This window comes from Lygodium microphyllum, chromosome 15 (assembly GCF_053477565.2).
Source record: "Lygodium microphyllum isolate KBCC chromosome 15, Lygodium_microphyllum_v1.1.10, whole genome shotgun sequence".
Classification (NCBI taxonomy): Eukaryota; Viridiplantae; Streptophyta; class Polypodiopsida; order Schizaeales; family Lygodiaceae; genus Lygodium; species Lygodium microphyllum.
This window is the reverse complement of record NC_141149.1, coordinates 24,738,247-24,810,335: the sequence shown is the minus strand read 5'-3', so window position 1 is coordinate 24,810,335 and position 72,089 is coordinate 24,738,247. Positions and strand designations below refer to the sequence as shown.

The 72,089-nt window shown below is 42.0% G+C and overlaps 1 protein-coding gene across 3 annotated transcripts; it reads left to right on the top strand.

Moving 5' to 3' along the window:
* Nucleotides 1–31,119: 31,119 nt before the first annotated feature.
* On the top strand, nucleotides 31,120–65,585 carry LOC148024359 (putative AAA domain-containing protein C16E9.10c). Of its 3 annotated transcripts, XM_087693976.1 has the most exons (10): nucleotides 31,128–32,690; nucleotides 32,873–33,555; nucleotides 60,051–60,203; nucleotides 60,282–60,398; nucleotides 61,825–61,929; nucleotides 62,036–62,101; nucleotides 62,217–62,281; nucleotides 64,266–64,467; nucleotides 64,559–64,690; nucleotides 64,770–65,585. In XM_087693976.1, exons 1-10 carry the CDS (start codon nucleotides 31,202–31,204, stop codon nucleotides 64,851–64,853), a joined length of 3,096 nt encoding a protein of 1,031 aa, XP_087550102.1. In that variant the 5' UTR covers nucleotides 31,128–31,201; the 3' UTR covers nucleotides 64,854–65,585. The 3 variants fall into 3 exon arrangements, 2 of the variants coding, with proteins under 2 accessions (XP_087550103.1, XP_087550102.1); XM_087693977.1 differs by lacking the exons at nucleotides 60,051–60,203; nucleotides 60,282–60,398 and having other exon boundaries at nucleotides 31,124–32,690; XR_015693292.1 differs by lacking the exons at nucleotides 62,036–62,101; nucleotides 62,217–62,281; nucleotides 64,266–64,467; nucleotides 64,559–64,690; nucleotides 64,770–65,585 and adding exons at nucleotides 61,006–61,069; nucleotides 61,186–61,315 and having other exon boundaries at nucleotides 31,120–32,690; nucleotides 61,825–61,911.
* Nucleotides 65,586–72,089: the final 6,504 nt, after the last annotated feature.

Here is a 72,089-nt window from a genome sequence, read left to right as displayed (position 1 = left end):
AAAGAGGTATGTTAATTAACCATTGATCTCTCATTTTAATTTAATTGATAAGTTCAATCCTCTTGTTGGAGAGATTTAAGGGTGCATGTTGCCTTGTAAGTAGAGTCTCTCATTGAATGCATACTACCCACATTGAATCAGTAGCTTGCTTACTTTCCAATTGCATTCCAATTCACAATGGCAACTCGATCCAATTTGTTGATATTGACCCTAACACCTCTTGTCATGCATGTGTTGAATTGATCCCAAGAGAGTAATAATCTATTGTAAAAGGATAAATGGTAGCTAGTGAGTCACTGGATTGCCAAGGTAAGCCCTCCACCCAAGCTCTTGTTCAATTCTTGCATTTCATGAAAAGGCCCAATATTTATTTTTCCACATGCATCTCATGCTAGTTGAATAATTAAAAGTGTTTGCCATGTCTACTCCTGACTGAGGAAAAATGCCAATGCTAAGCAAGGTGGTAAGCCAAAAGAGAGGTGACCCTCCCTTACCACTTAAGACCTTGAAGAGGTGCACAACCTGGCCCACAACTTTGCCCACCTCTTGGTGATCTAGAGCCCAATACTTGTATGCAAGTGTAGACACACTCCATGATCACCCCATTTTTTATGAAATACCCCCTGATATGATGCACTTTTATCCGCCCTTGACATGTATGCAATTAATATGAGATGCATGACACTAAGTCATCCATATGGATCAATAGTAGAGAAAACTAATGCCTAATTGTTGGTATCATGCTTAGTATGCTATGTATGTTGATTACTATGATGCTTAGGCTCCTCAACCCTTGAGCCACTCATACAATGTAAATTTGGACTCGAACATGTGGTGTTTTAGTTGCACGAATTTAGGGACAATCATAGCAAGCTTGTTGCAATAAATTCTATATTGCATCCAAGAGTAAACCCTATAGCTCATCTCAAAGAGAGCCCATCCCTTTCATTTAAATCAAAAATCTCCCCAATTGGAGTTATATTCTAAAAGTTATGTCCCTTTTTGTGCACTAAGGTCATTGTGGACAAGGTACAAACCATCCAAGATAGGCACAGGGACTCAATTGCAAAATTCTCAAATTATTTTTATCACAAAGCTTAATAGCTCATCTCAAAGAGGGCTTTGTTCTCTTCAATTTGAATAAAAAATATCCTCAATCAGAGTTCACTACTTAAAGTTACGCCCGTTTTACTTATAGTAGGTTGGTGGACTACACTCCTATGGTAGTGCAAAAAGGTAAGAGCAAGGTCCATGATGAGGTCTAGCAGTAGTTTAGAGACTCCGTGACCTTAATGAATGAGGAACCCATCTCAGCACAAGATTATAATGGTGATGTGTAGGAGGAGGTGCCCGATATGGACCCCTACAATTTGCTCAATCACACCCCTTGTTAGCATGAGCTCCGTCACATGGAAATGCACAATGATATGGTTGCCAATCATTGTTAGATGCTCTCAAAAATTGATCTTGTAATTGACAAATGGCCCTATCCAACTCTTGGACTCAACAGACCTTGGAACACCTCACCACTCCTATAGCTTAGCTAGCCACCACAACCTAAGCACAGATAAGGCAAACGAGTCTAAGCGCAAATCATGACGGGCCCCACCATTGGACTTCTTCATGGTCCACTAGGTATTTTGGGAGCTAAGGGCATTCCCCTTACTTCCACATTTGAAATTAGTGACCCTCTTATAGTTCATGACCAGCCTTTCTTAAGCTCTCTCATCATCCATACAACCCCCCCATGAGACCCCTGCCCCCCACTGGTAGAAGCTCCCCCACTCTGCCTAGGAGTCCCAACGGCGCTTATCCGCCTAAGCCGCATAATAGAAAACATGGTATTAATGGCCAACATGGCAGCAATGGGCAACACACCCAAGGGCATCATGGTTATTAGAGGCAGCATGGATTGAATGCACAACATGGCATGTATGGATAGCATGGTATGTATGGGCAGTATAGTATACCTGGACAACAAGGCTATTTATGGGCAGCAAGGCCCCAATGAGCTCCATGACAAGATCATTTTTACCAAGTACAATGGGCAATCACCATCAATATATCAGACTTGGAAGAATGGACCTATAAATTGGAGTCATAATTTAATATTTACCTATGCACTGATGATCTAATGATCGGAAAATCCTCTTTAGCTCTCCCCATCTAGGGGGATTTTCCCACATTTGGTGGTGCTACATCAGCTATGACAATCATTAATTTGTTGATTGAGAAGACTTTAAGATGCATATAATTCAAGTCTTTGTTTGCATCCCTAGTGGAAAAAGAGCAATTGGCAAGATGGTGGTATCAGCTTGACCAACATAATCTTACAGTGCGAGAGCCTATAAATCGGTTCATGGACTTGATTATGTATGTTGAAAGTGGATTGTGTGCGAGAAGAGAGCTTTTGGATTGAGCTTTTGGGAGATTTTTTTTTGGCAACCTCGAGTATATATCAAGCACCAATGTTGCTCCTGTCAAAAGAATAGATCTAGAGCATGGCTATGGTGGCTTGAAGAGATAGAGTGAACTCATGAAGACATAGAGTTGAAGATAGAATGTCACACAAGTGAATTAGGTTCCAAGATTGAGACTTGGACTCATAAACACAATCTTGTGTGGTTGGATAATGACTCAGACTCTCAACTGAAATGACCAAAGTACCATCTTATTGCTTTACTCATCTTGCAAGTACAATGCTTTATAGTAGTTGGGTTGTTTTACTCTCCTCACTGTGCATATGGGATTTAGGATATCTCTTCCTAAAGCATGCATCATTTGTCATTTCTCAAGACCCCCCCCCCCCTCAAATGATGAGTTCCTACACTTGTTGGTTTTTGCCCCCCCTACATGATAACATGGCCTGGGAGACTAGCTCATAGGCAACCTAGTTAAGTTAAAGCTTGAAACTTTACACCTTTGGTAAGGGTTTTTTTTATAAAGAAAGTCCACTAAGGGAAACAAAATCCACTATAGAAAAAGATAAGATCCACTATGGGAAAGATAATTTCTTCAAAACAGTTTATCAAAGTTATTGATGGCAGAAATATCTTCTTCTTCTCTTTCATTCATGAACTGATTCTGATGGTCACCATTTTGCATATGTTGTGCTCTTTTACAATGGAAACATTCACTAGCTATATGGCCTATCTTACCATAATAATGACATGTCATCCGATATTTGTTGTTAGTGTTGAATCCTCAACCTCTTCCTTTGGGTCCATCAACTCCTTTGATGTTTACGAGATTTTCCCTAGATGATGGTACACCATCTTTTGCATTCTTGTTCTTCTATGTATTCTCTTCATCAAGAAGAGAGTACTTAATATCTTTAAGTGAGAGACTTGAGACATTACTTAGGGCGGACACAAGATTCTCATATGGATCCTTATTTACACTTGCAAGAAGTATGGCTATTGCTTCATCTTCATCAATATTATTCTTAAGAGTTGCAAGCTGGGTTTTTAGGCTCTTAAGCTTGTTAATGTGTATGGTCATGGAGATATTATCTTTTATATCCAGTTTATAAAACTACGTGAGTTACCTTTGAATTCTTTACTTGGGTACCAAACATCATGTCAAGTTCCTTCCAAGCAGTTGTAGCATCTCTAATGCCAAAGATATGATGTAGTACATCATCACTTGGTCCCTCTGCAATGATGCCTAGAGCCTTGTTGTTCATCTTTTTCCACTCCTTTGTCTTGAGCTAGTCTTCTTCAATGAACCCATCTTCATCATCTTCCTTCTTGTTATCTACATCATCCTCAAATAGGTCCCACAAGTCCTTTCGCATAAGGTGATACCACATAGTCTTCTCCTTCCACACATCAAAGCCTTCTCCATTGAACTTGGCTATTTGCTCAAGTTCAGACATTCTGAAGGAGGTCTTACCACGAGTGTACTTGGGTAGTGTCTATCCTTTTACAATGAGATTGAAGCTTACAAGAGATTTAACCAATTGGACATTCCACATTAAAATTCTTTGTGTTTGTCATTGCAAGACTGAAGTAACTCCAACAATTGAATTGTTCTTGGATGTGTCAAGAAACACAAGTGCCAAGAAGCACTAGGTTAGTATCAAGAGATACTAGCTTGATTTCAAGCTTGATGTTGCCTGATTTCATGTGGTCTTCTTGATCTTCAAGTGGACTGCTTGAATTCAGGTGAGTTGCTCTCCAAATCTTCTTCTTGAAGTTTGCACTTGCTAGAATTGATCAGATCTAAATGGGACTAAGAAGGATGAAAAAATGAAGAATTTTTGAGCTTGAAATTCAAGGCTATGGAGTCTCTAGTTTAGGGTTCTTTAGTTAATTGGTTTTTTGTTTGTTGCAGCTTGTAGGAGAAGAATTTCTTGAAAATATTTTATGGGGAGAGAGCTTGGATATAGATCTTTGAAAGCCCTATAGCTACAAAGTGAGCTACAGTGTGCACGAGCTGAATCGATAGTACGAACGGTGACAGGTGCAGGAATTTCAATGAGCTGGGTTTTTTCGAAATGCTGGAGCAAGGAGCGTGTAATGTCGACCTTTGATGTGATCCAGTGATGACCCTGAGCAAAGAAACAAATATCTAGAAGAAAGCTAGCTGAGATAGGCTCTGTTTGGGGAGATCCAAGAGCTCCAAGTAGGGCAGGTGCAGTTTGGCTATGGCAACCATGAAAGCTGGAATGAAGATAGAGGTGAAAATGAGGTCATAAACTAACATTGAGCTGGATTGAAGTTAAGATAGCTTGAGAGAGCAGAGAGGAAAGCTAGTTTGGGTTGGGCCATGCTCAGCTGAGCTTTGATACCATGGTAGAAGAATGGATCTAGAGCATGGTTATGGTGGTTTGAAGAGATAGAGTGAACTCATGAAGACATAGAGTTGAAGATAGAATGTCACACAAGTAAATCAGGTTCAAGATTGAGACTTGGACTCATAAACACAGTCTTGTGTGGTTGGATAGTGACTCAAACTCTCAACTGAAATGACAAAAGTACCATCTTATTGCTTTACTCATCTTGCAAGTACAATGCTTTATAGTAGTTGGGTTGTTCCACTCTCCTCACTGTGCATATGGGATTCAGGGTATCTCTTCCTAGAGCATACATCATTTGTCATTTCTCAACATCTCCTCCATTGCCACCACCACCACCTCCACTACCACTAGCATCGTCACCATCACTATGACATCTTACTCTCCCCCTCATTAGAACCACAACCAATTCTTATTCTCTCTCTCTCTCTCTCTCTCTCTCTCTCTCTCTCTCTCTCTCTCTCTATATATATATATATATATATATATCTCATATGTTGGGGATAAACTACCGACATCTCACTCCCCTCAATAACATTACCACCACTAGCACCACCACTACACCACATCTTACTCTCCTCCTCATTAGAACCACAATCAATTCTCCTCTCTCTCTCTCTCTCTCTCTCTCTCTCTCTCTCTAACAATGCATTAGTAGTTCTCTCTCCTTAACTTATTTACATCACTAGATGAAGCGTATCTGCTTATTTTTTATAATATTATCACAATGTTAATGATTCAATTATGCATACATATGAGATATCACAGTACATATAAATTCACATCCCCCTCTCTCCCTTCTTTGCACATATTTAATAATTACATCCTAATGTGTTAGTATTTTAATTATACACACACGAGCAAACTACAGACACATCCACTTATACTTGCACATTGTCCTCTCTTCCTCTTTTGATTAGGCTTACATATGGATTGAAGTTACACATTCATTTACAATAGACCCTTGCAAGCAATTGCTTCACAATCTTCGTAAAATATAGCTCCATATTACTTTATTAGTTGTAGCTGTTATTCCTTTCAAGAATTCTTCATTTTAAACTCCAAACTTCAATGATCAAATATTTTAATATACTGATATATTTCACATTATACTATATGAATTTACTACAAAAACTACCAAAAAAATACTAAGTTCGCAAATGCATTTGCAAGTTAGTGAAGAACTACTATATGCAAAGCAAATGAATATATTTATTGCAAACATTAAATATCAATCTACATGTCCATTGTTAGAGGGTGAAATGGGTGTTTTCTAACAAACTGCTAGACTCCCCCATGAAAACATGCTAGCTTAGTCAAACATGGAAGCATGTATTCCAAGAAGATAATACTGAATGGATTTTTCTCAATCAAATAGGAAAACATGTATTTGAAGAGGATGGTATCGATGAAATTTTCTTAAAATGTAAATAGATATGTAAAGGAGTTAGGTGGGTTACATTGCAACTTCTTTATGCTATCATCCACAAATAGTATCATTGTAGGGCTAAAGTGTAGCCAATCAATATCATCAAAACATTTTAGAAATTGTGGCTCCACCTTGACTCCTTACTAAGAAATGAGTTACAAGAACAAATGCACTGGAGGTATCACTTTCCTACAATCAACCATCTTCTCTTTAGAGGAAGATATAAAAGTGTGACATATATTCTAAAGAATACACGTGGAATTACTTACCAGGAATCTTAATCCTTATGTCTATTGCACCTTTTTTTCTTTGAATATTTTTTGTGTAATGCATTCTTATTAGAGGGAAATTCACCTTCAAGTAGTCGAGGAAGATAAAACATCTCCGGTACACCTCCTCATTCCATTATTGCTCAATCTGGTGATCCTGATATATGAGCTACTCCTCCTTCAAGTGCACCTAATTTGTGCATTTCCTTGGCAAAGTTTGCCACATCCCCTTGTCCAATTTCCCACACATGAACCTACCATTCATAATTCTATTACATATAGAGAACACATCAACAAGATACCATTGCAAATATACTCCTATAGAAGGATACCAAGTTATGCCTATAGAGAAGCCTCCATGTTGCTAACTTGCATGACTTTTGAGACTCAATATCATCATATGGTTTGAAATTCTCTTTATCTCCTATGTGAACTAGAAGAACAAATCTTTTTTCACCTAAATGTTGTAATAGTTTTCTCATAGAGAGAGAGAGAGAGAGAGAGAGAGAGAGAGAGAAAGATTATGTGACTTTATAATCATCTCTCTAAGGAGATGTGAATTTTTTTTGTCAAACAGGGGTTGTCGACAAACCCTTCATGGCACGCGAGAGAGAGAGAGAGAGAGAGAGAGAGAGAGAGAGAGAGAGAGAGAGAGAGAGAGAGAGAGAGAGAGAGAGAGAGAGAGCTTTGTACTCCCCTCCATCATCTCTCTAAGGGGATGTGAAATTTTTTATCGCCAGATAAGGGTTGCCAGCAACCCCTTCTTGACAAAAAAAACTTATAAGTTGCCTTCATCTCTCTAAGGGGACTTATGATTTTATTTTTTTGTTAGGAAGGGATTGCTAACAACTCCATATTTAGTGAAAAAAAATTTAAAGAGGACTTGTGAAAAAAAATTGCTGAGAAGGGATTGCCAGCAACCCCTTGTTTGGCAAAAAAAAAAAACACACGTCCCCCTCAAAGAAATGATGGAGAGTTGTGAAAAAAAAATTCATCTCGAGAAGGGGTTGCAAGCAACCTTCTTCTCAACAAGTTGCTAGAGCCCTTCTCAACCAAAAAAAAAAAGCAAGTCACATACTCTCTCTCTCTCTCTCTCTCTCTCTCTCTCTCTCTCTCTCTCTCTCTCTCTCTCTCTCTCTCGTCACTAGGACTCAATAGAGTTAATATTAAAAAAGAAAAGAGAGAGAGATATATATATATATATATATATATATATATATCTAAATAATTTTTTGATGAGAGAGAAGATGAGAGGGAAGTTTTAAAATAATATTTGATGAGAAAGAAGAGATAAAAAATAATTACGAGTTAAGAATATCAAAATATGTGTATATTTATGATATATTTTAATATGAGACATAGTAGATTGAGACTTTTTGAATGAACTATATTAAAATGTTTGGACCTTATAAACAAAAAGCAAGTTCTCTCTTTTGGGACTTTTTTTCTCCCAATATAGAAAACTAATAATCAACATAACATATAATGGTTATTGTCTTCTTCATTGTGTATGTGGAAAAATAAATACTTATCAAAGATTTTAAAAAAAATTATACTATTGAAATTATAATCAAAATGTGACTTTTTAGTCTAATTGTACTTAGGCCAAAAACTTTTAAATAGAGAAAGTTGATCTCGAGTTGGAGAGAGAGAGAGAGAGAGAGAGAGAGAGAGAGAGAGAGAGTGTGTGTGTGTGTGTGTGTGTGTGTACGTGCATGTGTGTGTGTGTGTGTGTATTGATAAAGATCTAAAGTTATTAATGTGTAGGAAAGGCCCAAATGTAGTATTGTAAGAGAAAGTTAAAAGAATTTTTCAAAGCCATACACATACACAGATACACATAGAGAGAGAAAGAGAGAGAATATGTATGTGTATGCGTGTTTTGATAAAGGTCCAAAGCTATTAATATAGGAGAAGTCCAAAGGTAGTATTGTGGTATTATAGGAAAGAGTTGCTAGAATTTCTTAAAGCCACACACACACACACACACACACAGATTGTGTGTGTGTGTGTGTTTTGATAAAAAGTCAAAGCTATTAATGTATAAGAAAGGCCCAAAGTTAATATTGTGGTATTGAGAGAGAGAGAGAGAGAGAGAGAGAGAGAGAGAGAGTGTGTGTGTGTGTGTGTGTGTGTGTAAAGATCCAAGGCTATTAATGTAGGAGGAAAACTAAGGCAGTACTATAGGAGAGAGTGCTAGAAAATTTTAAAGCCAAAGAAGGGGGCTCCATTAATTTGAAAAATATACCTCTCTATCCAAAGTACTTTTCACATTTCTTTCTCTTCTCTCTTATCAATGATTTTTAAAAAGACATTTCTTTCTTATCTCTCACATCAATAATTGTTTTTATCTCCTCTCTCTCTCTCTCTCTCTCTCTCTTCTCCATTGAATCCTAATACCCTTCCAATTGAAATTCCTTGCATCAAAGCATTTAGAATATATTTTTTATTTTAAAGATTTTGCAAATCATTGATAAATTACTTAGTTAAGATGGTTTAGAGTTTGTACGAGCAACAATCTTTAAAGCCATGTCTTTAGTTCTATAATATACACTAGACAAACCTTCCTTGATTTGTCTCTCTATGTGTATGTGTGTGTGCATGTATGCACGTGCGTGTGTGTGTGTGTGTGTGTTTCATTGAGAACTTATTTATATATCTCTCTCTTATTCAAAAACTATTGTCACTAAAAAACTCTTTATCTCTCCCTCTCTCTCATTAATATATACTTCGCTGCCTCGAAGCGGCAAGCGCACGACAACTTTACTCAACAATCCATTTCTCATCTTTCTCTCTCCTATCTTTCCTCTCTCTCTCTCTCTCCCCCAAATTCCCTATGTCTATTTTTTCTCTCTCTCTCTCTTTCTTTGCCTTCTATTTTAGTTTATTTTTTATTTTCTCTTGGTTCTCTCTCTCTTTTTTTCTCTCCCCGCTTTTCTTCTCTCTCGCCTTTTATTCTCCCCCCTCTCTCCTCTCTTTTCCTTCTCTCTCCCTCTCCTCTTATTTTCTTATTTTCTTCTTTTTCTCTCTCTCTTCATTCTCTTTTTTTTCTCTCTCCTTTTCTTCTTTGTGCTTTTCTTCTCTCTCACACTCACTCTCCTCTCTCTTTCTTCTCTATTTTTATTCTCTCTTTTTAAATTTTATATTTTCTCTCTCTATAATTCTCTCTACATGTTCTCTCTCTCTTCTTCTTCTTCTTCTTTTTCTTTCACTTTCTTTCCCCCTCCCTCAATCTCTCTTAAAGTATGTAAATTTTATCTTTTCATTATATATAATTCTCTCTTTATGTTTATATTCTCTCTTCTTCTCCTCTCTCTCCTCTCTCTCTCTCCTAATTTTCTTTTTTTATTCTCTCCCTTTCTCCCTTTTAAATTTTATCTTTTTCTTCTCTTCTTCTCTCTCTTTTAAATTTTATTTTCTCTCTCTCTCTCTCTTCCCCCTCTCTCCTTCTCTCTCTCTCTCAAAAAATATTTAAATTTTAAAAGAATTTTTTATTTTCTATTTTTTTCCATCTCTCTTCCTCTTTTCCTCTTTCTTATTCTTATTCTTATTCTCTCTCTCCCCTCTCCTCTCCTTTCCTTCTCCCTCTTCTTTTTTTCTTTTTTTTCTTCTCTCTTTAAATTTTGTTCTTTTCTCTTTCTTTTAAATTTTATCTTTTCTCTCGATAATTCTCTCTCTTCTTCTTCGTATTTTCTCTCTCTCATTTTCTTCTCTCTATCTCTGTTCCCCTCTCTCACTCCTTCTCATCTTCTTTCTTTTTTTATCTTTATATATTTCTTTCTCTCTCTCTCTCTCTCTCTCTTCTTATTTTAATTAAAAAGAAATTTTATTTTTTAAATTTTCTCTTTCATTTAAATTTTATCTTTACTTTCTCTATAATTCTCTCTCTATGTTTAAATTCTTTCTCTATAATTCTCCTTATTTTCTCTCTCTGTCTCTCTCCCCCTCTCTCTTCTCTTTTCCTTTTTTCTTTTCTTCTCTCTCTCTCTCTCTCTATTAAAGTTTATATTTTCTCTCTCTATAATTCTCTTTCTTTCTTTTAAATGGTATATTTTCTCTCTCTATAATTCTCTCACCGTGTTCAAATTCTTTCTCTTCTTCTTATTCTCTCTCTCTCTCATTTTCTTCTCTCTGACTCTCTTCCCTTCTCTCCTCTCTTTTCCTTTTTTCTTTTGCTCTTTCTCTCTCTCTTAAATTTTATATTTCCTCTCTTTATAATTCTCTTTCTCTATGTTCCCCCTCTCTCTCCCTCCCTCCCTCTCCTCTTTTTTTTGCTCTCTCTCTCTCTCTCTCTCTCCTTATTTTAATTAAACAAAATGTTTACATTAAAAAATTTAATCTAATAGAGAGAGAGAGAGAGAGAACCTAAGCCCTACGCATGAGAGAGAGGGGGGAGGGGAGAAGAAAAATGTTTAATTAAAAAAACACTATTCTCTTTCCTCTTTCTCTCCCTTCTCTCTCCGTCTTCTTCTTTTTATCCTTCTTCTTCTTCTTCTTCTTCTCTCTCTCTCTCTCTCTCTTTTATTCTATCTCCTTCTCAAAGTGTGTAAAAAACTATGTTCGAAAAACTTTAAATTAAAAAAATCTTTTAAACTATTTAATTAAAGAAACGTTTAAATTTAAAAGTTTAATCTAAATGTGAGAGAGAGAGAGAGAGAGACTTTTGATTTAAAAAGAAGTTTGATTTAATTAAAGGAGAGAGAGAGAGAGAGAATCTAGACCCTACACATGAGAGAGAGGGGGAGGGGGGAAGAATTTAATTAAAAAGAGGATGGGGAAAAGAAAGAGAGAGATTATAAATGAGTGAGAGGGAAAGGGGTTTTAATTTAAAAAAGGGAGGTGAGGGGGGAGGGGGAAGGCTTTAATGAAAAAAGGGAAGGGGAAGAGAAAATGAGATATTGCAAGTGAGAAAGAGAGGAGGGGAGGGGGTTCAAATTCTTTCTCTTCTTCTTATTTTCTCTCTCATTTTTTTCTCTCTATCTCTCACCCCCTCTCTCCTCTCTTTTCCTTTTTTCTTTTGCTCTTTCTCTCTCTCTCTTAAATTTTATATTTCCTCTCTCTATTTCCCCTCTCCCTCCCTTCCTCCCTCCCTCTCCTCTTCTTTTTTTTGCTCTCTCTCTCTCTCTCTCTCTCTCTCTCTCTCTCTCTCTCTATTTTAATTAAACAAAATGTTTACATTAAAAAGTTTAATCTAACAGAGAAAGAGAGAGAGAGAGAGAGAGAGAACCTAGGCCCTACGCATGAGAGAGAGGGGGGAAGGGGAAGAAAAAAAATGTTTAATTAAAAAATGAATATTCTCTTTCCTCTTTCTCACCCTTCTCTCTCCGTCTTCTTCTTTTTATCCTTTTTCTTCTTCTTCTTCTCTCTCTCTCTCTCTCTCTCTCTCTCTCTCTCTCTCTCTCTCTCTATTCTAATAGAGAGAGAGAACCTAGGCCCTATGCATGAGAGAGAGGGGGGAGGGGGAGAAGAAAAATGTTTAATTAAAAAAAACTTTTCTCTTTCCTCTTTCTCCCCCTTCTCTCTTCGTCTTCTTTTTTTTTTCCTTCTTCTTCTTATTCTCTTCTGTGTGTGTGTGTGTGTGTGTGTGTGTGTGTGTGAAAAACTATGTTTGAAAAATTTTAAATTAAAAAAGAAGTTAAATTATTTAATTAAAAAATTAAATTTAAAAAATTAATCTAATTGTGTGTGAGAGAGAGAGAGAGAGAAAAAAAAATGATTTAAAAAGAAGTTTGATTTAATTAAAAGAAAGAGAGAGAGAGAGAGAGAGAGAAAGAGAAAAAACCTAGGCCCTACACATGAGAGAGAGGGGGGAGAGGGGGAAGAATTTAATTAAAAAGGGATGGGAAAAAGAAAGAGAAATATTATAAGTGAGTAAGAGGGGAATGGGTTTTAATTTTAAAAAATGAGGTGAGGGGGAGAAAGGCTTTAATGAAAAAAGGAAAGGGGAAGGCAAAATGAGATATTGCACGTGAGAAAGAGAGGAGGGGAGGGGGGTTTGATTGAAAAAGGGAGGTTTGGAAAAGGGGGTAGGTTCGGGAAGCTCTCTGGAAGTTCGGGGCTTTCCGAACCTATAGCTAAAATAATATAGTAGTAAGATACATATGTATATATACATGTATTTATGTGTATATATTGGAAGTCCTAACATGCACACACACATGTACACACATATGGTTAGTTGAAAAAAGTATAACTATATATACATATGTATGTGTGCATTTATTTATGTGTGTATATTGGAAGTTCTAACAGGCACACACACATGTGCACACATATGATTAGTTCAAATAAGTATAACTACATTTTATAGCCTAGGAATATTAATATTACAATAACATGATGTCAAGTTAGCAAAGACATGCACAATGAGAGATCAAGATGATAGTCACACACACACATTAAGCATATTGAGATTGAGTATCGAATTTATACTTATTTTCACCAATCAATATCCCAACTTGCCACCACAACAAATAATCCACAAATGTGTAAGCTTTAATAATGAGTTTTTATTTTTTAATCAAAGTTTAACGAGGTTGCTAGAGCCATGTATAAAGAAAAATGTTTAGTGAGTATTTGGAATGGATGCAAATGTAAACATCTTTATATATCAACCCATGCTTACTGCAGAGGACTTATATCTTATATTTGCAAATATAAGAACTTTTTCAATGTCACCCATAGTGTGCCCAGCAAAGTAAAGACTACTAATTCTTAGAGCAATTGCATTTTAGTTTGTTGAGAAAATACAGACATAACTTGCTTGGTTAGCTATGATCAAATTTATGATAATCTTTTATTATCATTGTCTATCAGTTTGTGGAACAATAGTACATTTGCCAGATGTCAATGTAGTAAAAATCTAGATTTGGATTACTTTGCAAAATTTATTTTGTATGGTAAATGTGTGTGTGTGTGTGTGTGTGTGTGTGTGTGTGTGTGTGTGTGTGTGTGTGTGTGAGCTAATTACAAGTAAAGAACGAACTATTTATTGCGACACATATCATAATCCAATGTAAAATAAATTTTGTCAAACCTAGAGTACTCACACAAATACTTTTGTGTTACAAATGAGAGAGAGAGAGAGAGAGAGAGAGAGAGAGAGAGTGTGTGTGTGTGTGTGTGTGTGTGTGTGCATGTGTGTGTTATATTAGTAAAGAGAGAATTTTTCGTTGCAACACATATCGCAACCCAATATAATACAAGTTCTATCGATTTGGAGTGCTTGTACAAATGTTTCCATATTGCAAACATGAGAGAGAGAGAGAGAGAGAGAGAGAGAGAGAGAGAGAGAGAGAGAGAACTATTTGTTGAAATACCTTTCATAATACAATATAATATAGATTCTATCAATCCAGAGTGCTAGCACAATTTATTTTTCAGTTGAGAGAGAGAGAGAGAGAGAGAGAGAGAGAGAGAGAGAGAGAGAGAGAGAGATTGTGTGTTGTGTGAGGAGAGAGAGAATGAGTTACTTACATGGAGAGAGAGAGAGAGAGAATGAAGGTGGTGGCGGTGGTAGAGCTGGCGATGGTGGTGGAAGTGAAAGTGGAGGTGGAGGGTGATGAGGTCAAAACAACTTTCAAAATTGATCATGGGTTTAATCATTTTTTAGTGATGCCTTTTGAATTGATTAATGTCTCAGCCACATTTCAAAGCCTCGTGAATAAAATCTTATATCCCTTCCTTTTCAAGTTTGTACTTGTATTCTTTGATGCCATTCTTATTTACAACAAATCACAAGAGAAGCACTTGGCACATGTTAGACAGATGTTTGATGTCCTGAGGGAGCATAGGCTATTTACTAAGGAAAGTAAGTGCATCTTCATTCATACATTAGTGGAGTACTTGGGGCACATTGTTAGTGAAAATGGCATACATGCTGATTTCGAAAATGTACAATGTGTTAAAAGGACAAGCCCATACCATCCAACACTACCTCATTACATGGTTTTCTTGGTCTCTCTTCATTATATATACATTTCATCGAGCGTTATGCCACCATTGCAGCCCCTTTGATAGATCGGTTGAAGAAGGAGTCATTCTTTTGAAATACTACTATTGATTGTAGCTTTAACCAGTTGAAGGAAATGCTTACTTTACTCCCTATCAGGTATTGGTGCTGTCTTACTGCAAGAGCATGATGTGATTGCTTTTGAAAGCTGTAAGGTTTATGAAAAGGAGATGCAAATGAATGTTTATGATTAGGAGATGTTAGCCATCCTTCATAATGTTAAGAAATGGCACCATTACCCATATGGCAATCAATTTAAAGTGAAGAGTGACCATCGAGTCCTCCAATACTTCCTGACTTAGTCTACTTTGACTTTTAAGCAAAGGAGATGGGTGGCAACTTTGCAAAAGTATGATTTTGACATCTCTCACACTAGGGACAAAGACAATATAGTGGTGGTTGAATGACTATCACGAATGCGAGCATGCAAATGTCTTCATTTCAATGTTGCATAGTGATTGAATTGAGGAGCTTCAGAGGCCTATTTGCTAAATAAGAACTTTAGTCATATATTTTATAAATTACAACACTGGTTAATGGACGAAAACTTCCAATATCAGCTCAAAAATGACCTTATATAGTCCCATGGCAAGGTTGTCATTCCTCACACTTCTCTCTTCACATGGAAGATCATGGAAGAGATGCATTTTTGCTTCACTACTTGTCATTTGGGTGTTTTCAAAACATATGATAGGCTTACCAATAACTTTTACTAGGAGGGTTTATGGGGGGATGTCAAGGATTTTATGGCAAGTTGTGTCCCATGCTAACAAAATAAGGATAGCATGCTTAGACCCACTAGTCTCTTGCAGCCCCTCCCTATTCCTAAAAGGAATTGGACATATATCACTATGGATTTCATTATTGGACTGCTCGTCACCAAGAAAGGATGGAACAATATATATATGGTAGTTGACTGCACCTCACTAAGGTTGCCCACTTTCTTCCCACTAAAACTTAGTGTACAACATCTCAACTTGCCACTCAATTTATGGAGCATGTGTTTAAGTTACACTGGTTATCGCAAGTCATAGTGCATGATAGGGCTACCAAGTTTATGAGCAACTTTTGACAGGCGGTTTTCAAATTTATGGACACCAAACTTACTTCATCCATCGTATACCACCCACAAATTGATTGTTAGATCAAAATGATAAATAAATGGATTGAGACCTACCTAAGGTACCTTTGCCATGATGTACAATACTGTTGGGATATGTAGCTTCACTTGGCTAAATTTGCCTATAACAACTGTACCCATTCTAGCATTAGGGTTTTTCCTTTTGAGGCACTATACAAATATAAGGTTCCCCTCCCTACATTCCTGTTCAATGACAAGATCAACCACCGAGTAAAAAGGAATTGGAGCATATACAAGCCCTACTTCAGCAATGCAATATAGCATTTTCCTTCCTCCTTGTTGAGTCCTACTTATGTTAGAAAGGTGTCTCCCATGGTAAAAATTAGGGCTCAATTTCAGCCCAATGATTAGTATTTATAGGGTTAAAATTTTCTAGTGAGATTCAGGTTAAATTTTTTTGCTTAAAAATTCAACACGTGCACACACACAGACACACAACTAGATTACTTATCAAACATTGGTCCTAAAATGCTAAAAATTAACATTCTTTTAGAAACATTGTGCTCAATATTTTAAGCTCTTGGCCTTTTGTCAACAAGGGATTTTCTTGCAATTGAGAAACCATAGGAGTTCCTTATCTTCTTACCTTGTTGGATCCCTAGTCATGCGATTGGCCCTTTTGCCCTCGATTCGACATAGTCACATGAGTGGTAAATAGTCTCTAAACATTGTGCAATGCTATTATGTGATTTTTGTATTTTTAAGCTTATTGGATCCCTAGTTATGCTCTTTTATGGGTTTGACACCGCTCACATGTCACGTGAGTGGTACGCTAGTCTCCAAAGATTGTGCACCGGTATTATGTGAGTTCCTTATTTTTAACCTTGGGAGGTCCTAACTCCATGGGGCCTGGACCCTAGTTATGCCCTTTGGTTGGCCTAGACCCTAATTATGCTCTTTTATGGGTTTGACATAGCTCACATGTCACGTGAGTGGTACGCTAGTCTCCAAAGATTGTGCAACAGTCTTATGTGAGTTCCTTATTTTTAACCTTGCAAGGTCCCGAATCTGTGGGGCCTGGACCCTAGTCTCCAAAGATTGTGCAACAGTCTTATGTGAGTTCCTTATTTTTAACCTTGCGAGGTCCCGATTCTGTGGGGCCTTGACCCTAGTTTTGCCCTTTGGTTGGTGTCACGTGTGGTACCCTAGTTATGGGCTTTGGTTTTTTAACACCTGTCAGGGAGTGGTAGTACCAAGCCTGCTTTTTGACATTCATGGATGCTCTTCGTGAGTATTTTAGGGGATGTTATAAAATCATCGTTGCCCTTCATTTTACCCATTGTGACGTGGAAGAAACAAACCCCCCTTCAAAATTTACTTTTTCAAAAATTTAAGGATAAATCAATACAATTGTGTAGCCAAAGGTATCTATAGATCCGGATTTTGCACTTTTCAAACACTTAAAAAGTCAAGCTCTAAAACTATTATAGGCTATATGTACTATAACTAGTACTTAAGGCTTAGAATCTAAAAATATCCAAGGTAATCAACCACTTTGACATGCCACTAGAAAACACAAAAGACAAAAGACTCACTAAAGAATGAAGGTACCCAACATTATACAACTTGCATTGCTCAAACATCATATATCATGCGTTCTTTAGCATCTTGCCAAATCTCAAAACTCGATCCCATTCCACATCATCTAGATTTGGTCCTGTAAGTGCAACACGCATGAGAGCATCCAAAGTTTTGATCGACATTGATGTTCTTCTTGCATCCTTAATCATATTTTGTCGTGAGAAACCTCTTTCGCATGCCACAGTGCTTGCTGGAATAACAATAGTAGCTTGCCATAGCTTCATCATATTAGGAAAGCTTTCTTGCCATTCTTTCATTAATGAAAATGCTCTCCATGCTTCTTTCATTGTAAACCCTTCACAATTCAAGCGAAGAGTCTCGGTAAACATAAACAACTCTCGTTCACAAGCTTTTCTATCAACCAAGGGATGTAATGGCTCATCTCCTTCCTTACATGGTTGAAGATGTTGTACTAGCTTATCAAGTCATCTCTTAGCATTCTTCTCCCTAATTTCATCATCTTGAGCATAAAAGCATGGGCTAAAAAGCTTTACAGCATTAAAGAGTGGAAGATCGGGAAAACGAGCATTTAGACTATCTATCAAACATTGCACATAGTCCATTGCTAGTTGCATGCAAGATTTCAAAGTGCCATCAATGTGTGGTCTTATCATTGGAGTGTCTTGCTTTGCAACATCATTTTTCTTCCCATTAGATGCATCTTCTTTGTCTTTACCTTTAGGAAGCGGCCTATATATCATGTAATGTCTATGTATATAGCCATCCTTATCAACCACTTCCAAGTATCCTTTTTTAGAACACTCCAAGAACTTAGATAAGTATGTGGTATCTTTTGCAAAATACATGGGTCTAAAAAAGCAATGCTTGAGCTTTGATATAACCACGTCAATAGCACTTCCAATGGATGTTAGATCCACCATTTCTTCTTGAAATTTTAGACTCAAGAAATTCAATTCTTTTAAGATATTGCCATCATATGAATGCAAAACTGCACAACAAAATGCCTTGCTTTATTGTACTAATCCATCAACTTTTCATTTTTCCAAGTTGTCAAGATGGCAGGCATTAAGACAACAAGTCTTTCCATGACTTGTCCACGTGAAAGCCATCTGATTGCATGAATTTGTAATGGTCGATGTGCATCTAATTGCATAATCTCTAAAAGTGACATCAATTCATTGTTTCTTTTGGATGAGTTATTGATCCATGAGTACACTTTGTTTGCTAGCTTCTTTATGAATAGAAGCTCTGGAAATATTTTGCAAGCATCTCCAGCAGCCAAAGCTTCTCGATGTGCAATACAGTGCACTCCTATTAAATTTGGCAAGTCTTTTTTAAGAAGCCCAACAACCCCTGTCTCATGACCAACCATACATGACGCCCCATCAGTTGCCAAGCTAATCATTCTTTGCTTGGATAGACCTCTTGCATCAAGAAACCGCATCAAAGCATTATAGATTGTTTTTCCTTTTCCATCTGTTAGTGTCATAATACCCATAAAACTTGACTGCTTACATCCCACACTTTGCATGCAAGATAAGTACCATATACTATCAAATGCATCTCAAGTCCTCTATCCATACTCGCATCCAACATCACTGAGAAATATGGAGATTCTAGCATAGATACAATCTGCATTTCCAACAACTGACTTGACATTGCCGAAAGGAACTCAATGCCTGCATATTGACTTGTATAAGAAGAGTACTATGTAGTCCTTGGCATATTTGGAACATTTAGAGACATAGCCAAGTCACAAAGATCTTCAAATGAGGCTATTGAGTTGTCCTTCTTCGCAACATATTACATTAGTTTCATGGTAGTGATGATCCTTGCCTTATTTGCATCATCTATTGATGCAATGTGCACTGGAATTGACTTTGCTTTCTTTTCCACTGCACAAGTGTACTTGGCCATTGCCATCTTATGGCCACTAGACAAAGCACGTACCTTGATCGCATCATGTTGCATAGTAATACATCCATCTCCTATACCCCATGGATCGGATACTTTGTACATTTTGCACCATTCACATTTCATAACTCATTTTTCGCCATCCCGCAAAAAATATTTGAGCCAAGGAAAGTTTTCTTTCCATTGGGCTCTAAATTTTCTTATTGAACCTTGTTTTTGCTCTCCTTCGGCATTTGAAGCAATACTTGCATTTCCTAAAGAAGGTTCCCTTTCCAAGCCATGCATATTACTTGCATTTTTGTGTGGAAGTTGACCCTTCCAAGCCATGCATATCTTAATCCTCTTGCAAATCATCATTGTGGGAGCTTTCACTCAACCGCCAAGACCCACGGACCGCTTATTGTTTCAAGCGTTCCAAGCCGAGCACTAATAGCTACCTCTCACATAGCCGACGCGCCATCCATATCTACGGGTGTAGTGAGCTTACCTCCATGCCGTTCGAGTTACCTCCTCTCCTGTGCACTCCGGTAGCTCCATGATCCAAATGCAAGCTTCAAGCAAGCTCCATCCTCAAGCTCCATGCTCCAAGCTCCATTGCCGCGAGCAAGACAAGAGAAGAGAAGAAGAGAGGAGAAGATTGAGAGCTTCTCCTCCTCGGTCCCTCACCTCACACACTCACTCCCTCACACTCTCACACTCCCTCTCTCAAGCACAAGCTCAAGCAAGCAAGAAGAAGAAGAAGAAGAAGAAGAAGAGGAGAGCTACTTTTGGCCATACACAAGAATGAGCTTCTCATTCACTTTTCAACTTTATATACAAAACCCTAAATCCCTATTGGGCAGTCATCCCCTTTTCCCCTTTTTTACATGGTCGGCCGTAGCCTAGGTCCTTTTTCCCATTGTCCTTCTATCTTCCTAGCTTCCTTTCCACCGCCCGTCTACATTTACAAATTGCACGGGTGAGAGCCCGACGCTCCTTGAATTAAACCATGATGCGCTTGCGCTCTTTTACAAAAGTTTGGACTTGCGCTTTTCCTTGTGCGCCTTTGTCTTCCGTTCCTCTTTGCCTTGGCCTTTGTCTTTGTCTTCTGCTTTAGCTTTTTCGGATTTTCCACCTTTGTTCGTTTGAAGGTTAACATTACCCCCCTCCTAAACGAGTGCCAGTCCCATGGCACTCACCGTCATAGGTAGCAAGCGTTTAGCATGCATCGAAGATGTGGGTGGCAAGGACGTCTGTGGTTGCCATGGCGGAGTGTTGGTAGTGGTGGGGAGGAAGGTCATTGGGGGCATATTGGTGGGTTGAGTGGTAGGTGGTAGAGCAATGGGAGTGGGTGGTAGGGTTGTTCTTTGGGGGGGTTTGCACTGATGGAGTACAAGTGGCTGTTTTGTTGGGGATTCTGTACATACTGATTGTTGGTAGGTTTACAAGGTGATAATGATAGGAATTTAGAGTTGAGTGTTGATGAAGAGCGAACGACACCTTCGTTGGAGTCTTCAATACCTGTAATTGAAAACCTCTCAAGTGGTCTCTCCCTAAGGGGTAGTGCTAGTTTTTTTATCGTGCACAAGACATATTTTGATTAGTTTGGAAGATAGGTTGAACTCTAAGCAAGCTGAGAGTATTGTCTTGGACTTGAGGACCCAAACTGTATATATACTTCAGTGCAGATATTATGTGAGTGCTCGTGCATACTTAGATATTACGTAGTTAGAAGACCGCAGGCTAGTTTCTCGAACAATGTGTTGATGAAGCAAAGTTGTCCATGTTGAGAAGAAGTAAACGTGAAGGTATATGAGACATTCTTTGCATTGTGACTGCACGACGTAGCATAATTGAATACAGGGACACCGCACTTTCGGTAGCTCGAAGCTATTGGACTTACTTGATGAGGACGGTGTACATTTCATGGCCAATCGTTCGGTGCTTACCACAATGGATTGCAATGGTATTAAGGTAGAGTGCAAGAGGGAATTGTGCAAGTGGGTCAGGGTGACAGGTCTAACCATAGGCGAGACAAGCTCCCTAGGTATGTCCTGCCCTTGATGTGCCCTGAACAATTGTGGGCGATGCTAAAGGGCTAGGGGACTAGGGACGGAGCCAGTCAATCAAGGTCACTGGACGTACCTAATTTGAGGACCCCTAGGTGCTGTGTTTGATTGAGGGTGCTTTTTTTCGTTCGTTATTTTTTTTTTTTTTTGACTTGCCTGAGTACAACCATTGCAATATGTTGAGGCTATCAGCCTTTCAGTGGGTTGGAAAATGTCAAGCTTCAAAGGCACAAGAAATGGATATTACAGTGATGATTGTGCCCTAGCCTCGTTGTTAGAGAAGTAGTTGTTGAGATGGGGAGATACACTTGAGATATTGCAAACCTCCTCACGACACACGCGATGTTGGTAAATTGAGTTAACGACTGCCCTGAGCCAACTATAGAGCTTGACCCAGAAAGAGAGCGTAGCCCATGAATATGCTTTGGGCCATGCAATGTGGGTGGTCGACAAGGGTGGTTTTTGCTTTCGGCAACGTGGCTTTGTCGCGGCTCTTTGTGGGGCCAATGGTCTAGCGGTGATCGGGCATTGAACACTTTCCCACAAGGACCTGTATTAACTTGCATACGCTTGTCACTTCATGAGAGTATATGCTCGCTTCTGTTAAGTGCATCGAACAAATGCAATCCAGATAAGACATGATTTTTCAGAATTCTATGATGTCTATTGGGATGCCTATTTCATTGCTTGTTAAGGTCGCATACATTAACGAGAAGTAACAGGAATGTGTACAAGTGGGGATCTTGCCCCATTACACATCAAAAAACAAAATGTTCTGGCATGCTGACTTGTCGAGCTACTTATACATCATAGGGATTTAGTCGATAGGTATGAGGCAGGGTGAGTCCGGTAGGCTAGGCGACCGGGGCGGTGCTAGTGTGGGGCTCCCGTGAGGCTGGGCAGGGAACATGTCGGCCGGGACATAAATGGTGTAGTCCTGGGCCGCTACCGTTTTCAGAATGTCTTTAAACAATTCATTAAATTATGCCCTATTCCTGGCCGCCTTGTCACTTCATGAGCACCTGGTGCCCGAGCGTGCATTGGGGGTCTGTGGATTTGACGTAGCCACATTTTGTGTGTCTCCCGGAGCATCCGCTCCCCTGGCCCGTGGATTCTTTAGCTTGCGTCCAGGGCAGTGTCGCTTGGGGCCGCGTTTCTTAGCGTACTTTTTAAGAGTGGGCACGTAGCGCACTGGCGGAGGGGCGTGTGCTGCATGTTCCCATCGGTTGCAGAGAGCGTCCTTGCAAGCTACGTGCCCTTGGTTCTCCATGTTTTCCTCACAGGGGCCTGTAAGATGCAAATCAGGGATTAGGATTTGTCACATGATAAGGCCATTCATATGTAAGGGATTATAGTGAAGGTTATCAAGCGCATAGGACGAGAAGGGGAGGGGTGGGACATGCAGTGTTGTTGTAGAGGGATGGCCCCCGTGATGTATATTTAGCCTCCTGCCATTAGCAGATCTTGGTTCACGCCGAGTTACGTCGGCTGGCGGTCACGGATTTAGGCAGAGCTCCTCCTCGGAAGGATAGACCGGAAAGGGAAGAAGGTGTATAGAAAGGGACTATACCCTGTCTACACTATTAGAGTTGTTGGTCAAGGCTTCCTATGGCGGTAATGTGGGTTGCATGCCCTTCACTTGGAGATGGGGATGGTCACACGGCTTTTAAATGCGCGATGAGAGGAGGACTTGAGAAGTTTAGCCTGTCAGACCCAACTCTTCTCCCTGCGCTTGACTATCATTGCTTGTGTGTGTTGATATTGTTTATACACGGTGATACAAAAATCAGTGTTTATTTATATACATATTTATGAATCCATGTCACTTCACGAGGATAAGAACCAATTGTAGAACTTAGGGTTGTACTGGAGCGTGGCACACGTATCCAGCATTCATGGCAGCTTACTTAGTACTGATAGATATTTTGCCACATTGAGCAACATGGAACCTTGTCCGAGTCTACTGGCAATGTGTAACTCCTCCTCAGTGAGAACCTTATCAATCAAAGGGCTCTCTAGGCTAGTTCTAGCTAAGTCCGTACCCCAAGTGCCAGTTAGCACTCGAAGGGAAGTTGGTGCCACATAGGTTGGGTCTCTTTGAGACAGTCATTTGGCCAATCGCTCCTTAGAGACTGTCATGATCCGAGCCCCTAGTTCAGCCGTTGCAACGCGGTTCTCACACCAACGCTGTTCAAATTGACTTCGGCCCTTTGTTAGTCGCTTTAGTTGCTCTATGTCTACGAGATTCGATCGGCAGAGCACTTCATTGAACGTGACAGCTAAGCGCAATTCATCGGCTTCCTCGTCAGAGATAAGTCGCATGCGTTCATGCAGAAGCTTATCGTAGTGCTCGTTAAGATGTTCTTGCTCCTCCCAGGATAGAGGGAAGGGCAAGTAATCTCCAAGCTACTCCTTGGGAATTGTGCCCACGTCCGCAAGGACATAGACTCGTGCGAACACCTTGAGCTTAGCATCCAACTCAGATAAGCATTCTGCGACACTTCTATGTTCAATGAGAGCTTGCTCGATTGCCATCTCATGCAAGGTTCTAAGAATTTGTCTAGGCTTTAGCCTAGTTGGGGGTTCAGGCCTAGATGAGCAAGATTGGCCAACGCTAGGATTGCTTATGCTCTCAGGGATTGCGCGTTTTTCCTGAGGTTTTGCTGCTATTTTATCATGGTTCTTCTCGGATGTGACTGGTATAGATTTGTCACCCTGTTGTGACGACGTTGTATCCACTCTTGAATGATCGATGTGAGTTCTATTGTCGGTGGATTGAGTGTTGAAAGCAACTGTTGATGGCAACGACTGCTTTGATTTTTCAAAGCACACAGATGTGACTGTGGTTTCACCGCTATCAGGAGAGACATCAATGGGTTCATTGGTGGATGGACTTGATGCTTTATTCCCCAGCTCTCCGTCACTCTTGGTCTCAATGCTCTTGGGGTCCACAACCACCTGTGATTGTTGTTGTCTTCATTGTTTTCTCCTCTTTTTCCTGGTCAGTGAAGGTGCATCGCTCAACGACTCAGAACCCTGGACTAGTTCAAAAGTTGATGTGCTTGGTTGGGCCTCAGCATTCTTTTTCTCTAGTGTGTCCTTATGGGACATGGTTGTGGCCTACTGAATAGCCTCGCTAGGTTGTGAGAGCACAACTACCTCCCTTTTCGGAGAGTCTAGCTTTTCGGCCAACTCCCTTGTGTTTAACTTCTCCAGCCTAGGCTAACTGTCGAGGGATTTGGTTGCGACACCCCCTCCATAGGTAAACTACTAAGGACACGTTCCACAAGGGGCATTGTCACAACTAAGGGCTGCGACTGCTGTGATCCGTGATTGGAAGTAGTAGCAACTAGTTTAGTGGGCTAGCTACCCTTGGTGGATTGCGGTGTCAAGTCCCTAGGGCAATCGGAAGTGGTCATGTTTTTTGTTGCCCTTTGAGCACTCATCTGTGTAGATCGAGCATGAGTTGATCCAGTCACATTAGGTTGCTCATGCATATCCTTGGGTCGAGAGCTACAGATGGCGTCATGTCCCTCCTCTTGGACATTTGGAAGCTTAGATGGAGATAGAGATTGGAATTGAGCAGTTTCCCTTAACAACCGCTATTGTGCTTCCTGTGTCCGTTTGGAAAAAGAGGATTTAGGAGGTCTAGGGCTCTTAGGTGGACTTGGCACTGGGGCTGAATGATTTACTCGAGGCTATTAGACGATTGTGCCATTTGATTTGTTGAGCGATCAGTCTTGCCTTGAGCAATGTTGTGTCTATGATGCTTGTTCTCCCCTTGGGAAATCAAAGGCTCTTTGGTGTTGTGCATGCTCAATGGCTACATATGACATCTGTCTATTTAGCATGCTAGGCTGAGGCTCTTTCCTTTGAATAATCATGTCTGGTTTCTTGCCTCGAGACCTAGAGTTTCTTTTAGATTTCCTCCTGTGCTTCATTGCTTTTGATGCACCCTGGACTTCAGCTGATAGAGGCGGTTTAGGAGGGGATTTTGGTACCCAAATCCATCGATTACCTGCGTAGTACCCTTGCGCACATAGCAACGCTTTGGATATCCATCGCGGCATTGTGTTGACCTTCCATCGATGCTTGTGTCTATAAGGCTTGGGCTTCTTTTGGGGTCTTCTACGATATTTGTAAGTCCAAAGGCCGTCCTTGGCATTGTCTCCTGACCTTCTTGTTTGCGGCATGGCCTCACTCACTGGTTCTCGTTGTTCGACTTGTGCTTGTATTAACTCTTCCAACAAGTCCCCGCTCTCGTCAACAGGCTTGACAGTCATGTCAACACCCTGCTTGCCTTTCCCTCGAGGTTCGATGAGGTCACCCTTGATAAAGGTCGTGACTATTCTCACACCCGATAGTGTCAGGTGTATCCTCTGTGCTACATAGTTAGCCTCACACTTGGTCACCCTTTTGAAGGGTCTTCCTAGGAGGGTTTCTGTCCTGCAGCTAGCACTATTTGGAGGAACATGAAATAGGATAGGCAAGCTTTCCGTTTCAATTGTCGCAAGGATTTTGCACTTCCCTATGAGTGCTTGTGGGTGTCCCCCATAAGGGCTAAGAGTTGCACTAGTCGGTGTGAGCTCTGGTTGGCCTCGTAGGGTCCATGATTCATAGGTCAAGATGTTAAAATCTGCTCCTTCATCAATCAGAGCATCGATAGTGTGCTCTCTTTTCGTGGTGAGTTTGACCCTAAGATAAGCAGGTGGTACTATGTCTTCATCTTCCGGGTCCTGGCTTGTAAATTTAAGCCTTCCGACAGATACCCTTGAGCCCCCAACTACACGACCAGATGTGGATTCTCCACTGGTGCCTTGGATCGTCAGTGTAGTGCTATTCAAGGAGCATCTATCGTCAGGACTATCATATCTAGTCATTCTCGCGATTGTAGCTTGATGTTGTTGCTTTCCGCTTTGACTAGATACAGTCCAAATGCAACACGTATGTGTTTTTGTAGTGTGGCCTTTCTGCCCCTGTTGGCTAGATGGGCCTATTGAGGTTCTAGGGTCTCTGTTTGTCTCTATTCGGGCACGAGCTTTTGGTTGCTCTTTTGCCAAGATGAATCCATGCTCGTGTAGAGCTATTGCTACGCTAGGGTCCAACTTGGAAGATCTATCACGACGCGCGTTTTCTCTCCAACCTACTTGGGGGAGGTGCAGAGGGGGTAGGGCCCGCTCTGTGGGGATCCTCTCCTACTGGTGGGGTCCTTGAGTGGTTTGTCTGAGTGAGTTCCTTTATTGAATACAATCCTCACTTTATGGCCACTCAGCGTGTGTGTCTTTTCCTGTGCACTTGTGCTCAATCAGGCTTTCAGTTTCCTTAAGTGTACTTCAAGTGCGAAAATTCAGGGTGAGTGCAGCAACCAATTTCTAAGCATCTTACGCACTCTCGCGTCGTTTTTGGCCTGATAGGTTTGTTGGTCAATTTTTTGGTCGTCTTGGCGGGTTCAACAGCTTTCTAATATGTTGCAGTATTCGTTTTTGGCCAATCAGGTTTTACAACTCAGCGGTTTGCGTCTAAGCCTCTGTGTCTCGCAATTGCCTACCTCTGGCTGCTAAGCGGCTGTCGCTACGGTTTTTTTCCTATTACGTGTGCCAGAATCAAGTTCTAAGCACTTGAAGGATTTCGACAAGTTGCGCCACTGCATAGTTGCCGGGTCGGGTTAAATTTCTGACAGATTTGGCAGAAAATTGCACTCCGACCAACTGGTCCGAATTGCAGGGTCTGAGTGGGTCACTCAGATGGCCGAATGGCACAAGGTCAAGGGTTGAATCTCCAGATCTGACTTGGACGATTTTTATTCGGACAGGCCAAATGACAGGTTCAGACAAGATAATTCGGACGGCCCGGACGACAGTTGGTCAAGGGCCGAATCCCGGGTGTGGCCGAGTTTCGAATTTGGGACTCGGACATGCCAAATGGCGCAGGGCCGAATGTGCCACGTGGTCAAAAAGTTCTAGCTCGGACGGTCCGAGTAGGGTTACTCGGATGATTTGACTCGGACGGTCCGAGTGTCGATTAGGGTTCTTGGCCGAGTGGCCGAATGGCAAGGGGCCGAGGGCCGATTCTAGGGCTCGGCCCAGAAGCAGCCACTTGGACGGGCCGAACGCGGCGCGACGGAGACAGCGCAATGTCGATTTCGATCGATTCTTGGGATTTACACAATCATACCAAGCACAACCCTCCAGATTCTATCTAGGGGGATTGAGGAAGGGATTTATATACCTGAATGGGTCGGTGAGTGCGTCGGTGATGCGATCGAATCACACGGCCTGGGGCTCTCTAGCTCTCTCTCTCTCTCTCTCTCTCTCTCTCACTGAAATGGCACAAATGAGCTCTCTTTTGGCCTCCTGGCTCTTACATGCCTTCCCAGCTGTGGCGTTGACGCCCCCAATCACTCTCTTGTTGATCTTAGGCCTCATTAGCGAGTATTTTGCGCATTTTGCACGATTTTTTCCTTGTTTTTGCCCTGTTTTGAAACAGTGAACCCTACCCTTTTTCGATTCGATTTCCTAACTCTAACCTACGCTAAATGCAACAAAAATCGAAGGCAAAAAACTGAAATAGATCCTCCATGCTTTCCAATCATCAAACAACCAAAATATCCCAAAATACTTACTTGTTCTGAAGATTAAAAGCATCCAACTTCCTACCTATCTCAAGCTCCGTTTCGGGGATGAATATCCTATTTCGATGCTTGATGTGAGGCGCGCAAGTGCTCAAGCTTGAATCCGTTGGTCCCAGCACGGAACCAAAATGTGGGAGCTTTCACTCAACCGCCAAGAGCCACGGACCGCTTATTGTTTCAAGCGTTCCAAGCCGAGCACTAATGGCTACCTCTCACATAGCTGATGCGCCATCCATATCTACGGGTGTAGTGAGCTTACCTCCATGCCGTTTGAGTTACCTCCTCTCGCGTGCACTCTAGTAGCTCCATTATCCAAATGCAAGCTTCAAGCAAGCTCCATCCTCAAGCTCCATGCTCCAAGCTCCATTGGCGCGAGCAAGACAAGACAAGAGAAGAGAAGAGAAGAAGAGAGGAGAAGATGGAGAGCTTCTCCTCCTCGGTCCCTCACCCTCACACACTCACTCCCTCACACTCTCACACTCCCTCTCTCAAGCACAAGCTCAAGCAAGCAAGAAGAAGAAGAAGAAGAAGAAGAAGAAGAGGAGAGCTACTTTTGGCCACACACAAGAATGAGCTTCTCATTCACTTTTCAACTTTATATACAAAACCCTAAATCCCTATTGGGCGGTCATCCCCTTTTTTACATGGCCGGCCGTAGCCTAGGCCCTTTTTCCCATTGTCCTTCTATCTTCCTAGCTTCCTTTCCACCGCTCGTCTACATTTACAAATTGCACGGGTGAGAGCCCAACGCTCCTTGAATTAAACCATGATGCGCTTGCACTCTTTTACAAAAGTTTGGACTTGCGCTTTTCCTTGTGCGCCTTTGTCTTCCGTTCCTCTTTGCCTTGGCCTTTGTCTTTGTCTTCTGCTTTAGCTTTTTCGGATTTTCCACCTTTGTTCATTTGAGGGTTAACAATCATTAAGATCAAAATCAAGAGGACAAGTAGTAGCTTCCTCAAGAGCCGGAGAGGGAGCTACCCAACCAAACATTGCTTTCAGAGTCTTTTGCCTCTTCATTGTTTTGGGTGCCATTGAGAATCTATACTAAAACACATACATTATAAAGCATTAATTTGCATGAACTATTATTATAATGCTAAAAACTAAAGTGATAAAGATTAGATCTCGTACCTTGATCTCAAAAGCAAGAATATCGTATAGTCAAAGCCCTTTGAGATTATGGATTACCTCCTCCCCACAAAGTCACTATCCTCAAAAGCTCACCCTCAATATCCAATGGAAACTCCTATAAGATGAAGACCACATCAAATTTAGATACACTTGTGTTTACAACCTATAATCATTTAGAGCCCACATACATCTATGAATTACTTATGCAAATCAACAATCACCAATAATCACCTTGAGTCTCTTAATAAAAAATAAACAATAAACTAGTATTATAAATAATAAACTCTCACTTATTGAATGATAGCGGCAAGGATCACATAATATATTTCTTCCTTTAGGCATTTTTTCTCTATCTTAAGATTAGTGTGAGGCTTGGGCAATTGTTTCTTTCTTTCTTTCTTTCTCTCTCAATCAATCAATTCATTACAGTTTACAATCGTTTCAATAAATAAATGTAAATTGTAATAGGCTCATTAAAAATTAAAACCATGGATCATGGAAGGCTAAGGATGGCCACGGCTCACTAGTCTCTAGGGGCTCACTTGGCCCTTGGGAAATATGCAGCTGTAGGCAGTGGCAAGTGCCAGAGTGGGCACTGGGCATTAGGCACATCATGCTCTCTCTCTCTCTCTCTCTCTCTCTCTCTCTCTCTCTCTCTCTCTCTCCCCCCCCCCCCATGGACGATTGGAATTTGGACCATTACAATCAAAGTAATAGGTCAAATCATCTTGATTCTTGCCTCATAGAGTTGCAGTGCCTCCCGACTCCCGAGTCCCGGACTCCCAGCCTCCAAGCTCCTACGGCCTGTTGCGGCTTGCCCCCCAACCTTAGGCAGCAAGCTTCGCCTCCTTGGCCTACTACCGCAAGCTATATAGTACAGCGACCAACCCATCCAAATCGACAGGCTGTAGTTCCCCACGGGCCATGTCGTCTTGTCCCCTCAACCTTTGGGGGTTGGAACTTGGGCGGCTGGGCCTCGGCCTTTCTTCAAGCATGGCCTGGCAAGTTGCAACCTGCTCTTGCCCGCTCTCTCATTATCGTGGGATCCTAGAAGATTCCCCCTACCTCAGCCTCTAGGCTCCCCCTTCTCCCCTCCACAAACCCTGCCAAGCTGCCGTAGCAATGCACTATGTTGCTACCTCCCCTTCTTCCCCATCCTCGGATGATGGATCTATTGGCACTACACTTCCCCTTCTCTCGAGTCCCCCATCCTCGTGAGTTGTTTGAGGTCTCTATTGGCCAATGGCAATACACTATCCCGCTGTAGCTATTAGCTAGTAGCAACCCACAGGCCACATGATAGGGGTTGGAACTTGGGAGTAGGTAGTAGGGAGTAGGCGGTTGGACCAGCAGCAGGGCCCAAGGGTTGTCCCTCCTCGTCGGCTTCAACAAAGACTATGGTTCTCTCGAGTCTCCAGAGTCCAGATCCCCCCCTTTACGTTCGACATTAGAAGCACCATTAATCGAGGTGCAAGTGCCAAGAGATAATCTAGTTTGAACTTGGCAATGTGGGTAACAGTGGACACTGGACAGTGGCATAATGCATCCACTTGCATCATGTAGTAGAAGTGAACTTAGGAGTCAGTTCAAGACTGAACGTACCTTATATGAGGTAGAAACTTTAGTCATGACTCCTCATTGCTCCAAACTTCAAATACTCAATCTGCAGGTTATCAGGATTCAACAGGCGTACCGTGTGGCGTGTATCTCAATGGGGAAGTTGGAACTTGGAAGTTTGGAACCCTAAGAATTAGGATTCAGAATGATAGTACATACTATAGACTACAACGTATTGTTGCAAAAACCAAGAAAACAAAATCCAAGAAAATAGCAAACATTTCAAAAAGAGGTCCCTCTAGCTTGAGCCTTGGGCTCCATAGGCTATAGTTTGGGAATTGGGTAGTGGGCAGTGGGTAATAGGTACTGGGCATTGGTTCAAACTTCGGGCCCCGGGCAATGGACACCCCAAGTTAATTAGTAACTTGTAAATCTAATTCAACTTGCAGTTTTTAACTCTACCCGTCAAAATGACGCCCATGTGAAATATATACACTTCAATGGTGACCGGCATATTAAAATAATGAAAGTAAAATACTTGCTATTGACCTAAAAACGTGCATAACGTCCTTCAAAAAGCTGGCACTGTCCAGGTACCCTAAACTCCCGAAATTGTGCATGGTATCACGTGAGGGCCGCTGTCGGCGGACATGGCGGCTATAAGACTAAGAGCTCTTGCCTGCGTTCATACTCTCTTTTGCGCTCCGAGCAACAGGAGCGAAGGAAGGCCATGAGGCTTGGAGTGGGAGCAGTGGCAGCGTTGGGCAGGAAGTCCAGCGGGAGGTCCCGCGATCGCTCCGACTCTTACATCCTCGACCCCCTCCTCCTCCCCAGGCTCGAACAGTTCTCCTACAACCACAGCCCCCTTGACCTCGATTCCTCCGTCGACTACCTGCGCCGCAATTACCGCGAATACGCCCGCAAGCAGCAGGCTCCCTTCCGCAAACTCGTTCTCCGCGCCATCCACATCCTGCAGAAGAGGTCTCCTGCTCAAGGCAAGGCCAAATTCTCGCGCAGAGAATCCCAACTCCAGCAACAGGAGAAAGCACATTTCTGGCGCCGTCGGGAGGGACAATCTGGCACAGAAAGTTTGAGTTCCTCAGGCTCGGATAGCGACGAATCGCCTGGCAGCGGGGATGATGGCGAAAATGACGTTGGCAGTGATGGCGATGAGCTCGAGAAAGGGAGTTTTGTGTCTGGCTCGAGTATCCATGAAGCAAATGTAGAAGGAAAAGTTAAAGAAGAGGAGGATGGAGGCAGTGGTGAAAGAGAAGACAGGTATGGCTATGATGATGAGCAAAACTGCAAGAAAAGGAAACCTGCCAGGAGTTTTCTGGCTTCAAAGCATGCCCAGAAGAAGGGGAAAGTAGAAGATGGCAGTGATAGTGTAGGGGAGGATGAGGTGCTTGGAGTTAGCCCTATGTTCAATCTGCTAAATTCCTCACTTCGTTCCACATACCATGGTCGCCCAGCCCTTTTCTTGGGTGCAGATGTTGTCCAGAGACCAGGTCCTCTGAAGAACAGTACTCCAAAGTCGGCTGGAAAAGTTGGATCCCCCAAGGTTTCTGCAGAGGCTGATGTTTCTGTAGCTCCTTTTGCATTGGTGAACCAAGCTTTTGCTCCTCCTGAAGTAATTGCTGCTGCTGCTGCTAGAGCTGCCAGCAAAGCAGGGAAGAAACAGTCCAAACAGCCTGGAAGTAATGCGTCTACCGGAAAGATAGCTGCAGGTGTCTCTGATGTTGAAAATCCAACTCTTTCTCAAGATGAGACAATGGCAGGAGCCAAAGCAAACGAGTCATCTTTGAAATGTGATAGGAAAGCTGTTCAAAGCAATAAGAGTCTGGAAGTTAAGAGGCAAATAAACAGAACAGTTGAAACTGGAACTGCTGTCCATCAAAGAAAAGCAGATAACTTGGTGCATAGTAAGAAGAGCAAAGGACCAACTTACCACGTTAAAGATTCTGTTTTGTCTTCTGCAGACTCTATACGGTTTTCTGATCTTGGTGGTATAGACAATGTACTGGATTTGATTCGGGAGATGACATTCCCCTTGTATAATCCTGGGGTGTACTCTTGGTTGGGCCTTAAGCCTATTGGGGGTGTTCTATTGCACGGTCCCCCTGGCTGTGGTAAAACAAAGCTTGCTAATGCCATAGCATATGAGATTGGTTTGCCATTCCTGAAAATTTCTGCTCCCGAAGTGGTGTCGGGGATGTCAGGTATTTTGGCTGCAAAGAGCGTACTTTCTTTGAATGGCTGATTGTGAAGTTGGCTTATTCTAGAGGTTGTTTAGTTGATTTTGGTATAGATTTTTGTGTATATTTTAGGACTTCTAGTTGAGCTGGTCCATTCCTGTCTAATAAGCTGTCTGATTGATGTGATGAACCTTGAATTGCTTCAGGTGAATCTGAGGCAAAAGTTCGAGGGTTATTTGCTGAGGCAGCTAGGCTAGCACCATGCATTATTTTCATAGATGAAATTGATGCAATCACCTCCAAAAGGGAGAGTGCAAATAGAGAGATGGAAAGAAGAATTGTTACACAACTTATGACCTGTATGGATGAGCTTAGCCAATCGTTTGAGCCATCAAATCAGGAGAGTGGTGATTCTGCAGCTGTGACAAAGAACAAGCCGCATGTTTTAGTTATTGGTGCAACTAACAGACCTGAAGCTTTGGATCCTGCTCTACGCCGACCAGGACGTTTTGATCGGGAAATATTGCTAGGTGTCCCAGATGAGAATGCCAGGGTACAAATACTTTCAGTTTTGGCCAAGAACCTCAGGCTAGAAGGTTCCTTCGACTTCAAACATATTGCAAGATGCACGCCTGGTTTTGTTGGTGCAGACTTGGCAGCATTGACAAGTGAGGCAGGATCAATAGCAATCAAAAGGATAGTCTTTGGTAGGGATTGCCCTGTTCCATTACTCGATGAAAAGCAGGTCAAAGATCAACAGTTTGAAAGAGACAACAGCTGCATAAATCTTGGTTCCAAGGAGTCCATGAAGAGTGCTGATGATTGGTGGAGGGTACCTTGGACTCAAGACGAGATGCATGCACTCAGCATCACAATGCAGGATTTTGAGGTAACTTCTTTTACCTGCCAGCATGATCTTTAAGTTTCTAGTCTTGTTTTGCAGAGTGTTGGTTTAGACCGTGTTAGTTGAAAATGTCATCCAATCGACCCAAGATGTATTAGTTGCCCTAAGCTTAATTCTTTTAATCTTTTTGAGGTTGTGAACATTCATGACTAGTCAGGCATGGGAAAGGGATGTTTTTGCAGAACCCCATGGGACCAAAGAGGTTTGGTTTTTAGGGAGAGCCTATCTATCTTCCATTCTATTCAGTTTGCACCCATTTTAACAAATACTCAGGTGGAATGTGCAATGGTCAAAATAAATGGTTCTTTAATTGGAGGAGAATCTTGAAAGAGATGATGGGATCTTTGTAAGAGTGCAATGTTGTTGAAATGGATGCATGGCTGCGTGCAAGAGACGAACACAACATGAAAGAAAGAACTTAGACATGAAGAATGCTGAAGACTGAAAATCTGTAACAGATATGTACATGGGGGCTGGTGCATGAGTATTCACTCAGCTGGAATCACTTTGTCACTGATGGATCAAAGTACAATAAAGTTAAGACCACAAAGGCTGGGTGTGCCTAAATATGCAGCAACTAGGTGTGAAATGGTACTGGGTCAGTCAGCCAGATTTTCTGGTCAACTGCCTGCAGTCTGGTTGACTCTGCTACATGGCAGTCCAACTGCAAGTGCACTGCCCGCATGTCCTACTCCGTGCCCAGCCTGCCTGTCTGCTTTCCCTTCTGCCTGCTTGGCATTAGTCTGCCCTGCTGCCCTATGCCTGTTGAGGAGGTGTCACGGATAACTCCCCTTCTAGAGGACCTGGACATGGCATAAGAATCGAGGATGTGGAATGCTGATGTAAAGTGGCTTTGAGGACGAGCTTTGGTGAAGAGATCCACCAAGTTGCCCTTTGCCTTACAGTACTTTGTAATGACTTTGTCATCCAATATCTACTTCCAAATGTTGGGATATTGGACCTTGATGTGCTGTGCCCCTATGTGAAACATTGGGTTCCATGTAATGGCTATGCAACTCTAGTTGTCACATAAAAAAGGAGTAGCATGGCTTTGAGGATAGTTAAATTCTCCCAACAATCTTTGAAGCCACACAACCTCACATGTGGTTGTTGATGTCACTTTGTATTCTGCTTTTGTTGGAGATAGAGCCATTGTCAGTTCCTTCTTTGCTACTCCAAGGGCTAGCACATGTACTGTGACATTAAAAGTGATATTTAATGTCACATTAAGGTCATAAATATGGAATGTGACATTAAAAGTGACATTTAATGTTACATTAAGGTAAATCTAGGGGAACATGCACGAGAATGACCGTCCGGGCTCTTGGGCGCCCGAACGGGGTTAAGGAGAGCCTAGAGAGTAAGAGAGTCCAGGAATAGTAGGACTCCAGGAAGTTGACGGCTGGCAAAGGGATCCGGTTGGAGGGCCAGCACTTATCTAGGCGTGGTTGGGAGGAGAAGGACTCGTGCTTTTCATCGTTTTTGTGGATCTGTCTCTCCGTCATCTATCATTGGTATCAGAGCCTATGGTTCAATGTCTCAGATGGTTAATCGTTCGTCAAATTGTTAGAAATCCGTCAGGTTGTCAGTCGCCAGTCAGGCCGTCAGTCTTTTGTAAAGTCGCGTGAGCACCAGGCGACGGGCCGTGAAGAAAAACGAGAGGGAGAAGCGCCACGTCACATCGCGTGAGTACCTGGCGCAGTGAAAACGCGACGGGACGGGCCGTGAAGGAAAACAAAAGGGGAGGAGCGCCACGTCACATTAATGTGACATCCTACGTTACGGGCAGAAAAAAGAAAAAGAAAAGTGTGGGTCACGAGGACCAGGGTCGCGAGGACCAGACCAGACGTGGGACCAGATCAGGCGTGGAGTCGCCAGTACTAGACGTGGGTCATGAAAAAAAACGTGATTCTGTCACGATTGCTGCGGACGGGTAAATGCGACTGCTCCTGAGACGGATATGACTGCGACTGCTGTGAGAGGGACAGAAGAATGTCATATACAACTGAAGTCAGGAAACTGGATTTTCAGCATGATTACTTCACTGTTCTAATCCGGGAAGATACAATTTGTTTCTTACTCTTCGAGTTTCTTTCCGAATTAACAGCCACTATCTGTCATTAAAAATCAGGGAAGTACTTTACTTGTATGCAAATTTCTTATTTTTGCTTTCCAATTCCAGTGTATTAATGGCAGAAAAAGGGAAAGAAAGGGCAATGGAAAGTTCTAGTTCCGGGGATCAACCTATGGTAGATCCCCATGAACCAAACATACAAGAAGAACAATGGGAAGAATTTTTTGCCATGCGAGAGCAATTCGATGATCTTACTGCTCGTGTGCAAACCCAGGGGGTTCAAATGGAAATTTTAACCCAAACACTTATTGAAATAAAATCTCAATTAACTTTATTGTTGGAAAGAGATAAAAATAAGATAGAAACCTTGGATGTCCCATCTTCATCGAAAGATTTAGATGTGACTATGCAAGATCCTAAGGAACCCCAGACTTACCATAAATTGAGGGATAATCCAGTTTTAAAGGATATGAAACCACCTCAATTTTACGGGGAGGAAAAAGATAGGAATAAAGACACAATCTTTAATTTCCTCCAAAAATGGGAAGATTTACATAAATTAAAAAATACCCCACGACATCTCCAAGCACTGGAGGCTAGTTTAACTTTAGGGCCCAAAGCATATAAGTGGTGGCGAACTTTAAAGGAGGCGAATAAAATACCTGAAACTTGGGCTCAATTTGAATCCGTCTTTTTAAAAGAATTTCTTCCTGAAAATGAAATGGAAAGAAATTGGGAAGATTGGGATTATGTCAGACAAAAGGGACGACCCCTACTGACATATCTGGAGGAATATCGTGAGATAATCCTCAAACTGGAAGGAATTGATGAATTCCAAAAAACAAGAGGATTCATTAGGGGACTGGATAAAGCCTGTAAAAAGGAAGTAAAACGGAGTTTACCTAAGACGCTGGAAGAGGCAATTAAATTTGCATTAATTTATGAAGATAGTATGCGTCCAGGTACACTCACTAGTCTCACTGATACGGAGCCCAAGTCTAAGGAATTGGAAACCTCAAAATTTGTGGGCAAATTTAAAAGAAAAATGCCATTTTTCAAGAGTAAAAAACAACCTTTTGAAAAGAAACCATATATGAGGCCAAAGTTAAGTCCTGATGACTTTGATAAGGCCAAAAAAGAAAAATTGTGTTTTAATTGCCTATCCCCTAACCATGCTGCTTAGAATTGCCCTCAAAAGAAAAAGGGGGAAGACAAAGGAAATGACAAGGGCAAGGGAAAAGAAAAACAAATCCATGTAGTGCAGACCTTAGAATTAAAGGGCCATGAAAAGTATAAATCTTTAGAGGTCTTGCACATGGATGTACAACATAAGTGTTGTATGTCAACTTCTATGTGGCAGCCTACTTTTGGGCCACATGATTTACTTAGAGTACATGGATTGATAGCTGGAAAACGGGTTAGAGTCATGATTGATGACTCTGCCACACATAATTTTATAAATTATGCACTTGTCAAAAAATTGAAACTTCCCCAACAAAACAGTGAGCATCAATATGTTGTTCGTATGATGCAAGGCCAAGACAATAAAATATGGGATACAATGGTATCCAATTTGGAAATCGAGATTCAAGGATATAAAGATAAGCTTGATTTCCAAATAATGAACATGGAAAGAGCTGATATTGCTCTAGGGAGGGAGTGGCTATGGGGATTGGAACCATCCTTAAAACGTAGCTATCACCATAATACACTGGAATTTGAAAGGAATGGTAAGATTTTTGTCATTCAAGGTGAACATGAAGTATCTGATAATCCTTTGCTGTGTTCTACTGAAGTTCAGAAGCTGATAAAGAAGGAAATTTGTGAGGTATATATGTTATGGTCTCTTCCTGTACAGAATACTTTTACTTTCTGTAATATAAAGCAACAATTTTCTTATGTTTGTGAGTTGAATGTTAATAATGAATTGAACAGTTTGTTAGATGATTTTAAAGATGTGTTTTCTTCTGATTTACCAAGTGGCCTTCCACCAGATAGGGGTGATATAAATCACCCAATTGATATAAATAAGGATACACACCCAATTTCAAAACCACCGTATAGGTTAAGTGAAACACAGCATCAAGAAGTTGAAAAACAAATTAAGGATTACCTGGATAAAGGGTTTATTCAACCTAGTAATTCACCTTGGGCTTCACCAATTTTATTGGTAAGGAAAAAAGATGGTTCTATGCGACTTTGTGTTGACTATAGAGCACTTAATAAAATAACGGTGAAGAATAAATTTCCTATGCCCAGAATGGAAGATCTTTTTGATCAATTGCAAGGGGCAAAATTCTTCACAAAGATAGACTTAAGATCAGGTTATCACCAAATAAGAATTAAGGCACAAGATGTTTCCAAGACGGCATTTCGTACTAGATACGGGCATTATGATTTTTTGGTGATGCCTTTTGGCCTCACTAATGCACTAGCTACCTTTATGAAGTTGATGAATAGTGTTTTACGGCCCTATCTAGGACATTTTGTAGTAGTCTTTTTGGATGATATCTTGATCTTTAGTAAATCAAGAGAAGAACATTTGGAACACTTACAATTAGTATTCCAACTGTTAAGAACACATTCCCTTTATGCGAAGAAAACTAAATGTGAATTCTTTGCACAAGAGGTCAAATATTTAGGGCATATTATCTCGAAAGAGGGAATCAACATGGATCCAGAAAAAGTAAGGGCAATTATTGAATGGCCACCTTCAAGAAACCTGGAAGAGCTGCAGATCTTCCTAGGTTTATCTGGATTTTATTGTAGATTCATTCGAGATTATGCCAAAATAGCTGTTCCAATGACAGACCAACTTAAAGGGAAAGGGAAAAGTTTTAATTGGGGAACAGATCAAAATGAAAGTTTTCAAAAACTTAAGGTAGCTATTGCTACAGCTCCAGTATTATTAATAGTGGATCCCAACAAACCATTTGTGGTTGAAGCTGATGCCAGTGATAAGGCAATCGGCGCGGTCTTATTACAAGAAGGTCGACCAGTTGCTTTTGAAAGCAAGAAATTAGATCGTGCAAAACAGAATTATTCTATTTATGAGAGGGAGCTGTATGCAATAGTACATGCAATGAAGAAATGGAGGCATTATTCGTATGGTGCCAAACTTTTGATTTTATCGAATCATGAAAGCATTAAGTGGCTTAATGATCAACCAGATTTACACGGGCGTAAAGCCAGATGGGCCGAACTCCTCCAAGAGTTCGACTATGAGATCAGATATAGAAAAGGAAAGTATAATATAGTAGCTGATGCACTCAGCAGAATGCCCATCATTAATGAATTGAGTTTTACTCAGTTCACTTTCAACTTGCTTGAATCTTTAAAAGAGAAATGCCAGGTTGATCCGGCATATTCCAACATATGGGAAGCAATAAAAAATGGGGATCCAACTGAAAGTGCTTCTACTGAGGAAGGAATATCTGAGGATGTTCAACAAGGAAATGGAGCATCAGGGGTTGCTCAAACTGGATTCAAGTGGAAGAATTTTACCATTGATAATGGTTATTTACTCTACAAGGGTAGGGTATGTGTCCCGAAAGATATAGAAATAAGGCGCCAGATACTCTTTGAGTGTCATGATACCCCTAGTGCGGGACATCCAGGAGTTAATAAGACTTATAGTCTTATTAAAAGGCAGTTCTATTGGCCTGGAATGAATAAGGACGTCCTTGACTATGTGGTCAAATGTAATAAATGCTAGGTTAATAAAGCTGAAAAATTAAAAATGGGAGGACTTCTCCATCCATTAGAAATTCCTTCGGGAAAATGGGAGAGTATCTCCATGGACTTTATTGTTGCTTTACCTAGAACACAGAGGGGGCACGACTCTGTGTGGGTGATTGTGGATAGGTTAACCAAAATGGCTAGGTTCATTCCAACTTCAACTGATGTTAAAACACCAGAATTGGCTAGATTGTTCGTAGAGAACATATACCGATTGTATGGCCTTCCGGCAAATATAGTTTCTGATCGGGATAGAAAATTTGATAGCCATTTTTGGCGTGCGGTATTTAGGAAATTGGATACTAAACTTAGCATGAGTACGGCGGATCACCCGCAAACAGATGGGCAAATTGAAAGGGTTAACCAAATTCTTGAAGATATGCTTAGGGCATATGTAAGTAAAAGGCAAACTAATTGGGAAGAGTATTTACCGATAGTAGAGTTTGCATATAACAGTGCCAAGCACTCTTCCACTGGATATAGTCCATTTATGTTAATGTATGGGTTTCAGCCTAGAGCTCCTTTTGCAGTAGGTCTGCATAAGGAAAAGGTTCAGGCAGCTAAAGATTTTTTGGAGGATATGAATAGTATGTTAAAATTTGCTCAAGAAAATATTAAAAAAGCTCAAAATAGAGCTAGAGCATATGTAGATCCTCACCGAAGAGACATCTCCTTTGAAGAAGGAGAATTGGTCTATCTTAAGGTGCCTGAACAAGCTAAAACTATGAAAAAGGGACACTGTCCAAAGCTTTCACCAAGGTATTGTGGTCCTTTCATAATACTTAAAAGGGTGGGAGAATTGGCTTACAAGCTCCAACTACCTACTGGTAGTAAAATACATCTAGTTTTTCATGTAAGTAAATTAAGGAAGAAGCTGGGTGATTTGGATAATCTAATCTTAAATGATGATATTGAGGAGTTATTCTATGACCAATCTAATCCACATGAACCAGAAAAAATATTAAATGTTCGTAATAGGCGAATGAGAAATACTATTTATCAAGAATGTTTGGTTAAGTGGAAAGATTGTTCAGAAGAAAGCTCAACATGGGAGCGAGTAAGTACTTTAAAGAAAAGGTTTCCCGATTTACAGTTAGACCTTCCAAGTATCGTTTTCGAGGACGAAACCAATTCTTAAGGGGAAGGAAATGTGACATTAATGTGACATTAAAAGTGATATTTAATGTCACATTAAGGTCATAAATATGGAATGTGACATTAAAAGTGACATTTAATGTCACATTAAGGTAAATCTAGGGGAACATGCACGAGAATGACCGTCCGGGCTCTTGGGCGCCCGAATGGGGTTAAGGGGAGCCTAGAGAGTAAGAGAGTCCAGGAATAGTAGGACTCCAGGAAGTTGACAGCTGGCAAAGGGATCCGGTTGGAGGGCCAGCACTTATCTAGGCGTGGTTGGGAGGAGAAGGATTCGTGCTTTTCATTGTTTTTGTGGATCTGTCTCTCCGTCATCTATCATGTACCAAGTAGAAAGCAATAATCTATAGTCGATCTCGGAAGATTGACACCATTGGCTTAGTTAGAATTTGTCCAGCCACGGCCTATGCTACATTGGAGTGGTCTTTCCTAAACTTGCAAGATAGAAAATTCCACGGTTGGTTGTGCTCTTGAGGAATCAGAGAATTCTCATAGCAACTTGTTAATGACTTTTCTTGGACTCACTCATAAACATTGCAAGGAGACCTATTGAGAAAACAAAGATCAAGTTAGGTGTTAAGTGACCAAATCAAAGATCCAACTAGCTATCGGTAGTTGAAAGCATGAAAAATTAGAGAATCTCCATAGATTGTAATCTTCTAGTTCGGATCCATAATCCATTGGAGTAGAGATGGAATGACAAGTTGTCATCATCTCAAAGGTGGCAAAGAGCTTTTGGATATCCTAGCCTTTCTAGAGCCTTGCTCTGAAGATTACAACATTGAGATCACCAGAGTCTGAGAAATTTCAGATTTCTTTGTTGTAAACCCTAATTTGCAGTCAAAATTAGGATTTAGCAGCAGCCTCGGGAAGCGTGCTAGAAATTAGAAGCTCCAAGACTTCGATTCAACAGGGCTGAAGTTATTTTTAGTCTATTCAAGTGGGGGGATCAGCAAATCATTGAATTTGGAGCATTTTCCATCTCCATCATAGTAGGTGAAGGCCAATTGATTGCCCGAATCAAGGGGCTAATTAGATTGAAGACTTGTTGGTTATTTTGGATATCAAGGGGAGTTGGAATACTAAAAGGGATTGGGAGAATCCCATTGTACATCAACTTCTTCTTCAATTAAGTTAAATACCGAAAGGGTGTGAGAGTGCGCAACGGAAGAAGAACACGAACACAGAGGAGGAGAGAGAGACAGCAGAAAATGAAGGAAGAAAATCTGCACTGACTGTAATGAATGCTGAATACAAAACTGTGGACTGATCAGCCCCTGCACGCAGCCCGAAGCGTCAGTGAGGGCACCAAATCAGGCTGATGATGACGGCAGCACCGAAGACGGAGGAAGATGACGGAGTTGGAGTGTGCACCTGCCAAAGAAGGAGGGAAGATGATAATACAACTGACTGCCAAGTGGGAAATGGCTATAAATAGCCAAAAAACCCAAAAACTGGCCGACCTGAAATTTGAGGCCATAAATATGTCCGACCAGCATTTAATGCTGGTAAAAATGCCAGGAATGCTCAGAAAAATCCCGGAAAGGGTGGACAATGTCCGGCAGGTGAGGCAGGCTGAAGAATGCAGAAACTGCCCCGGGAAATGCACATAAAATCCTGACTGGAGGAGAAAAAGCACTAAAATGCAATAAACTGAGTGCTCTAGAATGAGCTACCTCCTCCGTCAAAACAAGTGATAGACAAGTCAGAGCTCCTAAAGTCCTCGTCTGACTCAGACTGAGGCTCACAGGCAGGAGATGACAAGGCATGACAAACATGACTGCTAACACCCCCTCTCAGATCCTGGATGTGGCGGAAGGCCAAGGGAGAAACGGATCCTGGGGTGGCAAGAGGAATGCCAAGGTCGATGAAGTCCGTCGATGTAGACTGCTGCTGAATGAACTCCTCACGATCCTGGGAATCCCCCTCTAAAACACTAGGGGCCAGGGAATCCACAGCCGCATCACCGAGATCGTCCCCCTCGGAAAGGGATGGGGGATACGAGGGAACCACCGGAGGAGAAGGTGGGGGATGGGAAGAAACCTGTGGAATAGAAGGTGCACAAGCGGGAACAGGTGTAGCAATAGACTGCCCCGGAGGACCCTGCATCAAAGAAGGGGAATGGAGCCTGTAAAGCCCGCTCTCCTGCCAACCTGTAGATAAGACAGCTCCTGTAAAAGAATCCTCAATAACAACGGCATGCTCGGTGAAGATCACTCGTGTGCCAAGCCTCGTAAGGCCATAAATTGAGAGGAGGGGAAGGCCCAAATCCGGAACATGTAGGGCCTGTGAAAAGGAGCTCGAAGGTCGGTCGGTAAACAAAGGCAATGTGCCAACACCACTAATAGGCACCGATAAAATGTCACCAACAGTGACTGAACCCTCTGATGGATGGAGATCCTGTAACAAATCACCTCTGGGAGTCATATGACTCGAAGCACCACTGTCCACTAACCAAGGCTGCGCAGAAGATACTGCAGCCACGGAAGAAGGATCCTCCTCCAAAGCATGGATATGAAGGAACACTGACTCATGGGTAACAGCTGGTGTAGAGGTAGAAGAAGGCTCCGATATAGATCCACCCTCGCTCCCGGATGAAGGTGAGGGTACTTCTTCCAGCATTTCTCCTCGGGATGTGTCGCTTTCCCACAGTGTGGGCACTTCGGTCTCTCTGAATCTGAGTCAGAGCCTGAAGAACTGTCCTTCTTCTTAGCCTTTGACTTCTTCTTCTTCTTCTGTCCTCCCGAACCTGCAACAAAGGCTCTAGTGGAGTCGGATCTACTATTTGACCTCTCTGAGTCGTTCGTCATGCTCCAAGACAAGCGGGGATAGCTCCTCCCATAGAAGCTTCTCATGGGTCCTCGATGTAAGAAGGCTGGTGTAGAAGACATCAAACCGAGGCGATGGCAGCTGAGTCAAAAGAATCATAGCCATGTCTTCAAAAGATATCGTCCGACCAAGGGATGCAAGCTCATCCCTCATATCCTGTAATCTGTTGATGTGGTCCTTCATGGAAGGACTATCATCAATAGCGAGCATCCGCAACTTCTTTTCAAGAGATATTCGGTGGGCAAACGTCCTCTGTTGATAGAGAGACGCAAGCTTTCTCCACACGTCTGTTGCAGTCTTCAACCTGTGAACATGAACAAGGACAGAATCCTGCAAACTCAGAAAGAGGAAAGATCTGACTCAGAAAGAGAAAAGTTGGAGCCATCCAACCGGTCCTCTTTGGGCAGCTGAGGAAGTACAGGTACCTGTACAGGGGGTACCAAAGGCTGCATCTTCGGCCCACTGGAAGGGGCTTGCCGAGATACATGAATAGAAGGGGAACGGGAAAGAGGAATAGACTCCGGACGACGGTCCTCGTGATAGAAATCACGCCTCCGTTCAGATGAGTGTTGAGACAAAAGCTCGTCATCAGAGTCATCAAAGCCCGTAAACTGATGAGAAGACATCTTCCAATTTGCAAAACACCAAACACCAAAGAAAACTGTGCCGAAGCCGAAGTAGGACCAGCAGTCTGGTCACCAACCACCAAAACGCAGGCTGTGATAGCCTACAAACACCTGGAGCTGCAAAACACAAGGATATCTAATGAAGATCACCAGAACAGAAACCGCCAGCACCAAAACGCAGCCTGGGAGTGAGTCGCTAGCAGGAGATGAGCCACCAAGAGTGGAAACGACCATCAGATCTGCAGAACGCAGCCGGATGATGTGTTGCCCAGCCGAAGGAGGGGCCGCCTGATGGTAAACGCAAGCAGGAGGGATCGTTTGATTACGTGGCAGCCTCAGGAGTAGTCATCTGCAGCAAACGCAAGAAGAATGGCCACCTGGAGGGGCCGCCTGGGCAGTTGGAGATGAGGTGACAGCAGCAGAAGAGGGGTGAGGTAATTCTCCACAAGGTTAGGTCCTTTGTGCTCTCAATCAAGCGATGATACCATGTGAGAGTGCGCAACGGAAGAAGAACACGAACACAGAGGAGGAGAGAGAGACAGCAGAAAATGAAGGAAGAAAATCTGCACTGACTGTAATAAATGCTGAATACAAAACTGTGGACTGATCAGCCCCTGCACGCAGCCCGAAGCGTCAGTGAGGGCACCAGATCAGGCTGATGATGACGGCAGCACCGAAGACGGAGGAAGATGACGGAGTCGGAGTGTGCACCTACCAAAGGAGGGAAGATGATAATACAACTGATTGCCAAGTGGGAAATGGCTATAAATAGCCAAAAAATCCAAAAACTGGCCGACCTGAAATTTGAGGCCATAAATATGTCCGACCAGCATTTAATGCTGGTAAAAATGCTAGGAATGCTCAGAAAAATCCCGGAAAGGGTGGACAATGTCCGGCAGGTGAGGCAGGCTGAAGAATGCAGAAACTGCCCCGGGAAATGCACATAAAATCCTGACTGGAGGAGAAAAAGCACTAAAATGCAATAAACTGAGTGCTCTAGAATGAGCTACCTCCTCCGTCAAAACAAGTGATAGACAAGTCAGAGCTCCTAAAGTCCTCGTCTGACTCAGACTGAGGCTCACAGGCAGGAGATGACAAGGCATGACAAACATGACTGCTAACAAAGGGGCGCCAGTTTTGGGCCCAATAGGGTGTCCAATGTCCAAGATTATACGGTAAAGTGTGCATTTCAGTTTTGTGAATTTGTTAATTGTTGTAAATAGTGCTTAATTAGGTTATTTACCACCCTATCCGAGGAGGAAGGTTGTTTTCATGGTTCCATTGCCGGGATACCACTCAATCCCTTGATTTGGTGGACTTGAGGCACTTGATTGTATGCCAAAGCTTTGTGCTAGTGCTGAATTTTAATCTCAGCTGAGAAATTACGGCAATATGTCTTCATACAGTGAGATGAACTCAAGCAGTGATGATGCCTCTCAGTATTAACATTCACATGGGAATGAAGGAAATGCAATGCCTGACCTTGGATAAGGCTCAGACCATGGATAACAAGCTAAAAATGTTGCTATTGGGCAAAATGCACAGCCTTTAGGGTATAAGGAGACCGATGACCAGCAAAGTGAAGAGGAATTTGATGACCGGTTCAAGAATCGGATGAGGATAGTAGCAAATCTCTTTGCTAAATTGGCAAAGGATCCTCAATTTACTCGATTTTTGAATGCTACAAAGAAGGATAGTAAAGGCAAGAAGAAGAAGATGTCTTCTACACCTTGGGACAGCAAGATGGACGGAAGATAATGCCAAACCCTTCATTTGAAGCTCCCAAAGATGCTAATGAAATAAAACAGTTGATACCTACAGGGCAAGGAATGCAAATTCAAGGCCATCACGGAAGTGCCAATCTAATGGATTTTGGATAGCCGGGCATGCATGCTATGATGGGGCAGCCATGCACTTCAAAGATCGCAAGAAAAGCAAAAGAGGGCAGCTGATCGCCATAGATGTGCTTTGCAGTTTGCAGAGGGTGATTATGTATTACTGCGTTTTGAAAAGGCAAGGCTGAAACAGATGAAATGAAGAGAAACATTGTATTTGAAGTTGATATGAGATACTATGGGCCCTTCTAGGTGTTGGAGAAGATCAGTGATGTGGCATATCGGCTGAAATTACCACCACATGGGCGGATACACAATGTCTTTCATGTCAATTTGTTGAGGCATTTTCATGATGATGTGTCAAAGGATATGTCTGCTGAAATTCAGCTTGAGGTTGAGAGGCTGAATGAGAGTTTGGTAATTGAGCAAATTTGGCACATTAGAAAAAAAAAAGTCAAAGGTAAAGTTACCAGGAGATACTTGGTGAAATTTCAGAATTATTCACCAATGGATGCCAAATGGATGGAAGAGGATGACTTGGCAGACCATCCTCAATTGTTACAGCTTTACCTAGATGCCTTTCAGTTAGAGCTGACTTTAGTTCAGACTCCTTCAGGTCCAGCAAAGCAAGGGTCTGGAGTATTGCCCGATGCTCAAGGGGAAGGTAGCACTTCCACTCCTTCAGTTATGGACATCTCTTGTATGTAGTAGATCTTGGATGTATTCAACGTGCATCCAAGGTATTGTGCTGACAATATGTTTGCCATGAGGTTACTACTTAGTGTACTAGTGAGTGTGAGATGTATGCAGATGAGTATGAGTTTCACTTGGGCATTGGAACTATACTTGTATCAGCTTATGATCAATTTAGCATGAATTTTATCTCAAATTTGAGACAAATTCTGATTAGTTTCAGCTCAATTTTTGATTAGCTTGAGAACCATTTATGGTTTCTTTTGGAATCAGTTTGCATCAGTTTTTGCATTGATCACTGGTCAGTTTTTGCAATGAGTTTGTGATCAGTTTGGGGTCTCATTTGCAACAATTTGTGATCAGTTCTCAGATCAGCAAGTGATCAGTTTATGATCAGATTACGCTCAGTTTTCAATGGTTTACATCTGGTTCCATGGATAACAGCATATGTTATGATGCTATTGATGTTTTAGCTATGGTTTATACTTGGTTATGCTATGCTTTGGTTTGGTTTTGCTAGATGAGTTGAGCTCATGAGAAATAGACATATCATATGATAATTTGACAATGTTTTTGAGATTCTTTGTGAGTCTTATGTTATGTTATGATTGGTTGATAATTTTTAGCATGTGCTAGGCATATGGAATGGTTGAGCAATAGTGCACAATATTGTGTTAACTATGATGCCTTGTGGAAATTCGAATCTACTATTTTGCTTTTGATGCATTTGGCAGTGCAATCGAGGACGATTGCAAGGATTTTAAGGGGAAGGGTTGTCATGAGGACATGTATTTTTGAAACCTCACTTAACATGTGGATTAATTTTTAATCACATGGTTAAGTAAATGTTGCACATGTGAGGTGTAATTGGGATTAGAGTAAATTTATGAGCTTGGGACCTAAGGAAATCATGGGGTGTCAAAGGCAAAAGTTACTATAAGTTATGCCGCAGAGATGCTTGGTGGTATTTGGTGCCAGTTGTTGGCCTAGGTTATTCATTTGGCCATAAGTATCAGTTGGTGATACTAGGGAAGTTGTGTTTAATAGTATCTAATGCTAATCTGATGGTCAAAGATGGCGCAGAGACACTCGGGAATGGAAGTTGCCTAGCCAATCAAATTATTTTTTAGGGTACTAAAATAATTATTAGATTAATTATCAGTATTTATAGGCTGAAATTAATATTTAATTATGAATAATGCTGGAAGAACCATTTGGGAAGGTTGCCACTTGTAAAAAAAATGCCCATGTAAGATTAAAAAACGTCATTAGAGGCTGGAGAGAGACATTTTTAGTGTATTCAGTGTGTAAGAGAAAGAGAGGAAATGTTGTTGGTCTGATTTGCAACCATTGGAAGACCTTTTGAGGTAGCCAGGGGCAGGAGAAGACCAATTAAGAGCAGGTAACAACATCTATAGGCTGTTGAGATAGGGTAATAGCAATAAATGACTGATTTTCTTCAGTTCTTTGCATCTAGAAGCTGTTGAGATGTTGAGATAGGAAAGCAACTGTAAATGATAGATTTTCTTCCGTTCTTCTCGAAGAAAGTTTGAATTTTCTCTCATCTCAGCATTCTCTCTCATCTCTCAACCTTTCTGTAGCCTTGCTCCGAAGATTACAGCATTGAGGTCACCAAAGGGCTGAGAAATTTCATATTTCTTTACTGTAAACCCTAATGTGTAGTAGAAATTAGGGTTTAGCAGTAGTCTCAGGAAGCATGCTAGAAATTGGAAGCTTCAAGACTAGGATTCAACAGGGCTGAAGCTGTTTTTAGCCTATTCAAGTGGAGGGACTAGCAAATCATTGAATTTGGGGGATTTTCCATCTCCAGCAAAGCGGGTGAAGGCCAATTGATTGCCCAAATCAAGGGGCAAATCAGATTGAAGACTTGTTGGTCATTTTGGACAGCAAGGGGAGTTGGAATATGGAAAGGGATTGGGAGAATCCCATTGTACATCAACTTATTCTTCAATTAAGTTAAATAAATACTAAAAAGGGCACCAGTTTTGGGGTTAACAAGGCGTCCAATGTCCAAGATTATATGGTAAAGTCTACATTTTAGTTTTGTGAATTTATTAATTGCTGTAAATAGTGCTTAATTAGGTTCTTTACCACCCTATCCAAGGAGGAAAATTGGTTATAGAAGGTGCAATGGATGCCCCAGAAATGGATGCGTAAAGTGCAATAGGCAAGTCACTAGCAGACCAATCAGCCAATTCTTCAGTAGTAGTAAAGGATATAGGCTGTTGGGGCTGCTTGCGTGCAATATATCCGGTAGCCGTTGGGGTAGATAGAGCAGATGGTGCAGTAGTAGGAGGCATAGCTCCATTGGTTTGTCTAGTCGGAGTGGAGGTAGTCGCAGTAGTCTGCGGTGGTTTTCTAGGAGAGAGACCTTGGGCCTCGATACGACACTTATCGTCCATATGGCTTGAGCTATGGCAGTGTGCAAAACCTATTTTTTTAAGGAATTTGTTATCAAAGGGGTCGTGTTTCTTTGGTTTTGTTGGAGGAAGTGGTGTCACCCTTGTTTTGGCTTACCTTTCCATCTTGCAACTTCTTACCACTGGTGGTTTTTCCTCTTGAAGAGAAGGCAACCAACCCTTGCTCCTTTGAATGGATGTATGTGGAGGACTTCTTGTGGACTTGATCATGTAGCCGTGTGTAACGCAAGAATTGGTACTCAAACTTGTAGAAGGTTGGCAACATAGAAAGTGAGATAATGTGCTGGATAAAATGGAAGTATTTTTCGTGCAACTTGTTCAAGAAGAATGTGACTTGATCGTCATTTGACTTTGGGGAGCCAGCAATGGCAAAGTTGGTGAGTAACCGTCGATATTCGGTCAACTTGGCTTTCAGATCATTCCCTTCCTTAATGGAAAACTCCTAAAGCTCAAAATCGAGATCGATAAGTCGGTGAGATTCAAGGACTTGTTGTATGAAATTTGACCAAGTGGTGAAATTCGACCCGTTAAAACGAGTCTTATCCGTGGAGGCATTTTTGATTGTTGCAACAAGTGTGGTAGTGCTAGGAGATGGAGAAGGTGTGTAAACGCCTCGAACAACGTAGTATGCTTAACAATTATGATATTCGCTTGTTTTCAAGATTTAATATAAAAGAGAATAAACACTTAAAGCTGAAAATGAAAATTACTCACAAAATTACAGCCATGAAAATGTAAAAGTAATGGAGACAAGATTGAGGGTTGAAGATGGGCAACCACCCCCCACGAAGGAATGTATTTGTGCTCAACCCAAGTCCCTTAGGGAAGAGCTCAGTTACAATCAACCTGAGAGTGAGAAGTAATTCTCACTCTCACAAGATCATGCAAAGATGTACAAACACACATGCATTATCTATTATGCAATGATAAGAATTGATTTCTTTACAGTATGAGAGAAGAAAGAGGGGAAATTAGTCTTTCTCCATCGTTGATTAGCAGTACATGGATAGGGCTTGCTTCTTGTTACTAAAATGGGAGAAAGAGCTCGAGAAGGAGGTGCTGTAATGAATTTACAGGCTTGCTGTCCTATAAAACAGGAGTGATAGAAGAGGGAATATGGAGGAATTTGATAATGGAGAAGTGGGGGATGATGATGGGGATGGATGGGGCCAGTTTCTGGCTATCTGTGGGTGCTGTACATAAGTTTACAGCAAAGAAAAATGATGTTGAATGAAGAAAAACGAGCTCTTATTTATAGGAGAGGGAAGAGCTAGTACAAAAGGGGAAAGTGGAGTAGCACAAGACAAGTGTCCAGCCACATGTCATGAGATGTGACAAGTGGTGGGACACTTGGAAACTTGTGTGACAAGTTGTCTCTTCTCTATGGCCTTTCTTTTTGGATTGAATATTGTCAAGAATAGAAACAACCAAATTTAGTAAGCACAGTCAGAGTACATAATTTACTATTTTTAGAATGACATCCCTACTTCTTAGTGTCAGAGTGCAGAGGTGCGGAAGCGTAGGACTGAGAGAGAGAGAACGCAGAGAGAGAAGGGAGAGAAAGAGACAGTGGACAATGAAGATCTGCTGTATAAAGAATGCTGAATACAAAGATATACACGGGCGCAGTGCGCTGGACTGCGTGTCTCCACCTCGACGTTGCGATCTGCTGTCCACCTCGAAGTCTGCTGCAGTCTGCACTGTCTGCTGTCTGAAATCTGTGAACAGAGACAGAAATCTGCACGGCACCGGTCTGTAATCTGCGACAGAGAAGAGTGGCCAGACTGCTGGAGACGTCGACTATAAATAGTCGAAAACAGCCATGAACTGGGGCGCCAGAAATAGGGCGCAGCCTGGAATAAATCGGCTGCAGGCAGTCGGACTGCACAGTCCGACTGTGCAGCAGCCTGCTGGTCCGACTGTGCAGCAGCCTGCCCTCCAAACAGGCTATGATCTCTAACACCCCCTCTCAGAGCCTGGACAGGGCAGAAGCCTGAGGGATCTGGAATGTTGCCGAAGGAGAGCTTGAGGAAGCGCCTTCGTAAACAAATCCGCAAGATTGTCCTCCGTCTTGCAATACTCCACAGTGATGGTCTCATCCAGAAGCTTTTCTCGGATGAAGTGGTACTGGATCTCAATGTGCTTCGTCCGGGCATGAAAAACAGGATTCCTCGCCAAGGCAATGCAACTTTCATTGTCACATCGCAGCAATGTAGGACGAGTCTGGGGGCACCCAAGCTCCTCCAACAATCTCCGAAGCCACACAACCTCGCATGTGGTGGAAGACGCGGCCCGATACTCCGCCTCAGTAGACGAAAGGGCTACCGTGGGCTGCTTCTTGCTACTCCATGAAATAACACCTGCGCCCAAAGTAAAGCAGTAACCTGTTGTAGACCGCCTGTGGTCCACGTCACCGGCCCAATCCGAGTCGCTCCAACCTGCAAGTACAAGATCTGACCCATCTGTCCCTGCGGGGTAATGAATCCCCAAATCAGACGTCCCCCTTAGATACCGAAGTATCCTCTGAGCAGCCTGCCAATGCACCGTCTTAGGTTCACTCATGAACCCTGCCAAGAGCTCAACAGCAAAACATAGATCAACCCTCGTGTTGAGAAGCCAAATCAAGGACCCTATCAACTGTTGATAGCGGGACGCATCCGCCAAAGGAGAAGCTGAATGGGAAGTGGCCTTCCAGTTCGGATCCATAGGAGTAGAGAGGGCCCGACAATCTTCCATCTCAAAAGACACCAAGAGCTTCTGTACATATCTCTGTTGGGAGAGAAAGATCCCCCTCGGAGACTGATAAATCTCATGGCCTAAAAAGAAATGGAGTAGCTCCAAATCCGTCATCTCGAACGTCCGATGTAAAGCTGACTTTGTCTCCTGGACCTGCTGTGCATCATCACCTGTGAGAATCAAATCATCAACATATAATACAAACAGCACACAACCATCCTCGGAAGTGTGAACATATAGCTGCGGATCGGCCTTGGACCGCCGATATCCCAACTGAGACTAGAGGAACAAATCAATCTTCTCGTTCCAAGCTCGCGGGGCCTGCTTGAGACCATACAGGGCCTTCTTCAACCTGTAGACTTTTCCATCTGAAGAACCAAAGCCAGGAGGCTGCTCAACGTAGATCTCCTCCTTCAAATCACCATTCAGGAAGGTCGACTTCACATCCAACTGATAAACATGCCATCTCCTATGGCCAGCCAAAGCAAGAACAACTCTAATGGTTGCCATACGAGCTGTGGGGGCAAAGGTGTCATGACAGTCAATCCCTGGGCGCTGGGCAAAACCCTTAGCAACAAGGCGAGCCTTGTGCTTATCCAAAGTACCATCACTGAGATATTTGGTCTTGAAGACCCACTTGACTCCAATCACCTTCTTCTTCGGGGGGCGTGGCACAAGTGACCAAGTGCCATTCCTCTGAATAGCCTCCAACTCAGCTTCCATAGCTTTCTTCCATGGGGCGGATTGTAAAGCCTCCTTCACGGAGGTGGGCTCTCGATCCTGCATAACACGGGACATCAAACAATAATTGGAGCAAACAAGCTCCGAAGAATGCGCCTGGTGCCTCCGTGACCGCCGCGGACTATCCTGCGGTTTCCACTCCTCAGGAACCCCCTCGATCCCTGAATCACGGAGTGTGTCACGGGCCCAGCGAGGAGGAGGCCGAACCTCCCCTCGTCGTTCTCCATCAGTAGAAGACTCTGGAATGTCCACCGGTGGTAACTCCTCAGAAGGGTCCGGTGGAACAGTAGACTCTATGTCAGAAACAGAATCATAATCAAAAGGCACAGGCTCCAGTGGAACTGTAGAAGGAGCCAAACTCTCCCCTGGATCTCCAAGAATGGGATGCTCATCACCCGTTGAAGAAGCCGGAACCTCCATAAACCGCACATCACGGCTAGTATATACATCCCGCTTGACGGGATCATACAGTCGGTAGCCTTGGGACTGGGAGCTGTAGCCAACAAATACCTGTTTTCGGGAAGCCGCTTCAAATTTGTCACGGTGAGCCTTGGGAATGTGAACATAGGCATCACACCCAAAGACTCGAAAGTAAGAAACATTTGGCTTCATCCCAAAATAAGCCTCAAATGGAGTCATCCCTGCCACGGCCGAAGTAGGGGATCGATTAAGGATGTGGACTGCAGTAGCAACAGCCTCGGCCCACAGAACCTGAGGGGTCTGTCGGTGCTCCATCATGGTGCGCGCCATCTCGATCACACTGCGGTTCTTCCGTTCTAGAATACCATTTTCTTGAGGAGTATTGGTATTGGCAAACTCCTGGTGAATTCCTCTATCTGCACAAAACCGAGCAAATTCATTAGACACAAATTCACCTCCCTTGTTGGATCGCAAGGTCTTCAACTTCCGGCCTGATCGGTTCTCCTCAAAGAGAAGCCAATCCTTGAAGTGCGAGAAAGCTTCTGACTTTAGTGCCAAAAAGTAGGCCCATGTCATCCTGCTGTAGTCATCCAGAATCAGCATGAAGTACGAGCTCCCACGCAGGGACTCATTCCTCATAGGGCCACATAGATCCGTAGATACTAGCTCCATCGGTGAAGTAGACCGCCGCGAAGCTGTGTGGGGAATGGCATCTCTATGCTGCTTCCCCCGTATGCAGGAGACACATGGCTGCTGGCTCACCACTATATCCGGCAACCCTCGAACAAGCTGTCCACGTGACGCCCTCCGAAGATAGTCATAGTTCAGGTGACCAAACCGAGCATGCCATAATTCAGACTGTGACTGTGAGGTAAGAAGAAGAGTAGAGAGGGCAGCCGTTCTCCTCATATCCAGATGATAGAACCTTCCTCGATTCACGATCAAGGACTCGCACAGTAGAACTGTCAAACTCCACCAAAAGACCAAGGGAGCAAATCTTATGAACTGAAAGGAGATGGTACCCTAATCTTGGTACATGCAAAACCTCTGAGGTATGGGTGCCACCTCGTCCATTCGGAATAAGCTGCATCTTACCCCGACCTGCAATAGAAACTGAAGAGCTGTCTCCAATGAGAACCTGCCCACGCGAAGGTCGCAGCTGGGCAACACCATCTGATGAAGGAGTCATGTGCCGTGAGGCACCACTATCAACAATCCACTCTCGAGCTTGGGGAGCCGTCATCGCAGCATCAGAAGCATTCGGTGAAGCGTCCTCAATGACAACTAAATGTAGAAATGCAGTTGATGAGGGTGCAGCCACCGCTCCAGAATCCTTGGTTTCCTTCTTCTTGGTGTCCTTCGAGTCTTTGTCAGGGCAATCCTTCTTCCAATGACCAGTCTTTCCACAAATATGGCATGTGGAGTCTTTGTCCTTGTCCTTCTCCTTGTCCTTCTTGGACTTGTTATCCCCCTTCTTCTTCTTTTGGTCCTTCCCCTTCTTCTGAGAGGCTTGACCTGTCAACGCCTCCGACTTGGAAGCATTCTGTCCCTTTAACTGTTCCTCTTGGTCCAAGACCATAGGAACCAACTCTTCCCACCGAAGAGTAGACTCTCGCCCCGAAGCAATAAGGGCAGAGTAAAATGTACCGAATCGTGGCGGCAACTGGGACAAGAGTGTGATCGCCATGTCTTCGGAGGAAATCGGCTTCCCCGCATTCTGAACCTGCATCTGTAGCTGCCTTAGCTTGTTAATGTGTTCCCTGAGCGAAGAAGACTTATTGACGGACAAAGTCCGCATCTGGACCTCCAAAGAAACCCTCTTCATCAGGGTCATCCGATTGTACATTTGATCAAGCTCCAGCCATATCTCACGAGCCACCGTCAAGTGCTCGATGTGAGCGATCACGGCTGTAGTGCATGATAGAAAGAGAAAGGATCGAATCCTGGCATTCAGTTTGTCCCAATGAGACTGGGCCCTGGCCAACTCCGCACGAGCATCGGAAGAGAGTTTGGACTCATCTCTTACCGAAGGCCGGTCAATATCTTCTTGGACCAACTCCGCTAAATCATAGGACTCAAGGATGGCCAACATCATAACGCGCCAAATGCGGTAGTTGTCGCCGTCGAGCTTCTGATCTATAGGAAGAGCCGGTAGGACAGGCACCTTCCGGTCCATAATCGCCTGGAACTCCAAGTCCATCTCTGTAGACATCTTCACCTGCAATGCCTTCTCAAACGCAAAAGCAGCTCCCTCTGACTGGGTAAACTCAGCCTGCTAAGGCTCTTCCGCGTCACGAAGCTTCTTTACCCGCCGGAGGCGATGAAAAAGCAAAACCTGCACTTTTAGGTTGAAAACTCAAACTTCCTCCACGTCAAACAGCAGTAAACAGCAGCAAATCCACCACCTATACTCCTTTCCTGTGTGCCCACACTCGTTTCAGCCTTGTTCCAAGGCGCAGCCCTCCTGTCTGCCCTTAAACGCAAAAAACGCAAATTTGTGTCGCGATGGAAACTCCTCTTCAGGTTGATTCTGCGCTCAGTCAGCCCTCAAACACTGCTCTGATACCATGTCAGAGTGCAGCGGTGCGGAAGCGTAGGACTGAGAGAGAGAGAACGCAGAGAGAGAAGGGAGAGAAAGAGACAGTGGACAATGAAGATCTGCTGTATAAAGAATGCTGAATACAAAGATATACACGGGCGCAGTGCGCTGGACTGCGTGTCTCCACCTCGACGTTGCGATCTGCTGTCCACCTCGAAGTCTGCTGCAGTCTGCACTGTCTGCTGTCTGAAATCTGTGAACAGAGACAGAAATCTGCACGGCACCGGTCTGTAATCTGCGACAGAGAAGAGTGGCCAGACTGCTGGAGACGTCGACTATAAATAGTCGAAAACAACCATGAACTGGGGCGCCAGAAATAGGGCGCAGCCTGGAATAAATCGGCTGCAGGCAGTCGGACTGCCACGTGGCAGTCCGACTGCACAGTCCGACTGTGCAGCAGCCTGCTGGTCCGACTGTGCAGCAGCCTGCCCTCCAAACAGGCTATGATCTCTAACACTTAGGACTAGCATTTTTAGGCTAATTCGAGGCTCCTAAAATTTAGGGACCTCCTAAACTTTAGGGACCCTCCAATATAGGTGTCATATGAAAGCTTTTTCCGTGTACATCACAAAAACGTTATCAAAATCTTCATGTGACTTTTCTATGCAAAGAAATGTGCATTTCAAGCTTTCAATCCACACATGCACATTGTACAAGCATTTCATGATCATGCCATCTTGTTGATTGTAACTGTCTGTTCTGGCGGATCTAGCCCACACATCAAGACATCAATCCTTTCCGTGTGCAAGTCTAACCCTGATATGCGTGAGTTCTGGTCATAGGCGCCCAATCGGGCCATATAGGTGGAAGTGTGAACTATCTTTTCTCTAACCCACTGCGTGGGTTCACCATAATCTGTGACCAGCTCCAATGCACTTTTCTTTATATCTAATTAGTGCAAAGGAAACAAATTTAATAAATCATTATATATGAAAAATGATACAAATTCTGTTTCTATAGAGTTGTGACAAGGTGTGTTATGGGGGTAGGGTGGATGGGGTGGGGGAGTGGAGTATGCTTGGAAAAAAATCTGAAGTGCCCACCATACATACAAGAAGTGTGTATAGCGGATCCAAATGTGGGTTAGGGCAGGGACTGGGTATGGACATACTAATTGCCTGTGGAGCCCAAGTTGAAGGGATAGGGACGCAGGAAGCAAAGGATGGAAATCCTTGCATAGGAGTGATCCAAGAGATGCGTGATGATAATCCATAAGCAGAGGATGCATATCCTTGTGTCTTGAAAGGTCGTGTGGGGGGGTTGTGAGTGTTCGGGTTAGAGAGAGGGATGCTCATCACAGTTGTCCCAGAGTGAAAGAGTGTGGTATAAGTGGAGGGAAGGTGGAAGGTACAATGCTAAAGGGTGGCATTTTTCCTAACGATGCACTAAGAGTTGAAGTGAATAGAGGATAGGTAGATGGTGGGATGGAGAAAGAGAGTGTTAGGAGCGGAGATGGAAGATCCAACTCCTAGTGTGCTTTGAGTGGAAGTGGAATGTAATACTAGGTTTAGAAATGAAGATATGAGTAGATCAGAAGGTGAAAAAGATAGTGGTGGGATGGGAGGAAGCTAAGAAGTGTGGTTTACTTGCTCAAATGAAACAGATGGGAGGGATATACCTGATAAAGGGTATTTGCTTCGAGGGCCTCATCTACTTAAGTTAACATACTAAAAACCATCCAGATCTTGCATAACAAGAGAAAAAATGGGAGAGGGTTTTGGCTCATATGACTCAAAAGGGTTATACGAACTTGACATAAGGTCTGGTTGAGATGAAGGAGATGGATCGCCGGACGCACCGAATGTCGTGGTCCCTCCAAGGTAAGAGAGGTGGCTAGTCTCAGCAATTGGTCCAGATGGAGCAGTATCACTCATTGGAGGAGTGTAAATCGAACTGTATATGATGCGCAAGTACTCGTCAAACTCTTTATTTGTAAGGTGACCAAAATGAGAAGAAGAAGACGGTAAAGGTGAAGATGCGTCTATCTCTTCCTTGAGACCATAATGGCTTCTTAGAGCCTCAATGATGGAGAAGCATAATAGGGTGTCATAGGAGTCTTAGAAGAAAGTGCTTGAGACATTATGAATTAGAATCGAGCCGTGTGTGAGTCTCGCATAAAGACTAGCCTCCATAATTACCGTAGGATACTCTTTAGAATAGCACCAACTTAGATACCATGTGAAGATATGCTAGGTTTTGCATTGAAGAAACACATCATGTATGACTAAGACCGAAACACAAAGACTCAAACAGAGACAAGCAAAACTCAAACCCTAAACGCAAAACGTAAAACACAAAAAAAAAACACAAAACTCAAAGACAAAGACAAACACAGAGAGAAGAAACTTTGAAGTGAATGAATGTAAGAGTGTACAGAATGCCCAAGGGCAGAGCAATGCAATGTCAGAGAGTAATGTCCGCCGAAGACGGATCCCAAGTGCTGTGACCACTAGTTGGAGTGTGGAAGATGAGGAAAACAATAAACGTTGATCACTAGAGTGTCAGGGAGTTGAGGCGATTGCAGAGGATGATGCTTGATGATGAGGGTGATAGCAAAAGGTCGGAAACGCAGTAGTAGATGGGCTGCGTGGAGGAAAAACACAATCAGCTGTCGCCTACAAGCAAGAGGGCTAGAAGCAAGGTATATAAGATTGCCTGATGATGTGAAAGGGAACTACCAATTGTTGCCTGGCTGTTGAGGGGTCGAATGCAAGTTGGAGGAGGTAGTTTGATCATTGATGGTGATTGATGGGACTGAACGCAGCAGGAGGGAGGGTGCTAGACAATGGGTGATAGTTGTAGAGGAAGGTGCCAGGCAGTGCAAGGGTTGATGGAGGAGTGGTAGCAGTCTCGAAAGGTAGACCACCATATGGATGAAGGTTGATGGCTGAAATTTGCATTGAAAAAATGAGGTTCAATGGTGGGCAGCCTGTCTATTTACAGATGTTGAAGGGTTTCCCAAAAAATTAGGGTTTTGGGGGACCATTGAAACTCTCTTGAATCGTGCACCAAGTTTGTTTAGTTGTTCATTAATCAAGTGTGTTTTGGGGCTATTTAAAGATGCTAATTAGCTGTAAAGTATGTTTAGTTCAACACGGCCACCATCGTATATACCCACTAGCAGGGCTCTGCCAATGAAATACTTGACGAGGGGGTGAGATAGTCCCAGATGGAGGTAAATGTGAAATGGATGCGTAAAGTTCAATGGTATCGAAACTCATAAACCAATTAGCTAGTCCCTCAGGGGTAGTGAAAGAGACTGTTTGTTGAGACTGTCCATATGCCATATGTTGAGTAGCTGCGTGTAACAAAGGAGCAAATGGGCCAGTAGCAAGAGCTGTAGCCCCATTGGATTGGCTGGCCGGAGTGGAGGTAGTTTGAAACCAGCTTTCCTTCTCGGATAGGGTGGTAAATAACTTGATTAAGCACTGATTACAACAAGCATAAAATTCACGTAAACTAAAAATACACACTTAATCACTTTTATCTTGGACATTGGACACCTTGTTGTCCCCAAAACTGGCACCCATTGCAGTATTTCTTTATCTTATATTGCAAATGGAAGGAGTACAACTGAGATCCTTTGATTTGCTATGCTAATTGAAATGCCTCTTGTTGTCAAAATTGACTAGTAAACCTCCAAACCAAGTTCTCCCTTGGTTTGCTTGGGGATTGACTTTCACCTCGCTCCTTAAAAGACAAATTCAGCCCCAAATGTGATATGGTTGGCTAGCCTCTTGAATCTTCTTGAATTTCCTTAATTTCAGATGTTGGAATTCAAGTCCTAGGCCTTCAATTTTGAGCATGCATCTTGAGGTGGCTATCAAACCCTAATTTTTACTTTAATTTAGGACTTATATAGCAAAGATTAACTGAAATCTCTTCCTTTAATGGCTCAAACTGTCAAAAAATGTTGAGATAACTTGAGAGATAGTTGGGGTATGAGAGAGAATGCTGTAAAGAGAGAAATTTTAGAGTTTCATTGCGAGAAACGTTAAAGAGCTATTGCTACCCTGCTCAAAGAACCATGGAAGTTATCACCTACAGCTTAGGACCACCAGAAAGATTGTTGCCCCCTCATGTATGCTGTCGTTTGCACCAGGAGGACCTTGGGCTGCTATTACCTGCTCCTAGAGGGCTCCAAACTGCTGTCACATGTTGTAGGACTGACCCTCGGTGGCTGCAAATCACATTAACAGCCTCTCCTTGCTCTTTAACAGCCATCTTTTCTCTCACAATGGTTGGAGTAGACTTCCACCAGCCCCTAAAAACGTTTTTACCACTTGCATGGGCAAGTTTTGCCAAGTGGTAGCCTTCTAATCCCATTTTTCAGCATTATCTAGCTTATTAAATTAATTTCATTAATTTTAAAAATTAATTTAATGATTATTCTAGCGCTCAAAAAATTAGTTTCACCAACCAATAATTAAATTGGCTAGCCCAATTTGTCTTCCAAGTATCCTTGAGTAGTTATTGACCCTTGCTAGTGGTTGTGATGTTTCTAGGGAAGTGCTTGTACTGCTTTTGATGTAAATAATTCAACAGACACTGAATTTACTTACTTATGGCTTAATTTGATTTGTCTTTCAAAAGGAAGCCCTAAAAGTAGTTCAGCCATCAACAAAGCGGGAAGGTTTTTCTGCTATTCCTGCTGTGAAATGGGATGATGTGGGTGCACTCGAATCTGTTCAAAAGAGCATGGAGTTTTTTATTTCAAGACGAATAAAGCATCCTGAAGACTACGAGGTAGGTTTGCCATTGTTGTATTGCCATTCTTGCCAGTTACAATGCCTCTTGCTTATAGTTTTGGATGGTGATTTGCAGGCACTAGGCTTGGATATGGATACAGGTTTTCTGTTGTATGGTCCCCCGGGTTGTGGCAAGACTCTTGTCGCCAAGGCAGTAGCCAATGATGCTCAGGCTAACTTTATCTATATAAAGGTGTGACTGCAACTAACATGAGTGAATTTGCAGTTAATTCAATGTGATGAAGCACTTTATCTAACCTGTGGTAGGGCTAATACAGACTTTACTTGAAATTTAGTTTCAATGTGACTAAGTAATGCCTGAGCTTTTCAGAATTTTGTGTTCACCTATATGGTGTTCCAACTAACCCATATTAGCTGCTTCTGTTTTCATGTTTTCTCATCCTTATTGAAGGTAGCTCACTGATTGTTTCAGAATAGTCCAGATTTCTTTGCAAAAGCCTTTTGCATGAAAGTTCTGTAGGTCTATTTCAGCTTTTCTTCTGGGTTCTAGCTTGTCTTTTCTTCATTCAATGTGAGCTCATGTCTTGAGTTTCTGGTTGAGGGTTTTATTTCATTACAGCTAAGCTATCTTGGTCTGCATCTCTTCTTAGTACTTAGATTAAATTTGAGGTTGTCAGGCTGCAACAGTCTTTTTGCCTAGGGTTACTGCTGCTAAGTTGTTAATTGTTAACTCCTTAGGTGCAAGGCAAATGTATGCTACAATTCTTGCATGTATGATATGTGCCTAATGCCTGGAGCAACTCTTAAAAGTTTCTCAGGTTCACAATCTGTCTTGGCAGCCATCCGTTATCCATGACTGCAAGACATCATATGTGATCTGCCCTTTTGACCACATGAGTACTGGTAACAAGATTTCTCATCTCATTCTGGAAGGTCTGGATCTAGTGGAGGGTAAGCAGAGAGGATGGTTTTGTGAGTATTTTTCTCACCATGCTTGGCTAATCATCTTCTCATACTAGGTGGAGTGGAACCTATGACAGTGGTTTTGGCACAGCAGTTTGTTGTACTCCGCTAGTTGAAGACACGATTTCAATAGCTGGATGAATGGCATTCTAATGTGCTGGGTATCATTCTCCGGTTCTTGTCAATGTGGGTAGTGCAACGAAATTCAAAGACATTGCATAAGAGACTGTGCCTCACCTCAAGCTATCTGACAAAGATCTCTCCTTTAAAATAACAATCCTAGTTTTGACAAAGTTCTTGTCTTCTCTCAATCAACTCATCCCCATGACAGTTGTTTTGACATCCATATATGCTTTCATTGACTATCCTTTGGTTCCTGCATTGTGTGATGGTCCATTATTCTTTGGTCTGGCTGAAGTGTCTGCATGTTAACTTGCTAGATCCTTCTTGTGTTTACCATCCAACACCCAACATCCACACCTTGGCACATGCCCGTGTGTCTCACTTGGTATTCCAGTTGTCCCTTTGTTAAGCCTAGGTCATGAAAGGGTTATGCTAAAGTTACAAATCCATGCTGGACATAAAATTTTCCATCAATGTGTTTCTTACTACCATGCATATGTTCTTGATTATGCATCTGTCTGGGCATTCTGAGAGAGAGTGTAAGCTGCATATTCATTCAAAAGTTTCATCAGGGTCCAGAGCTCTTGAACAAATATGTGGGAGAAAGTGAGCTCTCTGTACGGATGCTGTTTTCTCGTGCTCGATCTTGTGCACCTTGTATCCTCTTTTTTGACGAGGTATGGGCTATTTTACTAGTCATATGATTGCAAAGTTAAGTCAGGTAGGAATTATTTTTGAAACCACCCCATAAGCAGACTCAAAAATTTTTACTCGCTTTTGTAGATGGATGCTCTTGCTCCAAGGCGTGGTATGGATGGTAATGCTGTTGCAGAGAGAGTCCTGAATCAGGTAATTTTAACCATATTTGAAGTGGTAATAACATTTTAGAGATTAACATGCTTACTTGATCGACCCTGAAGGGATAAGCACGTATTTCAGTTTTTGAATGTGGTTTTATTTGCAGCTTTTGAGTGAGATGGATGGTGCAGAGAAGCGCAAGGGTGTCTTCATGATAGGTGCAACAAACAGGTTATAATCTAAGTGATGTCTGTACAAACACGTAAAATCTGTATTGATTTTGATAATGTTTTGCTGAGTTGATTATAGGAAGTGATCTTGTGAGTTATGGAAAGCGATTAGTCTTATAGTGGTGATATACATGTCTTAAACTCAGAGAGAAAGGCCCTTCAGTAACTAAGATAATGGAAGCAGGGAAGAGGGGCTGTGCAAGATGTGGAAGAGTTCCCAAAGAATTCCCAAATTATATGAGATTTGTAAAGGAGATTCTTCAAAAGCACAAACTATTGGAAATGTGAGATGAAACACAAAGAGTGTGAGATGCAAAGAGGGAGAATGACTCTGAGAGTGTTTTTTGACAAGGGAAAAAAAGAACATCCGGACACAATGGGACCATGGGTACACAGTCCTTTTATGTAGGCCAAGAGGGACACCAAATTGCTTGACCTTTTTGATGCACCTCAAGCGTGCTCACATGGTGTGATACATGATAGAAAACATGCACACACACCACGAGTGTGTTCAAACATTAAGGGAGAATATTCCTAGCATTCCCCCTTATGGGTGGCAAAACTTTTGACGTGAAACACAAGTGCATCCTAGCAAGGTGGGCTTACCTTGTGCAAGGAAGTGTCTAATCCCGGACTATTACAAATGCATTGGAAAGGTCTGATTCCTAGAATGCAACAGTATCTAGCACCATCACAAAGAAAGTTACAAATATTCTTAGAGATGCTTCACCTTTATTTTTGTACCTTTGTAGAAGTGTATACCTTGGGATATTGGGCGATGCCTTCAGTCGGAGAGAGCAGACTAGACACACCATGTGTGGAGTGGAGTCTCCAATCAATGAAGATGTTGATGAAGGAAAGGCTTTGGTTGTTCAAGGATAATGGACCTTAGTTTGGTGAGTGTTTCCCATTGTTCATTTGGAGGGTGTGTGTAGACATGATGTCCAAAGACATTGAGGTGGGAATGAGATGAGTACTTGAGATTAGAGGTAGCTTGAGCAACAGAAGAGTAAACTGGGTGACTTTGAGCCCTCTGAAGTTGGTGTGGATAGGAAGTGAGACATAAGATAGGGGCGTGGGGCCATTTGGGTGTGCTTTGCTTCTGAATAAACTAGACTGATGGTCTCATCTATGCGGTTGACTTGGGTAAGCTAGTTGTGGCAAATTGAGTGAGTAATTGTGGATATTTGGCCAACTTTGACAATCAAATCATCTCTCTCAGTGATTTTGAACTCTCCGAGTTCGTGGTTGAGATTGATATGTTGGATACAATCTCAGGCCATATAGCAGTTGACTAGATGTGCCCAATGCTTAGATGCAAGGTCAAAGTGCTGAATTTGTGAGTGAAACTCTGGTATAAGACCCTGCATCAACTCCACGATGGCTTTGGCATTTCTGCTCTTCCAAGAGTGAACTACCTCATATGAGAACCAACAGGGGTTAGGCTGGGGTTCTTGCCCCTGAACAAGTTCCCACAAGCCTTGGGAATCCAAGACATGCTACATCAAATTAGACCAAGTGGTGAAGTTAGTTGGCTATTGTCAGCACGGGTGGTGCCCAAAGTTGAGGAGGTAAGCTTGAGGTAATTAAGCTGATTAGGATGGTAAGTTGAGGAGGTAAAGGTGAAGAGATTAAAATGAGGCTAAGGAAACCTATAAAAAGAACCTTAGGGTTAAGTTTGTTGGAGTGGTCTCTTTAAGCTTGGACTCAACATTGGGATAGCTCAGGGTGGTTACCTTATGAGTGTGGGCTGGGATGACCCTCTTTGCCTCTAAACTTGGCAAGGGATGTGATTTTTCACCTATATATTTGGTGAGTGTTGGGACCGCTGGTACAAAGAGCATTGCAGTCAAGCTACTTGGGGTCTTGTACATGTATGTATGATTGATTGCATCATCTTATTAATGCTGGATGGTCCTCATTCTACTCTCAAACAGGCTAATAATTAATCAAATGGAATCACTCAGTTAAATCTGGATGTGCAGACCTGACATGATAGACCCTGCAGTGTTGAGACCTGGTCGCCTTGGAAAACTGTTGTATGTACCTTTGCCAAACACTGAAGGCCGGCTTTCCATCTTGAAGACATTAAGTCGGAGAAAACCACTCTCTGCTGATGTGGACCTTGCTTCAATTGCAGGCAACAAGTTATGTGAAGGATTCAGTGGGGCGGACCTTACTGCTCTAGTATGTTTAATCCTGAGCACACGAGTTTATTTTTTGGTTCTTGTATATTTGGATTTATTCTTTTGGTTGTGATACTAATTTTTAAGGTCAGGTCAATGAAGCATGCATTGCTGCCTTGCAAGAGAGTGCAACTACACCTGGAGAGAAGCATGAACCTTTACTAGTTTGTACTCGACATTTTGAGATTGCCCTTTCACAGATTTTTCCATCTGTGTCAAAACAGGTTGATCATGTTTGAAAGTTTTTTTGTATTCAATCCTAAGATTTGGAGGAAAGAATTTTAATGTGACAAACTGTTACAGGATCTGTTATACTATGAAGCTCTGCCCAAAAAGTTCAATCAAAGACAGGGGATGAAAGGGATCCCTTCAGAGGCGTTCTTATAGTGGGATCCTAAGGTCTGAATGCTTTTCACCACACTATCTTCCAGTCTTGCTACAGGAAGTATACCATACCATGAGGCTTTTGGGTGAAGTTCAATAAATGACAAGGAATGAAAGGGATCCCTTCAGAGACATTCTTATAGTGGAATGGCAAGCTTTGAAGCTGTCTTCCACTCTTACCACAGGATCTATACTATACCATCAAGCCCTTGGATGAAGTTCAATTGAAGACAAGGAATGAAAGGGGTCTTTTCAGAGGCATTCTTCTAGTGGGGTGGCAAGTTGTGAATGCTTTTTATCACGGGCTAGCTTCTACAATGCTGTCTTTCGAGTTTCCTGATGTCATAGATTATCTATCTTTATTCTCAGAAATATTTGCTTTCTCAGTGGAACTGATGAAGAGGAATGGTGCGTTGTCCTGCTGTCTAAGTTGTGGCAGCTGAAAATAATTGTGTCACCTTGTAACTGATACTCAGGACTCCATGTAAGGGGAACAGCAACACAAGAGGGAAGGAGCAGCAATACTGTCTAAGTTGTGGCAGCTGAAAATAATTGTGTCACCTTGTAACTGATACTCAGGACTCCATGTAAGGGGAACAGCAACACAAGAGGGAAGGAGCAGCAATACTGTGTGTTGTATAATAATGAGAAGACAATATAGTCTAATAGATTAGTCTGTTGTATATCCTGTCCTTCGATAAGCTATTGATGGAGCAGTTCATGTGGCCAGATCAAGAGATTGTTGTTGGATTGGTGTGTTTTATTCTGTTCCCTCTTACTTCATTTTTAAATAGTCTGGTTTGCATGGTCAGATGGCGTGTGGATAAATCAGGAATTGGTAGGGTCCCCAATGATAACTAGGTGTAACTTGAAAGGATACATGGAAAGTATGATATTTAATGAGTCACTCACCTTGATTCAGCCCAGAAAGGTGTAATTTCTGTCCACTCTGTTTTGCATTGACAATATGGTCGACATTAAGGTAATGATACTGTGTCTAATCATACTCTTTGTCCAGTGATGTAGACAAGGACATGGACTTGTAATTAAGGTAATGTGATCTCTTTTTGGTGATCAGAGGACATGTGCTGGTAAGTATAAAGGTTATGTGGTCTCTTTTCCGTGATCACACCACACTATGGAATGCTATGGTGTTGTCCAGCCACAGTTGAATTCTTGTTAGACTGTCAGGGCCAAGTTTTGCAACCCAATTATGGCTCTTGGAACATTCCAAGATTACTCTGCATGGACCATTTACATCTCCTGGAGTCATCTCATTACTGCTGTCCCACCTGAACATGTAAACATGCGATAAGCTAAAAGCTTATCATAAGGATTGCCCATATATAGCAATAACAAATCAATAATTAAAAAAAGAAGGTGATGTAATCGCAAGGTCTTGCCTACAGGAAGTGCCATGGGAAAGTAGCCGTATTTATCTAGTAGGGACGATTTAAGAAGCGAGAAAGCAAAGGGATGAGTGTAAAGTTTTGAAGTTTGAAGTCCCTCTGATCATATTGAGCATTTATCTCACGGGATCTTAACATTGGCAATGATTTCATGATGAGTCAAATGTAGCACAAAATTTGGGACCAATATTAAGTTTATATGTAGGCCCTTAAGAAATTGTTTCATTAGATCTATGCACCTGAGATTGGTCAGCCTGTTTGTGCTCGAGTATATATGAGATGGGTTCCAGAAAAGCAATAGATTTTGTAATGAAGAGGTTGTTGGCCTTCATTATTTATCCCTAGGCTGTCTCTAGACTTTCTAGTATTGGCCTCACTCTACAAAGCTCTCGAGTTTAATACTATGTACCTATTTGATCATTTTGATATTTAGCTTCAGCTGCCCTGCTCTATCTCACACCTTTGTGGTCTCTCCCCTCTCTTCCTCCTTGCATGTGCTATTGTGTATGCTTTTGGTCTTGGTTGGTCCAGACATTTATGCTTTGCGTGCATATATTTATTGCTTTCATGTATAGGTTTAATCCATGATCTAGGAGGATTAGTGCAAATTTTGTGCACAAGATCTTTTGCAACAATATGGTTTAGCCTCAGTATACAAGCGTCCAGAGTTCATACCATGTTTGTATTTGACCACTTTGATGTGTAGTTCCTACTTTCTTGCTCTATTTGGTCTCTCTTGTCTTTCTCCTCTACTCTTGTACATAAATTTGTGTCTTTGTGTGAACATATACATTCTAAACTTTATATTGTAAATGGGTAAGCCATTATATACATAAATTCTTAGATTGAGATTGTGAATGGAGAAATTGGGATGGCATGCTTTACAAATGTTAGATCTCCTCAAGGAATATATAGTTGTGTTTGTGTGGTTGTATCGGGATAATCCATTCTCTATGCTAAAGGTAGCACATATGTGGAGCTTAATTAGATCTCTTCCTATGTATTTTCTTGCAAGTAGCACAGATAGTACATTCTAGGATATCAACAAAATCTTTTCTAACATATCTTCATGTACGTAGCTTCTCATTTCCCCCTCATGGCCCTCCTGCAACCAATCTCTTCATTCTCTTTCCTTTCTTCAATTTGTGTGTGCTTAAATGCACATATGCATGTACACATGATAGACATATATTTGTATAGATGTTTCTCTTAAATGCATGCACGCATGCAAGGCAGTTATAGAATGTGTATGCATGCATGCGTGCTCAAATGCTTATGTTTCTAATTAGTTAAGGTGTCAAAAAGTTGCAACATTTAAAAATTTCAGCAGTACAAACCTAATAGATCTATATTTGAAGCCTTTGAGCACAAGTCGTGCTAAACTAGTTGTATTATTCCCTTGTATTTCAAAAGCATCAAGTCCAAACAAGTGCTCATTCTATGAATGCATTATGAGAATCAATGTTCATATGTGATGTTAATTTTGTTGTGATCACAACATGGCCATTCTCCATCCAAACAAAGCAAGAAGGAATGTGGAGAGAGTATCATAAGTATAAAACAACATCATTCCTCCCAAAGCTACAGGGAACATGTTTGGTCGACAAGAGGTTTAGGAAGGCCAAGGAACAATACATCAAAAAGTTCCTACAAAGGTCTTGCTTAGACAAAGAGGACATCTAAAGCATCTTGGACAAAGTGGGGATTAGTAGACAAAGCTACACTCTGCTATTCAAAGTCATGCAAGAGACATTGAAGAAGAAGAGGGTAAAGGGGTCTTTGATTCCAAAGCCATCCTCAGTTCAACAAGCAAGACTCAACATCAACCAAAGAGTCTTGGAAGTCCTTGATGACCTCTTTCATATCATAGATAGCTATCTTAGAAAGAAGAGAGTGCTAAAGTATAACGATTGTAACAACATATTCTTTGATTAGAGGACTTTGTAGAGAGCTATGATCAAGTTTTATAGGCTAGAGCGTACAATAGCAAATGGGATTGCCATTTTTGTTATCAATTTGGATGAAAGAGAGATTGTAAAGGATAAGAAGATGGAGAGAGTTTTTATCACCCAGATGAATAGGGCTCTTCAGCTAGGTAGTGAGGGCGACGAGGGCACAGAGAGCTCAATGCACTTTAGCATGTGACCAAAGAAAGACATTTGGTGGTTGGGAGCATTTCACGTTGACATGGAAGATTTTGATGTGTTGCACTAGGTGTTAGGAACTTCCATACATGAGATAACTAGTGCTCAATAAGTACGGGTGGAACTAAGTGTTAAAGGGTTTGGACAATATAAGGTGGAGTGGCACATGACCATAACTTTAAAGATATTGAAGTGCATGTATAATGTATCAAGAGGTGCTACTTCTAAGAGTCCTTGCAATTACTATATGGCCATGGCCAAGGAGTGCAATGTTGCTAGTTAGAACAAGGCCCCTAATAGATACACGAAAGATCCAAACTTTCAAGCCGTTCTAGATACCCCTCTATCAAATGTCCACATGTGCACATTGCATGCTTTGTGTAGAATAGTAGAGAAAATTGTGTATCTCTAAATTGGATTTGCATGGAAATTGCAGCCCCAAAAGGCCAATGATGATGCTATCAAGGCTATTGAGAATATTCTATTAGACATTGTTCTTCATGGGGCCAATGTTGTGATCGAAGTAGATCCTCAAAGATCCAAAAACGGGAACAACGTCCTTAGAAAACCCTCAATAGGTGGAGTTAAGGCTAAAAGGTTTTTGGGCTTCCATGGCAAGCCCAGAAAAAGGATCTCCATAATACCTTCTCCTCACATTCATTACAACTAATGAAAAGTGCTACACAACACACTTAAAGACCACGGGGATGATGGAAGAGTAAGGAGCAGGAAGGCTAAAGTTTTTGGGAGACAATAGACACAATGTTCATGTATTGTGATAAAACACCTTGGTCCAAGGAGGATCTCCTCAACTTCAAAAAGACCCTCGACAAATTCAAAGACCCATGAAGGATAATCCATGGGGAGCATATAATGGCATGCACTAGAGTAAGAGACATCATATTTGGTTTCTATGCCTTGAACTTATGTCTTAGCTCTTAACTAAGGTATTTCATTTCTTATGAACAACATATTACGTATAGTCACGATCCATGGTCTGTGCGGCACTATAAGAGTTTATCAATTTGGTCCACCCAAGGAATGGAGAAGTCCCTTTACCAAGCAAGGACCAAGTACTTCAGACATACAAGACACACCAATGGTGCACAAAAAGTAAACAACTTGCTAAAAGTTTTTCAGTGATTTTATAGAGTAATTTGGCACAGAATGAGAGTAGAAGCAGCAAAAAGCATGTGCCAAAACTTGGACATAGCCCTTGTATTACACATGGTGAAATAAAAGAGACAAGAATCTTACAAGAATTCATGTGTGAATGAGAAGTTTTTACAATGGTTGGCCTCTAGGGAGAAGCAAGGCTAGATATGGGGCTCAAAGAGCGGATAATACAAGCTTTTATTTCTCCCTATGTGGGCTAGAAGAGGATGGTTTCATCTTCCTTGCCAGCATTTCATTGTCTTCATCACCCTCATCCTTTGAGATTGGCAGCTATATATGTGGTGCTAGCATTGTTGGAGGCAGTGACTCTACAAAAACCATGTATTTCATCTGCCACAAAATTCTCTTTTTGAGAAAGGATACAAATTATGCACGTCCTAGATCCCCACTGTAATGGCATGAGTAGCATCTGATATATAGTAATGAGCCCTTAAATATTGGCATTTATACCCAATCCCAAACACATGTAATGCAAGTCTCTTTTCAACCAAAATTATTTTCTTTGCATTCGCTAGAAGGGGATAGCCTCCACAAAACTTGGTCAACACATTTAGTGCAAAAAGGGTATTGAGAAACATGGATCCTTAAGCAAGGTCTAGCTATGGAGGACGGAAGTCAATGACAAGCTGCATGATGATTGAGAGTAGACACACTAACTCTTAAGTGAATTATGTTACAGGATAGATTAGCTTGGACTCATTTACATAACCTTGAGTAGAGAGACAAGAGTGAAAGTACAAAGTACAATAGCATTCATAATCTAACTCAATGTCAAGTACATGATTATATAGTTATAGGATGATTCCCCTTTTATCACTATGCCTATGGGATTCAGGTAGCTTCTCCTAGGCTATTTGATGTCCCTTGCCCTACTACTCCATACAAAGAGGATGTCTTAGGAGTGCGATTGCACAAATCTCAACACCCATCCTCAATCACAACAATAAAAAGCACTAAGTATATAGAGGCTGTCATGAGTAGAACCTTGCTAAGTGTAGACATGGAAAAAACCAACCATATAAAGCCAGAGGCTATCACAAAGCCTCACTAAGTGTGCAGAGACTATAGCGCATAGGCTACATGAGGATTGCAAAGCTTATGATTGGAGCATGTAAGTACATACAAGGCTTAAAAAAGTTGGTCTGAATAGTGGGAATAGAAGGATTGATGAGGCTTTGTCCTTCTGTTCTTGGGTGCCTTCTTCTTCTGCTTCATGGTCTTCTTCTTCTTTGGCGATTGCTAGGTAGGATTTCTGTGATCTTTTTTTGGCATAACAAAAATTTTCAATGTGTCCCGTTCTTTTGCTAAAGTCATAGACAATGTCTTTCTTCCCTTTGTACTTGTTATTGACATAGAGAACATGTTCTTCCTTTGAAGTGCTTGCTTTTTCTTTTCCTTTGAGCTTTTTCTCTTCTTCTAGGAGTGATGATTTAATATCTACCAACTTTGGATTTGGAATATTAATTAGTGTGGGTGGAGACATAACCAAATTCTGGAGGAAGACCCTTTAGCAGAGCTCTAATGCATACATCTTCATCCATTTTTAAATTAATCCTTGCAAGTTGAGTTAGTAGACTTTCCACATAACTAAGATGGGTTGTAAGGGATGTATTAGCCTTTATATCCAACCTGAAAAATTCAATTAACAATCCATATTTTGAAGAGTAGATTGGGCACCAAATAGTGTGTCCAACTGTTTCCAAGTGGCATGAGATGTATCACATGTGTCTACATGGTGGATATAACTATCATCAAGCTCAAGCTTGATGATGGCTTGGGCTTTGTCATCATTCTTTTGCCATACTATTGCAAGAGCAATATCTTTGGGTTTCTTTTCTTGGCCATTAGTTATTGACCAAAGGCCCTTCTTCATTAGGATCAACTTGATCCTTGTCTGCCAAGTGTGGAAGCTTGTTCCTTTGAAGTGGCATGACGATAAATCTTTTCCTATACTAGATGGTAGGAGAAACAACAAATCAGTTTCAACAATTGAGTAAATCCAACAAGAGAGTTGGTAAATAATTTTTTTTCCAAAAGATACAATTGCTATTAGTGTTTAAATAACACTATTTAGTATCAAGAGATACTATCTTTAAGCTTAATGTCGAATGTTGATGCTTGATCTTCTTAAACCTTCTTCTTGCCGAGTTTGATGTTTGCACTTGTTGTTACTTTAGTGGTATGGTGGATTAGAATTGCAATGGGTTGTTTGAGCCAAGGGAGTGAGAAAATGAAGTAATTCTTGAGCTTGAGATAAAAATGGCTATGGCTGTCCTGTCAAAATAGGGACCAACGCTGGTAAATCAGCTCCCACAAGCTCCATAGGTCAAATCTGCTCAAACCCTTTGAGATGGAGGACCTCACTAATGGGTCTAAGTCTACCTAAGAGGGTTTGTACTTTTTTTGCCAAAGTTTAGAGATCTAAGCCTTCAAAGTGGCCACTGTTAAAATTGCACCCAGATTTGGGAAACTGCAAATGCCAGGCATGATGCGCATCAATCTCCTTGATT

Excerpts from the sequence above, each read along its gene's own strand:
- LOC148024359 (XM_087693976.1), top strand. The coding sequence starts at position 31,202 with ATGAGGCTTGGAGTGGGAGCAGTGGCAGCGTTGGGCAGGAAGTCCAGC. Across the intron at positions 60,204-60,281 it reads AGCATCCTGAAGACTACGAG|GCACTAGGCTTGGATATGGA; the intron begins GTAGGTTTGCCA and ends GGTGATTTGCAG. Across the intron at positions 62,282-64,265 it reads ATGATAGGTGCAACAAACAG|ACCTGACATGATAGACCCTG; the intron begins GTTATAATCTAA and ends CTGGATGTGCAG.